This window comes from Brassica napus, chromosome C6 (assembly GCF_020379485.1).
Source record: "Brassica napus cultivar Da-Ae chromosome C6, Da-Ae, whole genome shotgun sequence".
NCBI classification, from domain to species: Eukaryota; Viridiplantae; Streptophyta; class Magnoliopsida; order Brassicales; family Brassicaceae; genus Brassica; species Brassica napus.
Genome location: NC_063449.1, coordinates 4,031,948 through 4,104,036, shown reverse-complemented (window position 1 = coordinate 4,104,036; position 72,089 = coordinate 4,031,948). Strand labels below are relative to the sequence as shown.

Genomic DNA, 72,089 nt, shown 5'->3' with positions numbered 1-72,089 from the left:
GCGGATTACCGACCCATAGCCCTTTGCAACGTCTATTACAAGATCATTTCCAAGATTCTCACCAAGAGACTACAGCCGCTCCTGTCGTCTATTATATCGGAGAACCAGTCCGCCTTTGTTCCGGGACGGGCCATTGCTGATAATGTGCTTATAACACATGAGGTTCTTCACTTTCTAAAGACTTCAGATGCTGAGAAGAGATGTGCCATGGCGGTTAAAACCGACATGAGTAAGGCCTATGACCGTCTCGAATGGGAGTTTGTTGAGCTTGTTCTAAAGCGGCTGGGCTTTCATCACACTTGGATCACTTGGATTTTGGAATGTGTATCCACTGTTACATACTCCTTTCTCATCAACGGCTCGCCTAGAGGAAGGATACAACCGAGTAGAGGTATCCGCCAAGGAGACCCTCTCTCACCATACTTATTTATTTTGTGCGGTGAAGTACTCTCGGGTCTATGTAACAAAGCAAGCGAGGAGGGTTCCCTAACCGGAATCAGTGTAGCACGGGAATGCCCCCAAGTAAATCACTTACTCTTCTCTGATGACACCATGTTCTTCATAAGTGCAAACAAGAAGAACAGCCACTGTCTCAAGCAGATCCTCCACAGCTACAAAGAAGCTTCAGGCCAGACCATCAATACCGACAAGTCATCTATAACCTTCTCCCACAAAACGCCAATTGGGATCAAGAATATGATCAAAGAGGTGCTAGGAATCCAAAAAGAAGGTGGAGTAGGCAAGTATCTCGGGTTACCGGAACAGTTTGGAAGAAAAAAGAGGGATCTCTTTACTTCCATTGTTGACAAAATCAAACAGAAAGGGAGCTCATGGTCAAACCGATTCTTATCAAAAGTCGGGAAGATGACAATGATCAAGAGTGTGCTTTCACCTATTCCTTCACACTCTATGCAATGTTTCAAACTACCTGTTTCACTCTGCAAGAGAATTCAGTCCGCAGTCACAAGGTTCTGGTGGGATGATCGAGAAGGACAACACAAAATGGCTTGGACATCATGGGATAAGATGACAATGCCCAAAGCTATCGGAGGACTGGGGTTCCGAGACTTCCAAGCCTTTAACGATGCCTTCCTAGGTAAGCTAGCCTGGAGGATTCTCAACAATCCGAACCTGCTGCTATCAAGGATCCTACAAGGCAAATACTACCACTCAGAAAGCTTCATGGATGTCACTGAAAAATCTGCAATATCACATGGCTGGCGTGGGATTCTTGTCGGCAGGGATCTTCTAAAGGAAAATATGGGTTGGGTGGTAGGAGACGGCTCGTCAATAAACGTGTGGAATGACCCATGGCTCAGTCTTACCGATCAGTTGAGACCCACAGGACCAGCGACAGAAGCCTCAAGGAATCTAAAAGTGGCAGACCTATTCAATGAAAACTCTAAAATCTGGAATATGGAAACAGTTCAAATGCTGCTCCCACAATGGGAAGGAACTATCAAGGCAATTCAACCAAGCATTACGGGAGCGCCTGACAAGCAAATATGGCTGAGCACTCCATCAGGAGAGTACACAACAAAGTCTGGTTATCATACAACCATTGCGAGGAAAACAGAGGAATTGGAACAGGTCGAGGCAGCGGGAGAAGTGGAATGGTTCAAGAGTGTGTGGAATTTAAATACATCCCCAAAAATTAAGATGTTCCTCTGGAAAGTGTTCCAACAGGCAATCCCCGTGGGAGAGTTACTTATTGCGAGACATATCCCATCATATGGATTATGCAAGAAATGTGGTACTCTATAATCTATAGATCATCTGTTCCTACAATGTCCGTTTGCAGAGGAAATTTGGAGAAATGCCCCCTTTGCAACGGCCATTGAGCTTAGCGGATTGATAGATTTGTAGAGTAACTGGCTTGATCTGTGTGGAAGATCCTGTCTACCACCAATCGGGATTGTCTCAGGCCAATTAGCATCCTGGATATTGTGGCAGATTTGGTGTGCTAGAAACAAATTTGTGTTTGAAGGGAACTCAGCATCAGCAGAGGAGACATTGACAAAAGCGATAGTTTCGGCTAGAGAATGGATAAATAGTCAAGAAAAACAAAGAAAGCCGCCAGCCATAAAAAACCAACCTCGACTCCGGATAGCAGAGAACTGCACAGTCGTTACCACAGACGCATCATGGAGAGCAACTACTAAGGCAGCGGGTCTTGGATGGACAATAAAATCGCAGCAAAGAATGTCTGAGTTTACCTCTTATGTCCAATGTGTTGGCTCGGCACTGGCTGCAGAGGGTCTTGCGATGAGGGAAGCGATCGCCAAGTGCAGAGAGATGGAGATTCAACGCCTACATTGCCACTCGGATTTAGCCTCGCTGATAAAAGCCATCACGTCTGGAGAAGCTCCACCGGAGCTATATGGAATTATGTCTGATATTACCTTCCTTTGTAGATCACTTGATGTTTTTTCTTGCTCTTGGATCTCGAGAGTACAGAACAATGCTGCTGATAAGCTAGCAAAAATGTGTCTGGTTGAGGGTGAAGCCTTTATGGCAGACACCTAACTCTTTTATTGCATTAATATAAGTTTGTGTTTCAAAAAAAAAAATTATGGTTTGTCATAGGTCAGATTTCCTTCATGGAATAAGGGTAGTCAATGTGGTTGGGCTTTCATGTTGATCCGAATGAATCATCTTTTTCGCGGAGGATAAGATTATTCTTTTTGCCAAACATCTGCGGATCGCCGAAGCCTATCATCTGATTTGACTACGAAGAAAGGAACTTGAGGTGAGGCGGCACCGTCTTGTAAAAAAAACCATGATTAATAGGAGAAATTTCAATTACCAACATAGAAGATTATTTTTCTACAAGTGGTTGAGTGTTTTGCTTGGGGAGGTGCCAAAGTTGGATCTTGGCTTTGTATACACTCATGAATGGACATGACACATGGCTAATAATAGTATCGGGTAAACACTTAGAGTAGTTGGAAATATATATGTGTGTGTATTATCTTCATGTGCCCAAAATAGATTAAGGGATTCAATCCGTAGGACATCCTGATTCTCGGGAATTTAGAATGTGTAATACACCAAGATGAAAATTCAATTCTTTGAACATTTTCATTTATGCATGAATTTGATACATGTGTTATTATTTAATGAATATGTGGTTACACTTAAATGGGAGATGATTCTTGGATATTTAAGTGAATCTTTGTTACCATTAAAGTGAAGCATTGAAATTGTTTAGATGAACAATTGTAACTATAGTGATGAACCGTTACAACCTTTGGTGATAAACTATTGCAACCATTGATAATTAAAGTCTTTGGTGATGAACTATTGTGACATTTGGTTAACCATTGCAACAGTTGGTTTTAATTGTAGTTATACCTCTTGGCTAGCACTGCAATTATTAATGCTAACCATTGTAACCTTTGGTACATAATATAAGGAGTTGTGAGCATTGTTAGATGACTTGAACAAGAGTGAAATAACATAAACTAATTGTTAGAAAGAGAGAGTAATTCATTGTTCAATGGTCATCTACAATTTTTGAAGAATACATATGAATACTAAATTTCTTTATGTTATTTTTTTGTATTTTAGCCTAGAACAAAATGAGACTTTGATTGTTTTATCATACAGAGAGATTTTGTGTAATCCAAAACTTAAAATATAGTCGAAATATTCTTTAAAGAAAGTGACTTTGTGTCATTCAATCATTATTCAAGTTTATGGTTTGCACCCATTCGAGCTACCAACCCAAATAACCAACAATTGATTTTTCATCAGATTCATGTCTCGTTCTAGTGTTTGGATTTATAAACTCAAATTAAGTTGGAAACTAAAAAGAATACTCTTCTAGCTTATTCATTTTTTTTTTGTTTTTAAACTTAGCTTATTCATTTCTCTTCCAATAGAAACATAAACAAGAACACAGAAACAAGAAACAAAAGCAAGTACATGATAATAACAGACTTAGAAGCAACATAGAGTTGTTCAGAAAAGAAAAGAAGCAACATAGAGAAAAGGTAAGAAGGAATATCTTAAGAAAAGAAACAGGCAGGGGTGGTCTTGACATCGATCTTGACCCAGTCTTCTATAAAGTGTAAGAGAGATATGATAAGATCATCTAGTAACTACCGTATATTATGATTCCCCTGTTTTAGGAATGTTCTGTTATTAGTAAACTTAGTCTCCAAGACTAATCTTGTATATAATCTCTCTATTGTACATTGTGAAATATATATATCAAATACACCTTTCTATATGGTATCAAGAGCATAATCGATTACCCTACTTTTCTTTTTATTTTTTTTTCCCGGCCGCCACCCATCTCTCTTTTCCCTCATCTCCAAGCTTCAATCATGGCCGCTCTTGCAGAAACCGTTGAAAACAATGAAAAATTGCTCAACATCAACATGGTGAATATCACCAAACTCACGACAACAAACTTCATGACTTGGAATCTCCAAATCAGTGCTCTCCTCGATGGTTACGACCTCGTGGGACATCTCGATGGATCAACACTGACGCCGGAACAAACCATCACCGTCAATGACGAAACCACTGTCAATCCAGCTTTCACCAAATGGCGTCGTCAAGACCGCCTCATCTACAGCGCCTTGATTGGTACCTTGTCTCCATCAATCCAAGCAATGGTGACCAACACCAAGACGTCTCATGACGTCTGGAAGTCCCTCAGCACCACCTACGCCACACCGACCCGTGGCCACATTCAACAGCTTCGCCTTCAACTCAAGCACTACACAAAAGGAGACAAAACAATCGATGACTACATGCGCGGCCTTACTACACGGTTTGATCACTTGGCTCTCCTGGGAAAGCCTTTAGATCTTGAGGACAAGATCAAATTCATCATCGATGGCCTGCCAGAAGAGTACAAGACGGTGACTGATCAAGTCGAAGGACGAGAGATCTCGCCTTCCATCATAGAGATACATGAGAAGTTGATTAATAAGGAAGCAAAACTACTGGCGATCTCAACCCCTTCTGCTACCTCGGTGGTTCCAGTAACAGCAAACATGGCAACGACCCGCTCAAAGCCACAACGAGGCAACAACTCCAACTGGAACAACAACTACAAGCAACCTCAACATAAGTCACAGAACCAGGAGTACAAAACGTCGAAAGGGTACCAAGGTCGGTGTCAGATATGCAGTGTATTTGGGCATAGTGCGAGACGCTGCCCTCAAATGCAAAAGCAGGCTCCAAACTTCAACGGTTCGCCGTTTAGCCCATGGCAACCTCGAGCCAATGTTGCCGTCACTGCACAACACCCGTCCACGGCCTGGCTAATGGACTCGGGAGCAACTCATCACCTAACAAGTGATCTACACAACATGTCCCTTCAGCAACCCTACCGTGGAGACGACTCCGTGATGATAGGTGACAGATCAGGTATATCAATCACACACACTGGTTCTATATCTCTACACTCTCCTGCTCGCAACTTGTTTCTCAACAATGTTTTTGTGTTCCAAACATTAAACAAAATCTTATCTCGGTATATCGCCTATGTAATGCTAACAAAGTTTCTGTTGAATTTTTTCCTGCTCACTTTCAGGTGAAGGATCTCAGGTCGGGGGTCCCGTTAATCCAAGGCAAGACCAAGGATGAGCTCTATGAGTGGCCAGCCCAACCATCTACCCTAAAAGCCTTTTTTGCTTCTTCTTCACCCAAAATAAGCCTGTCCGATTGGCACTTTCGTTTAGGACACCCGTCTGCTTCCATTCTTAAAAATGTTGTTTCAAGCTTTTCTTTGCCGTGTTCTCAATCTGCAACCCAAAACACTTTGTGCTCAGATTGTGCTATTAATAAAACCCACAAGTTGCCATTTCATCAAACCACAATCAAATCAACTCGACCTCTTCAATACATCTTCACTGATCTTTGGAGTTCACCGATCACATCTATAGACAACTACAAGTACTACTTAGTCTTGGTTGATCATTACAGTCGCTACACTTGGCTCTATCCGCTCAAGTTAAAATCACAGGTCAAAGAAACATTCAAAGCCTTCAAAGCCCTTGTAGAGAATCACTTCAACAACAAAATTGGAACTCTATATTCTGACAACGGTGGGGAATTCATAGCCCTTCGCCAATACCTCTCCGATGCAGGCATCTCTCATCTCACATCTCCTCCCCATACACCTGAGCATAATGGAATCTCGGAAAGGAAGCACAGACATGTGGTCGAAACCGGTCTCACACTACTCACCCACGCATCCATGCCAAAGCAATATTGGAGCTTTGCGTTCTCTACTGCGACGTATCTCATCAATCGTCTCCCAACTGCTGTCCTAGACATGGACTCTCCATTCCACAAACTATTTGGAAGTCACCCAAACTATGCTAAGACACGGGTCTACGGTTGCCTCTGCTTCCCCTGGCTACGGCCGTACACAAAACACAAGCTCGAAGACCGCTCCACCCCTTGCGTGTTCATCGGCTACTCTCCCACACAATCTGCCTACCTCTGCCTCCAGCCCACTACCGGTCGGATCTATGTCTCACGACATGTACGCTTTGATGAGACTGTCTTCCCGTTCAAATCAAATCCTAAACCCACTGATCCGTCCTCTCCCACCACAGACCCACCAGCTACAACCTCTCCACCAGTAACACTCGTACCTATCACAACCCAAACACATACATCGATAAATCCCACCCCACAACCACCATTCGTAGAGCAAACGGGGACCTCGAGCTCGGATTCTCACCAGTCAGTACAGGTAAACTCTTCAACTCCTACTTTAAGTGTTACTAATGGTGCCACCAGTGCTTCAGATATGTCGACAGGATCAGTCTCTGGAGCTAATGACAATGCGCAAAGTTCTGGCACGCCATCTGCAATACCAGACCTAAACACTCAGTCGCAGTCTGCCTCTGATTCATCTACACATCATCACTCAACACCAACGGTGTCATCCTCTTCTAGTGGAGATCAGTCACTGACACCACCACATCCTCCACCTGATAATAATCACCCAATGCTGACGAGAAGGAAAAATCAGATTTCGAAACCAAACCCCAAATACAACTACTCTGCTACACTATCATCTACAACTCCAGCGGAACCCACTACGATCACACAAGCTCTCAAAGACAAAATATGGAGGGATTCCATGTCTACAGAAATGGACGCTTTTGCTTGTAATGGAACTTTTACACTCGTACCTCGCAAAGCTGACACCAACGTCGTGGGTTGTCGCTGGCTATACAAGAACAAGTTTCATCCAGATGGAACTCGCCGCTGCTCAAAGTCTCGTCTGGTAGCAAAAGGGTACAATCAAGAGTTCGGTCGAGACTATGCTGAGACGTTCAGTCCCGTTGTTAAGTCAACAACTCTACGACTAGTTCTTGATGTTGCGATAAGCAACTCCTGGCCGGTCAAACAACGGGACGTCAATAATGCGTTTCTCCAGGGAACACTGAAAGAAGAGGTATATATGGACCAGCCACCAGGATATCTTGATCAGGACAGACCAGACTATGTGTGTCGCCTTCACAAGGCGGTTTATGGACTCAAGCAAGCTCCTCGCGCCTGGTACACCGAGCTACGCACCTTTCTTCTTGGCTTGGGGTTCAAGAACTCTCTTGCGGACACTTCATTGTTTGTTCTACATAGCGACAATCATCACATCTATCTCCTGGTCTACGTCGATGACATCGTCGTCACCGGTAACACAAACATTGGCATTCAGCAGACTCTACGCCTCCTTGCTGAACGTTTCTCTGTCAAAGACGCTGAGGACCTGAAGTACTTCTTAGGTATCGAGGCTCATCGGACTACTAGTGGCCTTCATCTGAATCAGAGGAAATATATACTTGACTTGTTACACAAGTATGACATGACCAATGCCAAACCCGTCACTACTCCGATGGCGTCGTCTCCTAAACTCCACTTACACTCTGGCATTACACTCTCGGACTCAACGAAGTACAGGCGTTTGATAGGTAGCCTCCAGTATCTACAATTCACTCGCCTCGACATTGCATTTGCCGTTAACCGTCTCTCTCAGTTCATGCATAAACCGACAGAAGATCACTGGCAAGCGGCTAAACGCATCTTGAGATACCTCGCTGGAACCCCGACGCACGGCATCTACTTCTCTGCGACAAACAAACTAGCTCTCCGAGCCTATTCCGACGCAGATTGGGCAGGTGACAGCGATGATTACGTCTCAACGAACTCCTATGTCATCTACCTCGGACAACATCCCATCTCCTGGTCATCAAAGAAACAAAATGGTGTCGCCAGATCATCTACAGAAGCTGAATACCGAGCAGTTGCTAATGCTTCCGCGGAAATCACTTGGATATGCAGCCTCCTCACCGAACTTGGCGTCACGCTTCCGTCCTCACCAGTCCTTTTTTGTGACAATGTTGGAGCTACATTCTTGTGTGCCAATCCAGTCTTCCACTCTCGGATGAAGCATATAGCTCTCGACTATCACTTTGTCAGAAACCAAGTTCAACGAGGAGCTCTTGCAGTCTCTCATGTCAACACGCGAGACCAACTCGCCGATGCATTGACAAAGCCCCTCACTCGTGCGCGGTTCATTGAACTCAGGAACAAGCTTGGTGTGGTTTCCCCCACTCCATCTTGAGGGGGCATGTAAGAGAGATATGATAAGATCATCTAGTAACTACCGTATATTATGATTCCCCTGTTTTAGGAATGTTCTGTTATTAGTAAACTTAGTCTCCAAGACTAATCTTGTATATAATCTCTCTATTGTACATTGTGAAATATATATATCAAATACACCTTTCTATATAAAGATGCTGCCATTTCAAAGAATTTCAATGAATCGCCAAAGAAAATGCCTCATTCTTGATCATGTACTTAAAGATATTTGATTATATCAGCGTTTTGAGTATGGTTACCTCTTATTAGGAGCTGAATCATCTTCAATGGACATGAGACCCTTTATTCCACCACAACGGCTGTGACCAATCACCAGAATGGTCTCCACCTGATAATTACAAAACAGTACATTATCGTAGGGTAAAAACTAGTTCACATATCTACGCATCTTATGGCCGACCATGTAAGATCAAAGGTGTTAGACAAGATAAAATATCTCTAAGAAGCAATTCTATCGAAAAACAGGACCATTGATTAATTATTACGTACATTGAGTTTTGTAATTGGGTATTCCATAGCTGCACCAGTACCAGAGTGTTGTGTCTGCAAGTTTCCAAAGACAACAACTTGTCAAAAGTGGATAATTATTTAACCACTAACAACAACTTTTGGTGCTTGTGTAAAGATAATTAGAAAGACATGAAAATATTGGATGAACCTTGTCATAAAGTGGAACCATGTTTGCAATATCTCTAACGATGAAGGCTTCTCCAGGTTGGAAGTTCAAGATGTGAGAAGGGCTAACTCGGGAATCCGAACAAGCAAACACCAGAAACTGCAAAAAGAAATTCTCACTTGTTAAAGATATCTATCATGCAGTCTGAATTCATAAAGTTAGGATTTCTAATTTTAGGATTTCTATCTTTTCTTTTGGTGTTTAGTAGCTTGCTCATAAAATTACAATCATCTTTATTGGACTGTGCCAGTTAAGTTATATAGCTTCCACCTAAAACAAATTAATGATAAGTTGATTGGTCAATTTCATTTATATACCATTATTGAGATCCTTTCAAATTTTTGATGTGAGATGAGACTTCATCTATTCGAGATGCATAGCTCTTTTGACCATTAATCTCTGAATGTTCAGGTAATAATCATTTGACCAACTTTGCAATGGAGCTATTATAGATCAGGCTCTTTTAAGTTTAAGTTAGATGAGTTCCTAATCTAAAATCAATTGGTGATAAGAAAATTAGTTTATCATATAATACTTGAGATCCTTTTTAATTTCTGAGCATTTCTGCTTCATACTCTTCTTGTTGGCTAATTAGAGAAAAAAAAAGAAACGAGAAAAGGAAACTACCAAAGGTAGAAAAATAATAAAGAGATTAGCAAAATTAAAACCTTGGGGTTCTGGCTCTTGGCAAGTGCTTTGAACAAGGAAGGGTTTTTCCTGGATATTTATTAAACCAACAATATAATGAGCAACCTTATTTAACCAATAACTTAAGAAACTCTTTTTATCCGTCAGGATTAACCGGGTGCCTTAATGATGTCTCTTAGGTTAATTAACATTAAAAATAAAAGGGAAAAAGTGATTTACGTTAAGGACGCCTCCTAATTAGGACTTGGAAGGAACGGTGACTTGGAGACAGGTTTCCTAGCCTGAGTGGGTAGAGGGTGTTTGAAACGGTGTTGTCTCTTTCTCTCCGTGTCTCCTCTCTTCTCTCTTTCTCTGGTTTCTCTCTCTCGACGGCGAAGTCTCTACACATTGGTGGCTCTCTGGCTTCTCCTTCTCTTTGGGTAGCTCTCGTCGGAGACCTAACCGTCGGTCTCTCTCGTTTCTCTGGATTCTCTCTCTCGACGGCGACTTCTCCTCTCTCTCGGTGTCTCTCCGATTTCTCTGTATCTCTCACTCGGTGGCTCTCGACGGCGACATCTCTCTCGGTGGCTCTCCTGGACGGCGACGGACCTCCCTCTCGGCGGCTCTCCTCGAATCAAATGGTAAACCGATTGTTTTGTTGTTCAATTTTGCATGTCTTTAGATTCTGCTTGTTGTTGTTCTGATCAAGTTGCATGTCTTTTGATTGGTTTGTCCGTTTGATTCTGTCTCTTGGTGGTTCTCCGCGACGGTGAGGGACATCAAGCTCGGTGGCTCTCGTCCAATGGAAAGGTAAAGCTCTGATTCATGTTCTTCAAGTTTTAGAAAATTGATTTGGTTGTGGTGTTCGATTCTGTGTGTAGATTTGTTTGTAGTGTGCGATTCTGTCTCTTGATTAATTTTTTTTCCTTTCTTTGTTGCCTGAGATAGATGGATCAAGTTTGATTTATTTGTTTTGCAAGTTTGTTTCTTCAAGTTTGTTTGTGGCTGTTGATTAATTTTTCCGTGTCTTTGTTTGTCAGATGGATGGATCAAATTGCTTTTGATTTGTGTCTGAAACTCGAATGATCAAGAGAAGTAACCAAGTTCATCGAACAAAGGACTTGTGGTCTTGTTGTCGTCATGTACTTTTGGAGTCCTGTGTTCATGTAGTCTTGGAGTCTTGTGTCACGGAGTTTTTTTCTTGTTTTGTTGTAGTACTTGTGTCACGAGTCTTGTTTTCTTGTTTTGTTGTAGTACTTGTGTCACGGATTGTAGTTTTGCCAAGTTATCTGATATCTATATAAAGTTATGTTGTAGTTGTGTAACAAACTCATATCTCATTCTCTCATTCTAAAAACAACGTATAATTTCTCTGAGCATACCAACGCATTATCTCTCATTCTCACCACACAAGGATCAAACCGTTTCATAATTTCTCATTCTTACCATACAAAGATCAAACCAACTCATTCTCTCCTTCTCATCTTTTACAAAATTTGTCAAACTCAATTCACTCCTTCTCACCAAACAAGAAATCATTCAAACTCATTCTGCCCTTCGTCAACAAAAAGATCAAACCAATTTATCTCGTCTATTTCTCACCAAACAAGATAAATTTAAAAAATGGCATCTTCTTCTCATAACACATTTGATGGATCAAATAATGATACTTTTGATCAATATTTTGATCAACAATTAGATCAACATTTTGAGCAAGCGTTCGAGAAATGTTCCATCGATTTTGGTGATCAAGAAGAACAGAGAAAAAAAGAAAAAAAAAATTTATATCGAAAGAAATCGTGAAGAAGGCGATATACGTTTATGGAATGATTATTTCAGCGAAACTCCAACGTATCCTCCAAATCTATTCAGACGACACTTTCGAATGAACAAGACATTGTTCATGCACATTGTTGCTCGACTGTCCAATGAAGTTGAATTCATTCAACAAAAGAGAGATGCTCTCGACAGGCGTAGTCTCTCTCCACTTCAAAAGTGTACAGCAGCCATTCGTGTCTTGGCATATGGTAGTGCGGCTGATGCGGTCGACGAATACCTCCGACTCGGTCATGTTTGGAGAATTTTGTTGACGGAATAATTTCTTTATTCGGCGAAGAGTACCTGAGAAGACCTACATCTGCTGATCTTCAACGTCTACTTGATATTGGTGAGTATCGTGGGTTTCCCGGGATGATAGGAAGCATCGATTGTATGCATTGGGAGTGGAAGAATTGTCCCACCGCTTGGAAAGGGCAATATTCTCGGGGTTCGGGTAAACCAACAATCGTTTTGGAGGCGGTTGCTTCGTATGATCTCTGGATATGGCATGCGTTTTTTGGACCACCTGGTACCCTAAATGATATCAATGTTCTTGATCGTTCACCTGTTTTTTATGACATAATAAATGGTCAAGCTCCACAAGTTACTTACTCTATCAATGGAAGAGAGTATCATTTAGCTTACTATCTCACTGATGGTATTTATCCAAAATAGACAACTTTTATCCAATCAATTTCATTACCACAAGGTCCGAAAGCATTTTTATTTGCTCAACAACAAGAAGCTGTCCGAAAAGATGTCGAGCGTGCTTTTGGAGTCCTGCAAGCTCGCTTTGCCATTGTTAGAAATCCAGCACTTTTTTGGGATAAAGTCAAAATTGGGAAGATTATGAGAGCTTGTATCATACTCCACAATATGGTAGTAGAAGACGAACGAGATGGATACACTCAATTTGACATTTCAGAGTTCCAAGAAGCAGAAGACAATGGAAGTTCACATGTCGATTCCACATATTACACAGATATCCTTACAAACATCGTCAATATGATGGGTGTTCGCACTAGAATTCGTGATAGACAAATGCATCAACAGCTGAAAAATGATTTGGTCGAACATATATGGCGTAAATTTGGACGTGATGAAGACAACAACTGAACTACGATGGTTCTTTCAAATGATTCTCGTTTTGTTTCATGTTTTTTCATCTTTGTTTCATCTTTGTTTCATGTTTTTATTTTCAAATCAATGTTTAAAATGTTATATTCATGTTTAATACTCCCTCCGTTCCTTAATGATAGACTTTTTAGAAAAAAGTTTGTTTCAAAAATATATATTTTTTGTGTTTTCTATGAAAAAATTGTAAACTTCAAGAAAATTAATTGACTTTATTGAATTACTATTGGTTAAAAGTTATTGAAAACTGAAAATTACAGAAAACGATTATTATGGTAGTTTAATGTATTTTCTTAATATGCGTGAAAATACTAAAAAGTTTATCTTCTAGGAACGGAGGGAGTATGTTTTATTTAAGAAATAATATTTATATATATATATTAATTTTTACTTTTTAAGAACCCTAGATTAAGAGACTAACATTGTACCACATTTAATTGAACCGTCTCTTGACTAAGTCTGGTAGTCCACGATTACTATTAAATACTATTAGTTAAGATATTTTTAATGGGGTTTTGGGTTAATCTTGCTCATGTTTTTTGAGTAGGTACCTAGATTAAAATAATGTTTTATAAGCACTATTATCATATAAGTATGGGAAAAAAGTGGATTTTATCTATTTTAAAAGTACATTGAAATTCGGAATAAACGTACAAATATTTATGATTCTTGAAGTGGATAAATCCGGATTTGATTTGTTTTACGGCATCTGATGGCCTCTTGGATTCAAATTCTTATAGCTCACCAAATAACTTCTTGATCTTTGCGGCCACCTTGTTCCCGAGATCCGATTTGTTACTGCAAATTAATTCACCTTTCATGTTACACAAAATTAGATGACAATTTGTACTCATAAATGATGGGTCAAGGTACAGTATATGGGGGCAAAATGATTCGCGTTGTGATCAGTGAACAACCTGCAAAGTCCAAGACGTATGATCTGCTTTGCGAAAGAAAGAGAGTGTGTGTACCTGAGAAGCTCTCCTAGTCTTTCAAGGGCATCTTCATATGACTCCGTCGACATTTCTTTTCTTTCTAACAAAAGAAAAAATAAAAAAAGAAAATACAATAAAAAGATGAATTTGTTATGAATATTATGGTGATGTCATTATGGCAAGTCTCAAATATACTTGTTCTTCAAGCTTTACTTGTTCTCCAAGTGGCTTTGTCCACAAGCTATTGTAATCCTATATAAAGGATTCATTAATCATGGAATAATACACACCAATTTTTCATCTTCTCTTCTTAATTATAACACGTTATCAGCACGAAGCTCTAGCAAGCTAATAGGTATAGATTTTATTTTACAGTTTTAGTTTACTTCTATTTCTTCTTCTTCAAACCACGTTTATTATCAATTCATGGTTTGTAAGAATGAATTCATATACAGTATGAGCTTAGGACCTTTAGTCGACCATATTGATCTACCCTTGTTTAAAGGAAATAAAATCGTTTGATTTAAAAGAGATCTTCTCGATGTTTATAAGCTAATGCTCAATATGATTATAGCCTACACTCGCACGTATTTTATTTATGTATTATCATATGTGATGCTTATATTATTTTATGTCATCACGCTAGCATATATGTTTATATTGTTCATATTGCTTTCACTCGTTAGAATACATCTGTCACATCTTTTATAGGCATGTACACGGCTTCATATAATTATTACAGTTGCATGTAGGATTATGACTTTCATAAATTAATTAAGTTGTGAAACTGTCTTGCCCTTAATTCTATTGGTAGCATTCGTTCTTGCGTATAAATTAATATTCCATAGTTTTAACTTTACGACTGCGTACCATACTTTTATTAATATTTTATGGCTGCATCCCATGTTTTTCTAAAATATGTAACACATCTGATTTTACTGTAGCATAGCTGGCTTGAATCGATTAACACGACACACAAGTCTATTTTGAACATTAACACATGTAGATTGTTAACGAATTATTAGGAAGACGTGTAGGTTGTTAGTCTCATGGAATCTTAAATAAATATTTCTTTATATGACGTGTGAGAAACGTTAATGCATTGATCATAGAATATTGACATTTCCTTATAAGTTGTATATATTAATCTATATGCATATTGTTATTTACGGATGCATATAATTTAATAAAAGCATAGTAATTGATGTTCCTAAAGCATATAATTTACGGCTGCATATAGACTTAGTTTTACAGCTCTGTGCATTGTTCAATGCTTAAAGATTATATGGTTGACCTTCGAAAATTTTGATAAGAATGATTAGTAATTCAATTGTTCGTCGGTTTATATTATGACTTGTGAGAAACGTTTATGCATTGAACATAAAATATTAATATTGCCTTATACATTTTGTACGCAAATATATGAATATATAGCTTATTTACTTTTTAAAAGATCTATAAGTTTTGGAAAACAATCCAAAGAAATGTATAATCACCAGAAGTGATTACCTAATTGTGTATCTTGCAACTAAAGATTACAAGACCTGAAGTCTTTAAATAAACTCAACTATGTTGGATGTTGAGTTTAAAAGTAAAATTTCTCAAAGAAGTTTTTAATAATGCATATGTATTAAAATACAATATATTATATAAGTAATGTTGTCCAGCAGACAAACGATTGAGAAAAAAAAAGAAAAATTTATAACTATATTTTATCTCTTTGAGACTGAGAAAAATAATGAGCTTTTGATATTAGATGTTAAATCATGTCTAGTTGATTATAATCATTATCCTGAAGAGAATATGACATTTTATGTTGAGAAAGAAAATCAACACAAATAGTATTGTTCAAGAAAATGAACATAAAAGTGGTTGTAGACGTGAATGTGGATATAAATAAGGTCAAGATCCAAAGAGTTTCTTTTTAGAACTCATACTCTCACTTGAAGTTGAGAAATAAAGATGGTAATAAAGAAAGACCCAAGAGTTTCTATTTAAAACTCATTCTCTCACTTGAAGTTGAGAAAATAAAGATGATAAGAGATATGATTCAATCATCCAAATATGAAAGAAAATTATTGTGAGTACAATACAAGGTAATAAAACTTTATAGAATGTTCAAGAAAAGGATATATATGATGCTCCAGAAGAGTACATAATATTATTACACATAGAATGCAATTTAAAATCCTTATTGCATCATATTTTTATAAGTCTCAAAAGTTAAAATGATTTGAGAAAGAATACATGATCCATGTAGGGTAGGTTATTGATTCAAAAATGAGATTCATTCGAGATTGATAAACCTATAGTAATATCATCTCGAGGGGAAGAGTTAAAGAATCTCACATTTCATGATAAGTGAAACATCCAGAAGATTATGTTTGCACTAAAACTAAGACTGATGAATCATTCTCAAAGTAATCTCTGAAATTTTGAGACACTTATGTTGAGACAATAAGCAAAAGAAATGCTTAAGAATCCATAGCCATCCCTGAAGGATATAAGTAAGGCTCGATTTGAATGCTAAAAGTGAATTAGCATTTCCAGCATAAAGGGGAAAAAATAAACAGCTGAAAAAGAAAATAAGTTGATATGAGTTATCGTTGATCCTCAGGCTAAAGAAAATGTAAAATACAAGTCCAAAAGATAATTCAATTATAGTGCTTAGTAAAGAAGTTGCCAGACATATTTTCTGACCCCAAATAAATATAGTGATCGAGTCACATATACCAGCTGTAAATGCTCCAATAAGAATAGATGTTCTATATGAACAATATCAAACTGCAAGTCACGCCTGAAGCGTGGTAGACATGTGGTTCCAAAGATAAGAATCCTCACAAATGAAAAGGAAGATAAATTAATAATGGTCACGAGGAAATAAAGTTTTTGAATGATCTCCAGAAGAGACATTAAACATGACTGAAAAAAAATCAGGTACCTGAGACAATGAAGAAATCTCAATAAGTTATGTCATGTATAGAATAAAATGGAACGAATAGACAAATCGACGTCGATGATATTTATGCATGCAAAATAGCAGTTGATATGATAAATGAGAAAGAGGATCATGAAAGAAACTCTATTGAAAAGTGCACACAAAGAGATGATTGGCCAAATCAAAAAGAAGCCAAAGATAAAGATAAAAACTCTTGTGAAAGAGTGAGGTTTTTGGACCAGTAGTCCATACACTAGAAGGTGTAAAACAAGTGGGATAGAAATGAGTTGTTGCACCAAAGAAAGATCAATATGGAATTGATTGTGAAGAGACATAGTCTTATGTGGTAGGTGCAACTACTTTTATGTTCCTTATTAGTCTGACAATAAAGGAAGAACTTGAATTATACAACCCACTGGAAACCGATAGTTCCTAAGAGATAGAATCCCTAAAAGATAGAATCCTTGAAGGATTGATGATATCAAAATCATATTCGATCGAAATATGTTTATGGGATATATGAAATATTTGAAGTTAATCAATATATCTTTATATTTATCAAGAGATTATAGATCAATAGAATCATTGATTTGAATATAATCAAAAACTCCTGAAGAGTTATAGAAAATTATATTTTGGAAGAAAGCTCTTGACAATACAATATTGTCTTTATGTATTTCAAATCGGAGAATTAGATGTTATCATAAAGATCCTTGAAGAATTTTATTTAAGATGCTCATATATGTTTGGTCTTGAAGTACCATATTTAAAGTGTTATTGAGCAAATTACTAATCTTTTTCATAACCAAAAGATGTAATTTCATATGACAAGAAAGAAAGTCATAATAGTAACTTTCATAGTTACGAATGAGTTCTTTGTATGTACGAGACGAATGTCTAGACAATTGTATGTAAGAAGTTTGGTTTGAAGCCCAAATAGACCAAGAAAATATTGTCTATATCAAATAAGAATTGTGGACCAGAAATCTATAGACCTTGAATACTCTAATGGGAAGAGTATTACAATATTCTCAATTTCAAAAGAAGATTTCTCTAATTGGAATGCATATCTTGAAGATATTGCTTTCCGGAGAAGAAATGTGAAATATGTGTTGTTGTACTCTTTTTTCCATGACAAGGTTTTAACGAGGCAACAAAGAACACACAAAAGATAGACACCCAAAGAGAATGTTACAATTTGGGAGATGAAAATCTATTATTGTTCTAAAGTTTTGGAGATAAAAGAATAAAAAAATGGTCAGATCATGAAGACTCATGCACTACTGAAGAATGGCGAAATTCGTTTCCTACAAGTTCGTTCGAGTAAATATTTGGCTGTTTCATTCACCAAGACGCCACCCCTGCTACTTTCAAGAAGTTCACTCATCTTATTGAACTACGTTGTCTCAAAGATGTCGACGTATGTACACATGAGGGGAAGTCATTGCACGCTGCGCTCTTTTTCTTTTAACCATGGTTTTTCCTATTGGGTTTTCCTGGTGAGGTTTTTAACGAGACAACATCTTACGCGCATAATGGACATCAAGAGGAAGTGTTATGAATATTATGGTGATGTCATTATGGCAAGTCTCAAATATACTTGTTCTCCAAGCTTTACTTGTTCTCCAAGTGGTTTTGTCCACAAGCTATTGTAATCCTATATAAAGGATTCATTACTCATGGAATAATACACACCAATTTTTCATCTTCTCTTCTTACTTATAACAGAATTTGCGAAATATACATAATAAATTGTAAAATTAAGAAAATAACTATGTAAAAATTTTATGGGGAACCATGTCAATTTGACAAAAAAGTGGATAAAAATACTTTACCAAAAAATGCTATAAAGCGATTTAAATTGAAATAGTAATTGATATAATTATTTTTTGGAAAAAAATAAAAAGAAGAGAAGAAATGACTTTGTAATTGTAATTGTAACTATCGATGGCTGATACTATAAACACTAAGGTAGTCAAAATCTAACAATGGTTTCATTTTGACGAGAAGAATCGGCCCAAGTCTAGTGAAACAGTGACCTTTTTTTTTTTTTTTTTGTCATCAGCATAAACAGATTCATACAGACTCTGTGAACTAAACTGGGAGATGTTGATCCATGTGAACGACGAAAGACGGCTGCTTCCTGGCACTACGTTCTAGGCTATCCGCCTTTGTATTTTGCGTTCTTGGCACTTGGACAATCTCTGATCAGGAAAAACTTTCTTTCAGGGCTTTAGCATCGTCTAAATAACTTGCAAAAGCTGGCTATTCTTTTGGTTCCGAAACCATATTCACCAATTGAGAACAATCCGTTGCAAACGTAACCTGAAATTGACGTAAGTTCCTCATGCATTCCATTACCCAAAGTAATGCTTCCATCTCCGCATGTAGAGGAGATAGACTACCCCGAACATTCCTTGCCCCCATCAGCCCCTCAAAACCTTCTAAAGTACTAAACCACCCCTGTCCGGAGAAACCACTATCCTCTTTCCAGGAACCATCTGTGAAACACCATCTTCCTTGGCTTAATGGTAATGTCGGAACCTCTGCATGTGGCCCTGCCCTCTGTTCCTTCGCTATCTGCGCTTCAGCCCATAGTATGGACTCTGTTTCTGCCAGTTTGAGCGTATCCCTAGGATCCATATCAAGATTACTAAAAACTTTACTATTTCTTCTTTTCCAGATATACTATAGAATCCATGCAAACTGATGATCATCTAGTTGCGGAGAAACCTGCCAGAAAAGATGATCCATATTTGTAAAAAAAAGACCTTGTTGGAAAGATAGCGGGATTTGATGGTATCTTCGATAGTGCTCAAACCTGTAGTGCTGGAGGACATTCAAAAAACACATGATTAATTGATTCCTCATCAGCTCCGCATCGTGCACAACAAATATCACCAGTTATCCCTCGTGCTTGCAGATTCTTCTTGACTGCTACACATCCTGTCACCAGTTGCCATAAAAAATGTTTCATCTTTGGTGGACATCGAATTTTCCAGCAAAACGACTTTAAAGCATCAACTGTAGGTCCAAGCATCACTGGTGGTCGTTCTCTATCTAGATAAACCCGTTCTACCTGATATCCTGATTTGACCGAATATTTTCCATTGTTTGTGAAATGTCAACCATCTCTATCAACCCTCTGAATTCTACTCAGAGGTATACTTTCTATAATTTTCACATCTTGTGGGTCCACTAAAGCCCGAATTGTCTGCATATTCCAATTTCGCGAATGAGGATCAATGAGAGAGTCCACTGTGAGGTCAGGGTAATAATTGTGGTGGATTTTATTTGCTGGTCTTGGGCGAGTGGTTGGGAGCCAGGGATCATTCCATACCGATATAGAGGATCCTGTTCCCACCCGTTTAATTAGTCGTTTGCTAACCAGAGATCTTGCAGATGTGATACTCCGCCAGCCATATGACGGAGAGTATGAGCGAATCGGTTCCAGGGGTGATGCATTCCTTTAATTCTGACCTTTGAAGACTCGTGAAAATAAAGTATTCGGCTTCTCAATCAGACGCCATAACTGTTTACCAAGCATCGCTGTGTTGAAATCAGTGATGTCTTTAAACCCCAATCCTCCTTCCTCCTTACTAACACATACCTTATCCCAAGATTTCAAATGCATTCCTCTTGTACTTCCACCTGGACTCCACCAAAATTGTGCTACCGCATTTGTCAATTTTTTCGCGGTTGCCTTCGGTAATCTATAGCAAGACATCACATGGTTTGGTAATGCCGTAACTACTGATTTAATAACTACTTCTTTTCCACCTTTCGTGAAGAATTTGAAAGTCCACCCATTAAGCCTTTTGTTAAGTCTATCTTGCACAAAGCGGAAGACCTGAATCTTTGAGCCCTCAAGATTTTTCGGTAATCCTAAATAAGCTCTCATTCCTCCAAGATTCTGAATACCCAATATATCTCTTAATTCATGTCTAACTGATTCCTCAATCTTGTGCCCAAATTGGATCGAAGACTTATCAAAATTAATGAGTTGACCTGATACCATCTCATATTCCTTTAAAATCCGGAGAATAGATTGACATTCTTCTCGTTGTGCTTTACAAAAGAATAGACTATCGTCCACGAAAAGAAAATGAGAAATTGATGGACATGCTCTTGCGACCTTCATGCCTGTCAGCTGTTTCTCGCTCTCCGCCTTTTTAATATTTGCAATCAATGTCTCAGTACACAATATAAAAAGATAAGGTGATAAAGGATCTCCTTGTCTTAATCCACGCTATGGAATAATGAGGCCCCTTGGTTGGCCATTCAGTAAAACTCGATATTGAACCGATGAAATATATTCCATCATTAACTTAATCCAGTGAAGATCAAAACCCATCTTTTCAAGTAAAGCCTGAATAAAATCTCATTCTACTCGATCATACGCTTTAGTCATATCCGTTTTAATTGCCATATTCTTTCCTTGACCTGCCTTATTAGTCCGTAATCCATGAAGCATCTCCTGAACTATGAGAATGTTATCAGTTATCAACCTCCCAGGCACGAAGGCGGATTAAGTTTCTGAAATACTTCTTTTTTTACACTGACTTAGACTTCTTGTTTTTACGTCTAAGTTTTAAAAAGCTTATAACATAAACTTAGGACCCTAAATTATAAAATAAATTTAATTTAATTTTTGTATAAATTTTATAATTAAAATGTTTATAGTTTGATAGACGATTGAAGTAACAATAGAGATCTTCATTATTATAAACCGAATCTAACAAAACACAAAATTGTGAAGTAAACAAGAGAAATTAGGATGATTTAAGTTTCTAGACGGACCTCGAGAGTTTCTTTGGAAAACAAAGGATTCAGAGAAAGATACTTAAAAATAAATACAATTTTAGTTTATATGTTGGGAGATGACCTCTAGCTATTCCGCCATTTATAGACGGATATCAGTCACTTTCACTACACGGAAAATTCTAGATGACTAACTTGTCGATTTTAAAAATAAAAAGTTTGTTATTTACAGTACTTTTAGTTAAAGAAACTTTGAAAATTCATAAAATTATGATAAACGTTTTGCATACAGAAAAACAAAAACCCTCCAAGATTGAAATATTTTGGTATCAGGAGGACAAAACGAAAATAGACGTTCAACGAGAAATAGTTTAAAATATATTAAGTTAGATATTATTTTTCAAAAATACATCAGTCAAAATATTATAACATTTGAATTTAGAGTTTAGTAATAATTGTTTAGGATTTAGTATTTAGGAGGTGTGTGAGTTTATAAACTTTTATAAATAACAAGATATGAGCCCGTTGTGTTACAACGGGTTTTGTTTGATGTTTTAATTTAATAAAAATCATAAAATAATAAATGATTTATTATAGTTTTATGATTGTTTTTCTGCATATTTTGTTTAAAATTTATTTTATAATTAAAATTTGTTTTCACACATAAATTCAAGTAAATATTTGTATTTTATAATCGTGGTGCATAAATGAATTGTTATAAACTTTGTATTTAGGATTAAAGAAAATATTATATCTAAACGTTTAAACAGAACACAACCCGAAATAAGAAATTGAATAAAAAGTAAAAAGATATGAAAGTCAAATACATCAATCGAGTCAATGACAACATTATGCATTTCCTTATGTACCAATTTAATGTTGTATTAAATAATTCTTTAAAAATTTATTTTGTTAGGATTTTTTTTAAAAAGGGAAATATTCTATTTTATAAATTTTCTTTTTATTTACAATTAAAAAAATAATAAATAATATTAAATACTCCTTTAAAATTTTGTTTAAGATTTTAGAAAATGAAAATTAATGTCATATAACCTATTACAATTATCTTCTCTTTAGAATTTCAGGAAAAAATGCTATCAAATAATTAATTTTAGCTATTAATTAATAGTTTTAAAATTACTATTTTTACAATTCGTATCAGTACTAATTTTACACTTATTTTGTTAATTAGATAAGTTTTAGTATCATGTTCATCATCAAACACTCTTTTAAAAATATTATCAAATAAATTTTTACAATTCTCTTTTGCTTATGACTTAAAAATGTGATACAAATTTCTTTTTTTGTAGAATTTTTTATAAAAAAAGAAAATAACTAACAAATATTGTAAAAGAATATTTGTTAGTTGTTTTCTTTTTCTTATAAAAAAAAATCCAAAACAAAATAAATTTGTATCACAGTTTTTTAGGAATTTAGAAAAGAAAACTAATATTAAATAACTTTTACAATTATATTTTGTCTAGGATTTAGAAAAATAATTTTTCTATCAAATAACTATTTACATTTAATATTAGCTATTTTTAAAATTTGGCATTTTCAAAATTCATTTGTCTCAATATCACTAATATTCTTACAATTTTTCTTGTTAATTAAATAATTGTTACTATCATGTTTATCATTAAATTTTTAACTAAAATTTACTATTAAATAAAAGTTTACAATTCTCTCTGATCAGGATTTTTTAAAAAAAAATCTTAATTGGTTAAGATTAGAAAATAATTTTTTTTTAAGAAATCTCTTTTATTTAGGATTTTAGGAAAATAAGAAATTATTTTTACATAATGACAGTTTTTACTGATACATTCACAATCTATTTTTATTAATTGACACTGTCATAATCATACCATGTCAAATATTTGAAGTTAATTTTGGTTTATATTTTTTTAACACAAAATTATTAAAAAGTAAAATTAGTTAATTATAAGAAAAATAAGATTATTTTTATTTTATATAGAATTTTAAAAAGGAAATTAATTATTTTATAATTAGTTTTTCATTTATATTTTTATAAAACTATTTTATTTTTAAAAGATTTTTTTTTAAATTATTTATATATTTTGTCAAATTCATACAAACACATATTCATCATATTCACACATACTCATGTACGACAACAACATTAAAACTAAAAATTATGTTAGCATCATAAGATGTAATACGGATAATAAAAAGTTGAGTTGTATCAAAAAATTAAAATAAAATACTCTTGTAATACTTTTCATGTAAATATTATTGTGTTTTGTAAAATAATATGTGGAAGATTAAAACTAAATATAGATGTGAAATATTTGTAGTTATTTTGGTCATAAATATTTAGCGTACAATTATTTATTAAAAAGAAAATTTAGTTACTTATGAGAAAATAATAAGAGTAATTTGAAATTTTATTTTAATTAGGCTTTAAAAACGTAATATTATTTATTTTAAAGTTAGTTTTTCTTCATGTTTTTTATTAAATATTTTATTGTACTTTTACGATTTTACAATTCGTTTTTGTTTAACATTTGTTTCTTAAAAGTTAATATTTATCTTTTATAATTCTCTATCTTTAGTATCCCTTAAAACAAAAAATTATAATAAATAATAATAATAAGACTATTAAATAAAAATTTTAATTAATTTTTAAGAAAAATCGTTTTATTATTTTAGTATATATATTTTTGATTATGTGATAGTTTAACAAATATCACAGTTTTAAATATATAACTGACAAATGTTACAATCATGTTAATTAGTAATTTTGAAGAATCAAAATTTATACAATAAGAAAATAATAATATGACTATTAATTAATATTTATAATTAATTTTTAAGAAAAATCATTTTTATTATTTTAGTATATATATTTTTTATGATGAGATAGTTTAACACATATCACATTTTTAAATATATAATTGACATGTGTCACAATCATGTTTATTAAAATTTTTGAAGAACCATGTTTTATATAATAAGATAATAATAATAAGACTATTAAATAATATTTATAATTAATTTTTAAGAAAAATCATTTTTATAATTTTAGTATATATATTTTTGATTATGAGATAGTTTAACACATATCACATTTTTAAATATATAAGTGACATGTGTCACAATCATGTTAATTAACAATTTTGAAGAACCAAGCTTAATATAATCGTTTATAATTATATTTCTATTAAAAATTTAGAAAAAGAAAATTATATTAAATAAATTGTTTTCAAATCTATTTTTTAGGATTTTGAAAGAGGAAAGTTTCTAAAAACATTACTACTAAATATTTTTTTTTAAAACAAATTTACTATTAAATGATTTTTAAAATTAGTTTTTTTTAATTAGTTTTTATTATCTTATTATATATTTTTTTAATCATTATATATTTAAACACATGTCACAATATTAGAAGCAAAATTATTATCAAATATTGTTTTGCAATAATCTTTTGATAAGAATTTTAAAAAAGAAAAATTACTATTAAATAATATTTATAATTACTTTTTAATAAAATTTGTTTTTGTTAACATCTTAGTATATAAATGTGTAATTATGAGATAAATCAACATGTGTCACAATATTAAAATATATAATTTCCATGTGTCGCGATCATGTTAATTAGCAACTTTGAAGAACTAAGCTTTATATAATAAGATTCTTAAATATTTTAATGATTCAGAATGATTAATTTAAAGAATAAGATCAAATTTTAAGTAAAGTTATAATTTCTCTTGATAAATACATCAAGTTTATTTCGTCTCCATGTTCTGTATTAATCATAATTTTTTTTTTTGAATTATTTTAGCTTTTTGGCCAATAAATTCTAGATAAATCTCAATTTACATAAAAAAATAAAAAATACAATTTTAAACCATATACAATAGTTCAAATTTTTAACATTCTCTTTCCTATTTTTAAACCTTCCACGTCACACAAGAACATAAGAGCTTTCTGCAGAGCTAAAAAAATTTCCGAAGTCTTTAAACCGGAAAAATGTTCTAGAAACAAAAGAATCGGATTGTGTGGCTGAGAAAGAGGGAAATGGGTTAAAAGTATTTTTATAATCAATCAAAACAAAAGAAAGCAAGAAATCATATTGGGCTGGGCATAAAATCCGAAACCCGAAATCCGAACCGAATCCGAACCGAAAAACCCGATCCGTACCCGATCCGAAATGTAAAAAATACCTCAATGGATCTGGTAGGGTGTTATAAAACATATCTTAACCCGAAGTGTTATTAACCGAACCCGAACGGGTAACCCGAAAACCCGAAAAACCCGAAAACCCGAAAAAATATCCGAAGAAACCGATCCGAATGTCTAAATTAATATATAATATAAATATTTGAAACATGAATATGTATTTCAAATATTCAATTTCATATTTATTTGGATATGATATCTAACAATAACTATTTAAAATTTAAATAAATACCTTAAATACTCCATTATATTACAAAGAAGCATATATTTCTTATGTTTTACTTTTAAATTTTAGATTTTACTTTGGATATATATGAATCCGAATGATATATGGTTACTTCGGATATATATGAACTGATCCGAAACCGAAGTGTTATATCCGAACCCGATCCGTACTTGTAAATTTACTAGAATGGGACTTAGAGGGTGTTACAAAATAGAACCGAGATAAGAAATACCCGATCCGAACCCGAACGGGTACCCGAACTCCCAGGCCTAGCTGACAGATAGAAATGGAAATACTGTGGAAGATGAGGAAGAACTAGTAACCATTGTTAATAGCTCTTTTAGGAATCTGTTTGAATCATCAAACCCGGAGAAGATAGAAGATGCTTTGGGAAATATCTCGAAAATTACGAATGAGATTGACCAGAATCTCACTGTTCCAATTACAGAACGGGAGGTTAATCTTGCATTTTATGCAATGCATCGGGAGAAGGCTCCTAGACCATATGAATAACCGCCTTATTCTATCAAAAGTTTTGTGATATTGTGAAGGATGACTAAACTCGTATGGTCAATGAATTCTTATTTGAAGGGTATCTTTCCCAAAAAGGATAAATCTACTTAATTGGCACAATTCCGGCCAATCAGCCTACGTAATGTGAGCTATAAAATAGTTTCAAAGGTCTTATGCCAGAGACTGAAGAAAGTATTATGCGAGTGTATCCCGGAAACACAGTTAGCCTTTGTTGCAGGTTGGCAGATTACATATAGTATTATGAACGCCAGAAAATGTTTCATGCTCTCAGAACAATACCAGGTGGAAGACATAAGCGAATGACCATTAAAACGGATATGAGCAAAACATATGATGATCGTATGGAGTGGGATTTTATTCACCTTGTCATGGAAAATATGGAATTCTCGGATCATTGGATCTAGTGGATTGTGCGATGTATCACATTTGTTAAATACCATGTTCTCATGAATTGACAGCAAATGGGCAACATTTTCTTACAACAAGGAGATCCTTTATCTCCTTTCATCTTTATCTTGTGCATGTAAACGCTCATTAACCTTCTAAATCACGCAAAGAATTAGGGAAAGATAACAGGGAAGTGTGTATCGCATGCTAGCCTTCTGGTATCCCACCTGTTATTTGATGATGATAGCATTTTCTTCTGTAAGACGAAGCCTGTTGAATGTGATAAGGTTGAAAGCAGTAAGGATATATGGAAAAGTATCACATCAATGTATTAACTTCGAGAAGTCGTCACTTCTTTTTGGGAAAAGGGTTCTTGGTACTATCACGCAGGAAATCAATCCTACTTTTTGAGTTGATAATGAAGGTGAAATGGGAACATAGCTAGGGATTCCTGAAGACATAAGTGGATCAAAGTGCATGTTATTTGCTTTCCCAAAGGACATATTTGATTATAGAATCAATGGCTAATCAGGACTATGGTTGATAAAAAATGGAAAGGAGGTCCTTATAAAGGCTATAGCCTTACCTATACCAACATACGTAATGTCGAGTTTATCCTCCTATTAGAGGTGTATGAAAAACTAGCAAGTGCCATTGCACGTTTCTGGTGGATTTCAAACCCTCCGAAGCGGGGTATGCATTAGGCAAAATGGGAGAAACTGTGCTTTCCAGAGGAGGAAGGTGGCATATGATTCAGATTAATCCACAAATCTAACTGGCATTTTTAGCAAAAAAATTGTGGAGACTGATCCAATTCCCAGGCATTCTTCTTGCGAGAGTTCTACGAGGAAGATACTAACATCTATGCTCGCCTTTGCGAGCGACTGCTACCGAGAGCCTTTCATTTGTTTGGACAAGCTTGACGGCAGCTAGGCCTTTGCTGAATTTAGGTATCACACATAAAGTACATTCAGGGTTTCAAATTCGAGGTATGGGAGGACCCATAGATTCCTATGATCTCTGCTAGACCAGCTTGGTCCACCACCAGTACTCCACCCACGCATAATAGTGAATGAACTCATACATGGAACACCAAAAGAGTGGAATGTAGAAATGCTGGAGAACTTGGTTGCTCAAGAGGATACACCACTCATTCAGAGTTTGGCCGTCAGCCAATCCAATCGGGATGAAAAAATATAGTTGGAACTATACAAATCTCCAAAGTTGTTCAAAATGTACATGAACCTGAAACGACTCTAAAACGACTCCAAACACATATAATATATTCTAAATAAAACTTATACCATGATATAAAAGTGGTAAAAACCATGGTATATCAATGATCCCTAATTTTTCTAATGGATGTCATTGTGAAGCCTTGATAACATATGGACTTTTTTTTGGTAAAAAAGTTAAGTATTATTACCATTTTCCATTTGAGATAGAGGCTTAGAAAGACACTAGTAGCAGATGATTAACTCACTACAACAAGAAACAAACCTAAACACTCTAATAACCTCGCTTACATTTGACAAACGCAAGGAGGCATCACTGAAGGAAGACAAAAACTAGCAAGCTAAACTGCACGCGCCGCCACAGAACAAAAGAACCGAGGGAGTAATGATTGTTGATTGTAATTTTAGGTGTCTTTCAATTGCAATCTAAGAGGCAGGAAATTGATGATTGTTGATTGATTCATCAGATTTCATATCTTGTTGTAGAATATTTGAAGTTATAGACTCAAATGAAGGTGGAATCTAAACAAATGCTCTTTATAGCTTATTCATTTCTTTTCACACAGACACATAAACAAGAAACAGAAGCAAGTACATGACAATAACACACTTAGAAGCAACACAAAGAAAAGGTAAGTAGTGATATCTTAAGAAAAGGTAAACGCAGTGGTGGTCTTGACGTCGAGTTCCCAAAGTTCAAACGTTCCATTCACGAAATCATAGTGAGCTCCTCTTAAGGCGAGCTTACCCTTCTCCACCCTTTCTCTCACGAATGGGTAAGACAACAAATTCGCCAAAGTAACGTTCACCGCTTCCTGGAAAATAGAGGTGATCTTAGTAAGACAGAGAACATAGCAAAATCTTGTGTGTTTTTTAATTATTACGTACCTTCTCACAAAGGGTGCACTGTTCTTCGAAGCTAAGGTCTCCAAACTCCTGCTTGATCCTGTTCTTCGCCGCTGTACCGATCTTGACCCAGTCTTCTATAAAGATGCTGCCATTTCAATGAATCGCCAAACAAAATGCTTCATTCTTGATCATTAACTTAAAGATATTTGATTATATCAGCGTTTTGAGTATGGTTACCTCTTATTAGGAGCTGCATCATCTTCAATGGACATGAGTGCCTCTATTCCACCACAACGGCTGTGACCAATCACCAGAATGTTCTCCACCTGAAATGACAAATCATTACATTATATATCTCAGGGTTAAAACTAGGTCACGTCAGGTTTTCACCCCCGATTCAAAAAGAGCAAGATAAGAGGAATATCTCTAAAAATCAATTCTAGCGAACATGGCAATTAATTAACTATCACGTACGTTGAGTTTTGTAATTGGATATTCCATAGCCGCACCAGTACCTGAGTGTTGTGTCTGCAAGTTTCCAAAGAGACAATGCTTATATTAAATAACCACTAACAACAACTTGTGATGGTAGTGTGAAGATAACTAGAAAGACATGAAAAACTTGGACGAACCTTGTCAAAAAGTGGAACCATGTTTGCAATGTTTCTAATTTCAAAGGCTTCCCCAGGTTGGAAGTTCACGATGTGAGCAGGGCTGACTCGGGAATCCGAACAAGCAAACACCAGAAACTGCAAAACAAATTTTACACTTGTAAGAAGATATCAATCAAGCATGCACTCTTAACCCTCCTTTCTAATTTTTAGGGTTTGTAGTTTTATTAGTAGCTTGCCCATAGAGGCACTATTATAATTGCTGGACTAATCATTTTCTTCTGTTTCATACTATTTTTGGCTGATTAGAGAAAAGATGAAACGACAAAAGGGAACCACCAAAGGTGGACAAATATTAATATTAATAAAAAAGATCAGCAAAATTTAAAACCTTGGGGTTCTGGCTCTTGGCAAGTGCATTGTACAACGAAGGTTTCTTCCTGGAAATGGATGAAACAACCATAAAATGAGCAATTTTTATTTAACCAATACAAATTAAAAGCATCCATAACTTAAAGAAACATTTCTTCCGTCTTATACCCTTTTGATTAGGTAACTAGATTAAAATATAAAAGTATTTATAAGCACTATTATTATGTGTAAGGAAAAAGGTGGTCCTTTTTTGCAAACATATATAATAATAAAATTGTGTAAAATGCTTTAGTTAGCCAAACTGGTGGGACTAAATCGATATAAACCACTGTTGTAGAAAAACTCGGAGAATTGCATGGTAATTTGACTGTTTTTTGCATTTTTGGATGTGGAATATGTTTGATATTAAAATGGATGGTTCCATACGGAATTAGGAATAAAACGTACAAATATTTGTGAGTCTTGAAATGGATAAATCCAGATTGGATTCGTTCTACAGCATCTGATGACTTGTTGGATTTATGTTCCTCTAGCTCATCATACGACTCGGTCGACATTTTTTTTCGTTCCTAGAACAAAAAAAAAACAATTTGGAAAGAAAATACAAGAAAAGTTATAAAACTTTACCAAAAACATGTGTGAATTCATTCAAAAATAGAAGTAGAGTCATTGATATAATATTTTATATTGAAAATAAAGAGATTGGAATGATTAGTTTCTAGGCGCGGACCTTGAGACGTGCTTTCTAAAACAAAGGATGTAGAGAGTGATATGAATACAAATTGTACTTGATATGTTAAGAGATGTTCTCTACTCCGCTATTTATAGCCAGATATCCGTCACTATTTTTAAAAGAGCGGGGTTGTTTTTTAAATACTTTTCGTTAAAGCAACTTTGAAAGTAAAAAAATTATACAAAACGTTTTGCATATGCAGGAAATGAAACACCCTCCAAGTTAGAATATTTTGGCATTTAAAGGACACCAATTTTGAATTTATCAATGTTCTTCTGTCTCCATGTTTTGTAGCGGTCATGATTTTTTAAAAAAGTTTTAAATTTCAGTTATTTGCTTTTTTTCGTCAATGAATTCTAAATAACCTCGACTTACGTAGGAATATGATATAATGTTAGGAGACCCATTAAGATCGAAAACAAATCAAACATTGGGGATGGCTAACAAGATTATACAAATTATAAAAACCTAACAAATTAAAATATAGAATATTGTTGATATGGGATAAAACTTGTAAATGATTATGGGATAAATAAAGAAAACAAAAATAAAAATAAATTTTAGAAAAGAAAAAAATAGTTTCAGAAGAATGAGAACAACGATGGAAGTAAGAGTGAGAATGAAACAATGAGACTTGTTATGGTTATAAACTTAATTTTTGGTGTTATTATGTATACGCAATCCAATTTTCCATAAAAGAATGAAATTTTTTATCTTGATAAAAAAAAAAGAATGATAAAAACTTAACCAAAAAATGCTATAAAGACAGATTTAAATTGAAATAGTAATTGATATAATTATTTTTTGGAAAAAAAATAAAAAGAAGAGAAGAAATGACTTTGTAATTATAACTATCGATGGCTGATCTTTCTCAAAAAAAACTATCGATGGCTGATACTATAAAAACTAAGGTAATCAAAATCTAACAATGGTTTCATTTTTCCGAGAAGAATCGGCCCAAGTCTAGTGAAACACTGACTTAGACTTCTTCTTTTTTTTTTTACATCAAGTTTTAAAAAGCTTATAACATAAACTTAAGACCCTAAATTATAAAATAAATTTAAATTAATTTTTGTTTAAATTTGGCTATAATACTAAGTCGTTTTGGCGCTAATTTTTTAATGAAAAAAAATTGTTGAACTCGTGGTTTGAAATTTGAACCTTAAATATCATGTGCATGCTATATAACAATCTCGGCCAACATATATATTTGTTTACTTAACAAACGCAATTATATAGATTTCTAAAACGAAATGACCCTGTTTTCCTCGGACATGGGAGCTTGCGTAAATGCACAATGAAGGTGGGGTTCAACAAATTTTTTTCATTAAAAAATCAGCGCCAAAACGACCTAGTATTGAAAAAATGTTAAAATTATACACAGTCAAATACACATAAATATGGCCGAGGATTATATTGCGGTTTGACTGGCACTTGGAGAGTTTACCCGTGAATTTTTAAATTCGCGGATTAATTTGCAAAAAAAAAACCACAGTGAGGGCTTTTTTGCGGAAAACCCTATAACTATCGATGGCTGATACTATAAAAACTAAGGTAATCAAAATCTAACAATGGTTTCATTTTGCCGAGAAGAATCGGCCCAAGTCTAGTGAAACACTGACTTAGACTTCTTCTTTTTTTTACGTCAAGTTTTAAAAAGCTTATAACATTAACTTAAGACCTTAAATTATAAAATAAATTTAAATTAATTTTTGTATAAATTTTATAATTAAAATGTTTATAGTTTGATAGACGATTGAAGTAACAATAGAGATCTTCATTATTATAAACCGAATCTAACAAAACACAAAATTGTGAAGTAAACAAGAGAAATTAAAATGATTTAAGTTTCTAGACGGACCTCGGGTGTTTCTTTGGAAAACAAAGGATTTAGAGAAAGATACTTAAAAATAAATACAATTTTAGTTTATATGTTGGGAGATGACCTCTAGCTACTCCACTATTTATAGACAAATATCAGTCACTTTCACTACACGGAAAATTCTAGATGACTAACTTGTCTATTTTAAAAACAAAAAGTTTGTTACAGTACTTTTAGTTAAAGAAACTTTGAAAATTCATAAAATTATGCAAAACGTTTTGCATACAGAAAAAACAAAAACCCTCCAAGATTGAAATATTTTGGTATCAGGAGGACAAAACGAAATAGACGTTCAACGAGTAATTGTTTATATATTAAGTTAGATATTATTTTTCAAAAATACATCAGTCAAAATATTATAACATTTGAATTTAAAGTTTAGTAATGATTGTTTAGGATTTAGTATTTAGGAGGTGTGTGAGTTTATAAACTTTTATAAATAATTCTTAAATATTTTTATTGATTCAGAATGATTAATTTAAAGAATAACATCAAATTTGAAGTAAAGTTAGAATTTCTCTGGATAAATACATAAGTTTATTTCGTTTCCATGTTCTGTATTGATCTTAATTTTTTATTTGAATTATTTTAGCTTTTTCGCCAATGAATTCTAGATAAATCTCAATTTACATAAAAACATAAAAAAAATACAATTTTAAACCATATACAATTGTTCAAATTTTTAACATTCTCTTTCCTATTTTTTAACCTTCCGCGTCACACAAGAACATAAGAGCATTCTGCAGAGCTAAAATTTTTTTTGAAATCTTTAAACTGGAAAAAATGTTCTAGAAACAAAAGAATCGGATTGTGTGGCTGAGAAAGAGGGAAATGAGTTAAAAGTATTTTTTATAATTAATCAAAACAAAAGAAAGCAAGAAATCAGATTACACCGCTGACAGATGGAAATAGAAACACTGTGGAAGATGAGGAAGGACTAGTAACCATTGTTATTAGCTCTTTTAGGAATCTGTTTGAATCATCAAACCCTAAGAAGATAGTAGATGCTTTGGGAAACATCTCGAAAATTACATATGAGATTAACCAGAATCTCACTGTTCCAATTACAAAATGGGAGGTTAATCTTGCATTTTATGCAATGCATCGGGAGAAGGCTCCTAGACCATATGAATAACCGCCTTATTCTATCAAAAGTTTTGTGATATTGTGAAGGATGACTAAACTCGTATGGTCAATGAATTCTTATTTGAAGGGTATCTTTCCCAAAAAGGATAAATCTACTTAATTGGCACAATTCCGGCCAATCAGCATACGTAATGTGAGCTATAAAATAGTTTCAAAGGTCTTATGCCAGAGACTGAAGAAAGTATTATGCGAGTGTATCCCGGAAACCCAGTTAGCCTTTGTTGCAGGTTGGCATATTACATATAGTATTATGAACGCCAGGAAATGTTTCATGCTCTCAGAACAATACCAGGTGGAAGACATAAGCGAATGACCATTAAAACGGATATGAGCAAAACATATGATGATCGTATGGAGTGGGATTTTATTCACCTTGTCATGGAAAATATGGAATTCTCGGATCATTGGATCTAGTGGATTATGCGATGTATCACATCTGTTAAATACCATGTTCTCATGAATTGACAGCAAATGGGCAACATTTTCCTACAACAAGGAGATCCTTTATCTCCTTTCATCTTTATCTTGTGCATGTAAACGCTCATTAACCTTCTAAATCACGCAAAGAATTAAGGAAAGATAACAGGGAAGTGTGTATCGCATGCTAGCCTTCTGGTATCCCACCTGTTATTTGATGATGATAGCATTTTCTTCTGTAAGACGAAGCCCGTTGAATGTGATGAGCTTGAAAGCAGTAAGGATATATGGAAAAGTATCTTGTCAATGTATTAACTTCAAGAAGTCGTCACTTCTTTTTGGGAAAAGGGTTCTTGGTACTATCACGCAGGAAATCAAATCCAATTTTTGAGTTGATAACGAAGGTGGAATGGGAACATACCTAGGGATTTCCGAAGACATAAGTGGATCAAAGTGCATGTTATTTGCTTTCCCAAAGGACATATTTGATTATAGAATCAATGGCTAATCAGGACTATGGTTGATAAAAAATGGAAACGAGGTCCTTATAAAGGCTATAGCCTTACCTAAATCAACATACGTAATGTCGAGTTTCTCCTCCCATTAGAGGTGTGCGAAAAATCTAACTGGCATTTTTAGCAAAACAATTGTGGAGACTGATCCAATTCCCAGGCATTCTTCTTGCGAGAGTTCTACGAGGAAGATACTATCATCTATGCTCGCCTTTGCGAGCGACTGCTACCGAGAGCCTTTCATTTGTTTGGACAAGCTTGACGGCAGCTAGACCTTTGCTGAATATAGGTATCACACATAAAGTACAGTCAGGGTTTCAAATTCGAGGTATGGGAGGACCCATGGATTCCTATGATCTCTGCTAGTCCAGCTTGGTCCACCACCAGTACTCCACCCACGCATAATAGTGAATGAACTCATACATGGAACACCGAAGGAGTGGAATGTAGAAATGCTGGAGAACTTGGTTGCTCAAGAGAATATACCACTAATTCAGAGTTTGATCGTCAGCCAATCCAATCGGGATGAAAAAATATAGTTGGAACTATACAAATCTCCAAAGTTGTTCAAAATGTACATGAACCTGAAACGACTCTAAAACGACTCCAAACACATATAATATATTCTAAATAAAACTTATACCATGATATAAAAGTGGTAAAAACCATGGTATATCAATGATCCCTAATTTTTCTAATGGATGTCATTGTGAAGCCTTGATAACATATGGACTTTTTTTTGGTAAAAAAGTTAAGTATTATTACCATTTTCCATTTGAGATAGAGGCTTAGAAAGACACTAGTAGCAGATGATTAACTCACTACAACAAGAAACAAACCTAAACACTCTAATAACCTCGCTTACATTTGACAAACGCAAGGAGGCATCACTGAAGGAAGACAAAAACTAGCAAGCTAAACTGCACGCGCCGCCACAGATTAGGGTTTTTACCTATGATTTAAGATAATATTATAAATTAATAATTAAGAAAATTAACTATTTTACATAACTAAATAAATTAAAATATAAAGTTTCGGGTTTTCGGGCCGGCCCTAGCCCATACGGGCTTAGGCCCAAAATGTCCAAAGCCCAAATGGGCTTAGCCCGAAAAGCCCATTTTTTTGGGCTTATAAAACTAAGCCCAAGCACGGTAATTTTTAGGGCTGAGCGGGCTCGGGCTGCGGGCTTCGGCCCTAATTGACATGTCTACTTACATTTGACAAATGTAAGGAGGCATGACTGAAGGAAGACTAAAACTAGCAAGCTAAAAGCGTAGGCTATTGTTAAGACCCATGGTTCCCAGTAGGTGGTCGATATATCACACGGAGACACCGAAATCGGCAGAGTGCGACATTCCCAAATTCTTGTTTTGAAGGATGTCAAGCTCGCACAGCATTGGAGAAACATTAATAGCATCACCCATTGCCAAGCTCGCACAGCAGCCACGCAGAGCCACACAAGACGAAGATCTGAACACCGGAGAGCCTTTAGTCTGGAGAGGTGAACTGCGAGTAGTGCCACTCCACCGAACTTGAAACAAAGCAAACAGCCCAAACCAGCACCATACCACAACAAAACAGTTAGGAACAAGCCCTAGATCAAGCCCAAACTGGCCTAAACTGCACGCGCCGCCACAGAACAAAAGAACCGAGGGAGTAATGATTGTTGATTGTAATTTTAGGTGTCGTTCAATTGTAATCTAAGAGGCAGGAGATTGATGATTGTTGATTGATTCATCAGATTTCATATCTTGTTGTAGAATATTTGAAGTTATAGACTCAAATGAAGCTGGAATCTAAACAAATGCTCTTTATAGCTTATTCATTTCTTTTCACACAGAAACATAAACAAGAAACAGAAGCAAGTACATGACAATAACACACTTAGAAGCAACACAAAGAAAAGGTAAGTTGTAATATCTTAAGAAAAGGTAAACGCAGTAGTGGTCTTGACGTCGAGTTCCCAAAGTTCAAACGTTCCATTCACGAAATCATAGTGAGCTCCTCTTAAGGCGAGCTTACCCTTCTCCACCCTTTCTCTCACGAATGGGTAAGACAACAAATTCGCCAAAGTAACGTTCACCGCTTCCTGGAAAATAGAGGTGATCTTAGTAAGACAGAGAACATAGCAAAATCTTGTGTGTTTTTTAATTATTACGTACCTTCTCACAAAGGGTGCACTGTTCTTCGAAGCTAAGGTCTCCAAACTCCTGCTTGATCCTGTTCTTCGCCGCTGTACCGATCTTGACCCAGTCTTCTATAAAGATGCTGCCATTTCAATGAATCGCCAAACAAAATGCTTCATTCTTGATCATTAACTTAAAGATATTTGATTATATCAGCGTTTTGAGTATGGTTACCTCTTATTAGGAGCTGCATCATCTTCAATGGACATGAGTGCCTCTATTCCACCACAACGGCTGTGACCAATCACCAGAATGTTCTCCACCTGAAATGACAAATCATTACATTATATATCTCAGGGTTAAAACTAGGTCACGTCAGGTTTTCACCCCCGATTCAAAAAGAGCAAGATAAGAGGAATATCTCTAAAAATCAATTCTAGCGAACATGGCAATTAATTAACTATCACGTACGTTGAGTTTTGTAATTGGATATTCCATAGCCGCACCAGTACCCGAGTGTTGTGTCTGCAAGTTTCCAAAGAGACAATGCTTATATTAAATAACCACTAACAACAACTTGTGATGGTAGTGTGAAGATAACTAGAAAGACATGAAAAACTTGGACGAACCTTGTCAAAAAGTGGAACCATGTTTGCAATGTTTCTAATTTCAAAGGCTTCCCCAGGTTGGAAGTTCAAGATGTGAGCAGGGCTAACTCGGGAATCCGAACAAGCAAACACCAGAAACTGCAAAATATTTTTATCACTTGTAAAAGGAACTATCAAGCACTCTTAACCGTCCTTTCTATTTTAGGGTTTTTAGTAGCTTGCCCATAAAGTTAATTAATGCTATCTTTACTGGACTAATCATTTTCTTCTGTTTCATACTATATTTGGCGGATTAGAGAAAGATGAAACGAGAGAAGGAAGCCACAAAAGGAAGACAAATAATTGTAATAAAAGAGATCAGCATAATTAAAACCTTGGGGTCCTGGCTCTTGGCAAGTGCATTGTACAAGGAAGGTTTCTTCCTGGAAATTGATGAAACCAATCATATAATGAGCAATCTTTATTTAACCAATAAACATTTAAAAGCATCCATAACTTAAAGAAACTCTTCTTCCAATACCCTTTTTATTGGGTAACTAGATTAAAATAATAATAAGTATTTATTAGCACTATTTACTATGTGTAGGGAAAAAGGTGGTCTTTTTTGCCAACGCATAATAATAAAATTGTCTAAAATGCCTTATTTAGTCAAACTGGTAGACTAAATCAATATAAACCATTGTTGCAGAAAATTGCATGCTAACATGTCTGTTTTTGCATTTTTTGGATGTGGAATATGTTTGATATTGAAATCGACAGTTCCATACGGAATTAATTAGGAATAAAACGTACAAAAATTTGTGCGTCTTGAAATGGATAAATCCGGATTTGATTCGTTCTACGGCATCTGATGACTTATTGGATTTATGTTCCTCTAGCTCACAAAATAACTTCTTGATCTTTGCGACGGCCACGTTCCCGAGATCCGATTTATCACTGCAAAATAATTCACCTTTTTCATTTTTTTTTAAAAGGCTTGACCTTTTTCATATTACAAATTTACAACACACGATTTAAATGACAGGTTTTTTTTCTGTACCCAGGAATAATGGGTCAAGGTCAAGTATACGGGGGCAATGATCTACGTTTGTGAATCTCACGGAGAGTGAGCGTACCTGAAAAGTTCTCCTAGTCTTTCAAGGGCATCTTCGTACGACTCCGTCGACATTTCTTTTCGTTCCTGCAACAAAAAAATAAAGAATTTAGAAAGAAAAATACAAGAAAACGTAGGAAAACTTTTCCAAAAAAACATGTGTTAATGCGTTCGAAATTGAAATATAGTCACTGATATAATATTTTATTTGGAAAAAATAAAGAGATTAGAATGATTAGTTTCAAGACGGACCTAGAGAGGGGCCTTCGAAAACAAAGGATTCAGAGTGGTAATATAAAGAAAATTTTAACTTGATATTTTAGGAGATGCTCCAGTATATATAGCCGGAGATCAGTCAATTTTCATTACGCGCAAAAAAATTATATGCTTTAATTGTCATCTATTTTAAAAAAGAGACAGCTCGGTTTTTAAACAGTACTTTTTGTTAAAGCAACTTTGAAATTTTAAAAAATTATTCAAAACGTTTTGCATACAGGAAACGAATTCTTTGGAGGAAAAGAAGAAAATAGACTCAATTTTCTTATGTCTCCATGTTCTGTACTGGTCATGATTTTGATTTCAATTATTTTGTTTTCTCTGACAATGAATTCTAAATAAACCTCGACTTGCGTACGAATATAGATGATATTATGTTAGGAGGCCAATTGAGATTGAAAACCAGAGATATGACATCAGACGGTGGAGTGACTACAAGATTATGTTATGTATATTATGAAAATCTTATCATAGAATATAGAAAAGTTGTCGAGATTTTCAATATCATTTACATTGTAAGAGATATAAATTTAGTCTAAAAATTAGTATTGCTTGAAAAAAAATTTTGTTTGTGGATCACGCACTAGAAGAAAAATCTATTGCGCAAATATCAAACATGTAGAACTCCAGAATACTTGATATAGTACTTTCAAAAGTTTTTCTGATGCTCATGTCTGAAAAAATAACACTATACAAACACGTCTGATACCGAAGCAGTTAAGAATAGAGAGAAATCAACTAAATAAAAAAAAAAATGGATATGTAAAATTCTCTCTTGATGTCATTTTTCTGACCAATAAAAGTTTAGATCATTTCTTTATTTATGTGTGTCATCTTTTTTGCCCAAGGACGATGCTAATCTTCTAGATATGGTCTCTGTTTTGATATCACGCTCTCGGTAAAAAAGAACAATAATTTAAAATAAATTCACTTTCATTATCTTTCTTAGATACTTGATCTTCCAACCTAACTACATTATTGTATTGTTTTTTTTTTACAATTTGGACATGTCTGACTATTCGTTCACAAATTATTATTTTTTTTATGAAATGTTAAATTTATTGATCATCTTTGAAAAAATGTTTATGTACATCTATAAGGCGTTTACTAACTGAACCTTATTAAAGAATCAACAAATTTGGAAACCTATGAAAAAATTATAGATCACTCCTTTTCAAGAGCTCCAAAACCGTACATCACTCGTGGTGGGAATGAGCTTCAAACCATCTGCACATAATTCCTTTCAGCTTCGGCTTGAGGAAATAATGGGTAGATGATAACCTGTTCCAGACAACCTTATCAATCAACTTTGCTAGTTGCTCCACAGACTTTGCTCGGTTACTGTGCTTCCTATCATTTCGCTCTATCCAGATGAAGTAAACGGAATCCTGAAACACAAGCCTCAGGAGAATGAACGTGAGCCGGTCATACGTTCCATTCTGCAGACGCTCAACCGTGGTGTCCCAGTCCGGGTCGGGGTCAATACAAAACAGATTACCAACAACCTTCAGCCAAAGAGTAAAAGTAAATGGGCAAGCCACTACAAGAAAACAGGGGGATTCTGATGGCCGAAATCGTCGGTAATTCGTCGGAATCGGTCTATTCCGACGAATTTCCGACGAACCCGTCCGTCGGTATCGTTTCGTCGGAAAAAAAAAATTCGTCGGAATTTCGTCAGAAATTCCGACGACTTTCTGACGAATACCAAGAAACGTCATTCTGACGAACTTCCGACGATATTACGATGCGGCTACACGAGACCAGAGTTCATCGGAAAACTACAATTCCGACGAACGTGGTTCCTCGGTTTATTCCGACGAACTGTAGGCGTCGGAATTTACCGACGGACATCGGTCGTCGGAATATACCGACGAACCACGTTCGTCGGTATATTCCGACGGAAATGAGTTTGTCGGTAAATTCCGACGGATATATGTCCGTCGGTATATTCCGACGACCGTTGTCCGTCGGTATATACCCTTTTTTTTTTACAAATTAATTTTGCATTTTTATATATTTTTTGATATTAATAAATTTAAAAAATTGGAAATTTAAAACTAATAATATTATAAAATTTAAATTCATAAAAACCGAAATAGGAAAAAAACATTCATAAAGTTTAAAATTCATACAAACCGAAATAGAAAAAAAAACATTCCGAAAGTTTTATAAAGCCGAAATAAACTAAGAAGAACTCGAAGACATCAAACGATCTAGCTTCTGCATAATCTCGGTGTTGAACTTCTTCTGGGATGCCAACTCAGCAAGGATAGTGGCATTCTCCGAACGGATAGTGGCATTCTCCGAAAGGATAGTGGTGTTCTGCTCCTCCAATGCCCCAATCCGTTCATCTTTGTCATGTAGCTCCTCGAGAATCATGGGATCGGCATACGGAGCTTGCGAAGAAGATGCCGGATACGAAGAAGCACGACGGGCCAACCCAACTAAACGGCCTCCTTTCCTTTTAGGAACCGCCTACAAAAATATTTAAAGTAAGTAAATATGGACAAGTAAGTAATCGACATTATAAAAAAAATATATTAATAAAAAAAATTACCTTTTCAACCATCTCATTTATTTGCAATAGAGACAGGTTGGTTGAAGCTCCCGTGGAGTCGCCGTCATCAGAGAGAGGCTGAGATTGAGAAACTATCTCAGCTTCCACCAAATCAACTACACCTCTGATCACGGGGTCCTGAATTTGACCCGTCGTCTTGTTAGTGTGAGCCACCTTAATGAGTTGGAGACGATCAACGGGATTACCGTCATTTGCTTCGATCTAAAAAAACCGCCATTATTAGCCAAAAAATATATAAAATATTTATTTAAAAAATATAAAGATAAATAATAATAAAAAACTTACAAGTTCATCCTCCTTAGTAGACATGGAGCAAGCGCCGAGGTTGTGCACATACATACCTTTCCCGCCACGATCGCTCTTCCGGTTCCTGGAGTTCCTAGAAGACGTCTCTGCAGTGTCTTCCCTCTCCCAATGAGCTATCAACTGCTCCCACACCCCCCCGTTGATGAACCGTGGCTTCTTGTTCTTCTGCCAAACTGTCTTCCACGCGTTTATCTGCTTTGTGTAAGAGTCCATGGCCTTTTCGTTGAATTTCTTACGGACTGTTTCCGTAAGATCGGAGTGCCAGTTGAACTCTTGCTACAAAACAAACACAATTTAATAAGTAAATATATGTAAAAAAATGTAAAAACTTAAAAAAAATGAAGGGTTACTATACCGCAAACTGACGAAACCACAACTCTCGTTCGTCGGAAGGGATCACACTCCACTTTGGATATCCAAAACGGAGCATGGAGTACATCATCTGGTTGATGCTCCGGCTAATGCCATTTTTCGACTTGGTGAACCTTTAAAAAAAAATACAAGTTAGCAAGTTAATTAAAGCAAAAAATATAACGGTACAAATAAAAAAAATACTAACCAAGTGCTATGGCCTCGTCGTGGGTTGAGTTGGAGAAACGGGAGATGCTCTCGACCTGGTTGTTGAACCAATAGATGAACCGGCATGACCCCCGGATCCTGTTGAGCAGCAGCGTGAGGGGCAGCGTGAGGGGCAGAGGGAGCTGGAGCGGGAATATATGCGGGAACCGAGTCATGAGACGATACCGATGCACGGGAACCGCTCACCGAACTACGTCGAAGACGGGCTGCGGGGCGGGCTTCATCCTCGGCCCTAAAAAAAAAAAAATTAACCCATCAAACATATTTTCATTTATATATTTACAAAAGGTTTTATAAACGTTTTAAAAAAAACTATTAAACCTTTTATATATATATATATATATGTATACAAAATTATAAAAAATTTATAAATATAGAAAAATGTTGTTAAAAATTTATAAATGAAGAAAAATGTTGTTAAATATTTATATTTTAAAAAAAAATGTTGTTAAATATTTATTAGTGGAAACTTAAAAAAAAATATAAAAAATTTTAAAATTTTAAAATTTTTACTATACATGATTTACATATATATATATGTATACAAAATTATAAAAAATTTATAAATATAGAAAAATGTTGTTAAAATTTATAAATGAAGAAAAATGGTGTTAAATATTTATATTTTTTTCAAAAAAACGTTTTTAAAAATCAAAAAACGTTTTTAAAAATCAAAAAACGTTTTTAAAAATCAAAAAACGTTTTTAAAAATCAAAAAACGTTTTTAAAAATAAAAAAAAACGTTTTAAAAAATCAAAAAACGTTTTTAAAAATCAAAAAATGTTCCAAAAAAAACTAAAACAACAATCCTAACTTATATATCCTAAACTATCCATTCAATCCTAAAATGTTCAATCAAACAACCTAAAATCCGAGATCAACTTCCAAAACCCTAAACAATTGAAAAAAAAAAGGTTTGGGATGATTCTTACATGATTTGGGGTTTGGGGAAGAGATAGGAGGGTGAGGAGAGGATTCGCCGGTGAAGAGAGGCCGGAATCGCCGGAGAGTCGCCGGAATCGCCGAAATCGCCGAAATCGCCGGAGAGTTTTGAGAGAGAGAGAGGCCGCGGAGATAACGAAGAAGAAAGGAGAAGGATTTTTATTTCCGTGGATTCCGACGGACACGGGTTCGTCGGTATTCCGTCGGTATATTTAAAATATACCAAATGCCGATTCGCGAAAATTTTCAAGCGGTTTGGTTCTCCCGGTCTAATTGAAATTCCGACGGAACGTGTCCGTCAGTATTTTCCGACGGACACATTCCGTCGGTATTTTCCGACGGAATTCCGACGACTTAGTGTTTAGGGTGTTCTTTTCAAGTTTCTAAATGCAAAATCCAAACCTTTGATAATATATATAGTATTTGCATAAAGATTTAACAATAAAAATGTTTTATAACACGATTTTACACAACAATATTTTTTGTAGTGTAAGCTTATATAAATATGATTGTATAAGTACATAATGTTAAGATGAGATGTTATGAAAACAATGATATGCATACATAAATATTTTAATGAGTTGTTATATTTGAACGGTTGCGATCTAATACTATACTAAACACTTATTATGTGTTATTTTCATAGTTTTGGCATCTAAATTTATAGATTTTTATGATTGAAACTTTATAGAAAAACATGTCGTCGGTATTTTCCGACGAAATACCGACGACCTTTCCAATTTTCAATGAAACCCGTTGTCGTCGCTATGTCGTCGGTATATTGCGAGGGATTTCCGACGGACCATTAAAAAAAAAAAAAAAAAAAAAAACTAATCAGAATCTTCTGAATCTTCATCAAACTCCCCAACCTCGGCTTCCGGCTCTGAATGTACGACAGCATCATGTCCAAACACAGTCAAATTCTCAACGAGTTGAACATTTTCCAAATCTTCAACTGCCTGGGCGTTGCTGGTAGACTCTGGTTGCAATGGTTCATCATCATCAGAAGTTCCATCCACTCGTCCTCTTGGGTTGATTTGCGTTACAGTAACCCATGGATCGTCTCTGTACGTCACCCGAGGGTAACTGATGTAGCACACCTATACATATCAATTATACAAAGTATTAGTTCAATATATAACATTAATTAATTATATTGGTAAAAAATTATGAATATATTGACATACCTGATCAGCTTGCGAACCAAGAATGAAGGGATCATAATATTGAAGTTTCCGCCGCGAATGAACTGATGTAACACCAAACGCATCAATCTTCACTCCTCTATCTGGGGTGGTGTCATACCAATCACAATAGAATACTACACAACGCAATCCAACCATTCCAGGAAATTGGATTTCCAATATTTCTTTTATGTTGCCGTAGTAGACATCGTCACCAGAAGAAGATGAAACACCAGCATCATATGTTGTCTTAGAATGACCTTTCCTTGTGAATGCATATCCTCGCGTACAAAATTTAGGATATGATTTGACCACATAGTTTGGTCCCTGCACAAATTCGCGTATCCAATCATCGAACACAAGACCTCTGGCCAAACCATCATTCACCTATAAAAAAAAACATATATGATTGCAAAATTAATTAGTTTATATATATTAAATTTAAACTAATCATTTGCATAGGGTAATAGGATATATGACTCACATAACTACGAAGCCACGCAGCAAATCCGTTATCTCTAAGTTGTCGAAGCTCATCTTCTGTTGCATGCCTGTGAGTCATACGCAACTCCGCCATATATACACTATATACAAAAATATTATCAATATGAAATAAATTTATTGAATATTAATCTAACAATAAATGAATAAATATTTTTACCTCTCATATTGTAGAACATCTTCACAGTTGGTGAGCAAATATGTTTGCAAATGAGCGTTCTCAGTGTCCGTAAGTCTCCGCTTCGTGAATTTTCCACTAAGTCGTCCTATTTCCTTGAACATGCTTGGGACAGTAACATGATATGTTGCTCTCTCCCCTCTATCATCATGCCGAGCAGGTCTTCGGTGTTTTGTTTGCACTTCTGGTGGAAAATAATTTTCAGCAAAGATTGCAGTTTCTTCATTGATCACCTGTGCCACTATAGATCCTTCCACCCTGCTTTGATTTTTGACCATCTTCTTCAGATGATGCATATAACGCTCAAAAATATACATCCATCTGTACTGCACAGGACCACCAAGTTCCAATTCTCTTGCGAGATGAATAGCAAGATGTTCCATTACATCAAAGAATGATGGAGGAAATATCTTCTCAAGGTTGCACATGCTGACTGGTGCGTTTGTCTTCAAATTATTAATACCCTCTTCAGTCAATACTCTGCTGCATAAGTCACGGAAAAAAACACTAATCCCTGCAATTGCTTCATGAACATTACGTGGCAATAATGCTGAAAAGGCAAACGGAAGGAGGCGCTGCATAATTACATGACAATCATGACTCTTCAAGCCAGTAAACTTTCCTTCGCTTCTATCAACGCAGTTCCCCAAATTTGATGCATATCCGTCAGGAAATTTCACTTTCTCTGTAATCCAATCAAAGAACTCTTCTTTTCTAGCACCATCTAGCCGATAAATGGGAAAAGGGGCCGTACCGTTCTCATCAACGTGAAGTTCAGAACGATCACAAATATCGACTAAATCCAACCTTGACTTCAAATTATCCTTCGTTTTACCTTGGATGTTAAGGACTGTGTTCATCAGATTATCGAAGAAGTTCTTCTCAATATGCATGACATCTAAATTATGCCGCAATAGATGACTCTCCCAATATGGTAGATCCCAGAAAATACTCTTTTTGTGCCAGTTATGTAGCTCTCCAACCGCATTGACTCGAATGTTTTCATGTCCACCTACATCTGGCGTCCTTTCTGCATCAAAATACCTAAACTGCTTCAACAAATCTTTCCCACTAACTTCCTCAGGTGGACCATCAAACACCTGCTTGTTCTTCGTAAACGAAGTCTTACTCCTGCGGTATGGATGATCAGGTGGTAGAAATCGTCTGTGACAGTCAAACCAACACGTTTTCCTTCCGTTCTTTAGTTGGAAAGCATCTGTGTCATCTTGACAATATGGACATGATAGCTTCCCATGTGTTGTCCATCCAGATAACATACCATATGCTGGAAAGTCACTTATTGTCCACATAAGTACTGCCCGCATCTGAAAGTTTTCTTTGCGCGAAACATCGTATGTCTCAAAACCATGCGCCCATAGTTGTTGCAACTCATATATTAGTGGTTGAAGAAACACATCTAGTGATCTTTTAGGATGATCTGGCCCGGGGACTAGAATTGAGAGAAACAAAAACTCTCGTCGCATGCACAAGCTCGGCCGTAAGTTGTACGGTGTCACAATAACTGGCCATAGAGAATACTGCCTTCCATGCTTTCCAAATGGGCTGAAACCATCAGTAGATAATCCAAGATAAACATTTCTTCTCTCTTCCGCAAATTCTGGATATGTTGACTGGAAATGTTTCCAAGCCTTTGCATCTGAAGGATGTCTAATCTCACCATTTGTGGAATGCTCTGCATGCCATCTCATTGCTTTTGCTGTGCGCTCACACTGATACAACCTCTTCAATCTTTCCGTCAAAGGCAAATACCACATTCTTTTGAATGGGATCGGAACTCTTCCCCTCGTCTCCTGATAACGAGGTTTCCCACAAAATTTGCATACATTCCGTGTCTCATCCGCTCTCCAGTAGATCATGCAGTTGTCAATACATACATCTATCACTTCATACGGTAGTTGAAGACCTGCAACAAGTTTCTGAACCTCGTAGTATGAACCCGGTGCAAGGTTATCCTCAGGTAGAATACCTTTGACAAAATCAGTAATCGCATCCATACATTCTTCAGCCAAATTATAGTCTGTCTTAATACCCATTAATCTAGTTGCAGATGATAAGACTGAATGACCATCTCTACAATTTTGATACAAAGGTTGTTTTCCTGCATCCAACATGTCAAAAAATCTCCTAGACTCGGGGTTTGGTTCTTCCCCTCTATAATGATCATGTACCATCTGCTCAGTACCTACACCATAATCTATATCCGTTCTAGATTCTTCTAACCTAATATCAGGCTGAGGTTCACTAACAGGCTGAGGTTCGCTAGTACTACCATATTCATAACCAGTTTCCCCATGAAGGTACCAAACTTTATAATTACGTGAAAACCCTTTCATATACAAATGAGTCCAAACATCAAATTCTTTTATAACCTTATTATTATTGCAAGAAGAGCAGGGACATCTTAACATACCACTTTTTGCATCCGGTTGCTGTTGAACAAGCCTCATGAATTCTCCAATCCCTTGAACGTATTCTTCCGTAAGCAAATTGGTGTTCGGATCCAAATGAGGTTTATCCATCCACGAACGATAATAAACTTCTGAAGACATGATTTTCACGGAATTGTTATGACTAAAGAGAATGAAGAGAGAATGAAGTGTGAATGAGTTGAATGAGGAGGGGTTGTATTTATAGGAAATTGCTTACGGACCTCCGACGACTTTCCGACGAAATTCCGACGGATGTAAAGAAGTCCGTCGGAATTCCGTCGGAATTGTCCAATCCCAAACGGCTATACAACGGTCATATGTATTTGTCGGCAACGGTCACATGGTTCGTCGGAATTCCGTCGGAAAATACCGATGGAATTCCGACGACTTTGCTGTTAATCGGAATGTCGTCGGAATTTCGTCGGAATATACCGACGAACTTCCGACGACTACAACGGTTACATTTTTTATCAGAATGTCGTCGAAAAGTCGTCGGAAAATTCCGACGAACCGTATGTCGTCGGAATTCCGTCGGAAATGGCCGACGGAATTCCGACGACTTCATTTTTTTGGATTTGGTCGGAAATTTGTCAGTATTCCGTCGCAAATGTCCGACGACCTTGGTGTCCGTCGGAAGATCCGTCGGAATTAGGAGTGTTTTCTTGTGGTGAGCAAAGAAGAGATGGTCTCTCGTCTCATCTGGCTCACCACAGTAAAGACATCTTTGCGGTTGACCCCATTGGCTTGTACGGTGGCCTGTCAACAGTCTATCACGAATGGCAAGCCAAGTGATGAAGGCATATCTCAGAACTCCTTCTGAGAACCATACTATCTTGCTCCAATGAACTCTGCTTCTCGAACTTCTTATTTGGTGCCAAGTTTCAGACGCACTGAACTTATTACCAAACTCATCATCGCCACGCTTCCAAAGTACAGTGTCATGCCCGCTGGATAGAGTAATGGGAAATCCGATAACATCATGGATCATACTTTGAAGATGTTGATCCCGACATCTTCTGAACCTCCATGCTCCACCGGCAAGAAGGTCTGAGATCCTCCTATCACGACCAATGCCCATCTTTTGAGTACCAGATTCCCCAGCAATATCAATAAGCCTTCCACTTGGATGCCACAAATCAGTCCAAAACCTCACCGTGTTACCATCTCCAATATCCCAACGTACGAAAGACTTTGCTATATTGCGAATTCTCAGGAGCTTGCGCCAAGCCCATGAGCCCAGCCATGTGTCCTTAACATCCCATAGTACTGCATCTCGAAGTAAATAACGTCTGACCCAAGAAACCCAAAGCGAAGCAGTGTTTGAGAACAAACGCCAGATGAGCTTTAGCATGAACATTGTGCTAACATCTTTCACTCTCCTAATGCGAAGACATCCTTCCTCCCGAGGACAACACACCTCCTCCCATGCGATCTTCGCCCTAGATGTAATATTTGGAGATCCACTCCATAAGAAAGCAGAGCACATGCTTTCAATCTCGTTGATACATGCTTGCGGCAAGCAGAAAGCAGCACACCAGAAGTTAGTGATGCTGGCTATGACTGACTTGATAAGCAGGAGCCGTCCAGCATACGAGAGAGCTTTACTAGTCTATGAGAGCAGTGATTCCTAATTTTCGTGGTCAATGGCTCATAATCATTCCTAGTCATAATCTTGGTAGTGAGGGGTAGACCAAGATACTTGATAGGAAGCGTTAAAACCGGGAGACCCGAGATCGTAGCAGCCTCTTCTAGAGCCCGTCGCCCTCGCCCTGCTGCAGATACAGTAGACTTTGTCACATTGATCCGCAAACCAGACATAGAAGCAAACTCATCAAACACCTGTAGCGTCCCAACGAGAGAGGCGGGCGATCCATCTGTAAACACCACTATATCATCTACGAAACTCAGGTGAGAGAGGTTAACTTCCCGACACTGAGAATGGAACCCAATTTGACCCTCCACCACTGATTTATTGATGAGCTTTGACAGCACATTACTAACAATAACGTAGAGATAAGGGGATAATGAGCAGCCTTGCCTTATGCCTCTACTGCTTATGAAAAACCCCTCCAGCTCACCATTAACAGAGACAGAGAACGCTGCAGTGCTTATACATTTCATTATCCAGCTGACAAACATATCCGAGTATTCCATAGCCCTCAAGGTATCCTCAATAAGAGACCAGCTCACTGTGTCGAAAGCTTTAGAGATATCCAGCTTGATTGCAGATCGCGATGAAACTGAATCTTTGTGGTAGTCCTTGACGAGCTCAGTGGCCAATAGGACGTTCTCCAGAAGCAACCTACCCTATACAAATGCACGCTGATTTAGCTCGATGGCTTCAGGAAGAGTGGCCTTAAGTCTCTTCGCAATGATCTTTGAGATAACTTCATATATCACATTGCAGCAGGCGATGGGCCTGAAGTCAGTCATCTTTTCTGCCTCTGTGGTCTTTGGGACAAGGGACAACAATGTAGCATTGATACTGTGCGGCATAAACCCAAATAGGAAAAAGGATTGTATCTCTGTGATTAAATCTTTACCTATCACTGGCCAAGCGGCTTTGTAGAACTCCATTGGGTATCCATCAGGTCCAGGAGCTTTATTTGCAGGCATAGAAAACAGAATTTCCGTGATCTCTGCTGCCTCAACCGGCCTCGTAAGGTTGACAGCGTCTGCAGGGGAACACCTGTAGTCTATCAGGCCCTGAAGGACGTCAGGAAGTACCGCCTGGGCACTCTGCGGAGCATTCAGGAAGTTGTCAAAATGAGATGCAGCTTCACGCTTGATATCTGGTGGGGAGGTGAGGATACGACCATCTGCAGACTATCTTCCTTATAGTATTTCAGATATTGCGACTTTGAGTAACTTCGTGAAAAAACTGAGAGTTTCTGTCTCCCAGCCCCATCCATTGGACTCTAGACTTCTAGTAATAAAACTGCTCCTCAATTCCCGAAACATGGTGCCAGTGCTCCCAAGCATCAGAAGCTTCTTCAAATGTCGAGGCTTGGGGGTTCTGCATTGCCTCTGTTTGCTTCATGCATAGGTCGTCGTAAGCAAGCTTAACCCGACCTGGTAAGTCCCCAAACATGTCCCTATTTAGGCCCCTCATCTCAGACTTGAGAGCTTTAAGCTTATCCTGAAACCTCCGAAGAGCAAAACGTGAATGAAACAGAGCCTCTGTTTTGTTCCAGACCATAGCAACCACTTCGAGGAACCTCGGGCGAGAGGCAGTGTGGTTAAAAAATTTGAATGGTTTCAAGTTCCCCTGAATTGCAGCTCGGAGCTGAATATGCATTCGAAGATGATCTGAAACACCCCCTGCCTCGAAAGTGACGAAGGAGTTTGGGAATTCATTGATCCAGCAATTGTTAACCATGACCGGATCCAACTTCTTACTGATAGGGTTTGCTTCTTGACTGTTTGACCAGGTGAAAGAAGGTCCAACCTGCGCCAAGTCCATCATATCACACTTATAAACCACATTCTGAAAATCCCTCATCGAAATCCTGTCCATTGCAGATTCTACAGCCCGGGAATGCTCCTTCGCTGAGAGAGCAACATTAAAATCACCTTGGATGATCCAAGAGTTGTTTGTGCCCGCCACTGATCCCGCAATAGCTTCTATTTCACTCCATAATTCCCTTCTTTCAATCATACAGTTGGATGCATAGATGAAAGAGCTGAGGAACGTGTCACGAGATGCCTTGTATCGCACCCAAACAGTGATCATTTGCGCACTCACCGAAACCGGACATACCTCCACATCGTCTGACCAACAAACCCATATCCTGCAAAGCCTATGGTTAGAGTAGTTGTTTAGACAGCTCCAACCAGGAAACGTAGCATCAAAAATCTTCTTAAAATTTTCCTCCTTCACTCTTGTCTCTTGTAAACAGCCAAAAGACAGCTTCGCCGCTCGCACCCAATATCTTACTACCTTTGTTTGCGTGGCTTATTGAACCCACGCATGTTCCATGCAAAGATTGACGACATCAGTGCTTCCGGGAGGAAGCTTTTTGGCTTGGCTTTGGACCCTTCTGATGCTGAGATACTGCATGTACCAGATCCCTCGAGTTTACTATCAGCAGTTTCGATCCTCTGCCCCTGTTGCGCTGAGATGTTCCCTGCCTGTTTGAGGAAATACTCTTCTTACTCGATCCATCAACTACCACGCCCTCACCATGTGCTATAGCTTCTGATTTTGAGTACTCCATGGTTTCCTCCACCTCATCTTCCTCATCTTCCTCATCTTCCACAAACTCACACTCCTCTCTACTATCCTGAAGGGCCTGGAATCCATTTAGCGAGACACAGATGCTGTCTTCCTGAGCCCTTGGAGAAAATATCACCAAGCCACTATTCTGGCAAGAGACAAGAGACCATTCACTTCTGTTAAGAGTTGTTTCAAGGGGTTTGGTTTGCGCAACTACACCAACAGGAACTGTGGCTCGAGCCAGGCTAGTCTCTCCAGACATTGCTTCCAGATCCTCCATTAGTTTAGCTACAATCTCAGTGCATGACTTCTATGTTGTGTCCTTAGCCGTGAAGCCTTCCAACACGACTGCATCATTCACTGAGCCTGCAACACTTACCACTAACTCCTGGCCAACATTTTTATCCATCTTTGCGATCTGACAATCCTTTGTCAAGTGTCCCCACTTCGAGCATGAGGTACATCTAGGAGGGAGCCATGGGTAACTGATAGAGACCATGACATCTGCGCCTCCACGTCCCTTGAAACTGATCTTGTTAGGTAGCGGCTTGGTCAGATCAACCTCGGCCAGTACACGGGCAACATCCATACGCACAAAGTGCTCAGTGTTTGGGTGCAGTTTGATAAACTTTCCAGAGGTTCTTGACAAGAAGCTTAATCCTTTTTTGGAGTATAGATAACCTGGAACATTCATTAGATCCACCTACAAAGGCATTGCTGAGAGATCAGGAGGCGATCGAGCAGTCTCTGGTGTCCATTCCCCAACATCAGCGGCACATCAAAAATATGCCAGAACTTCCTTTTCAATATCCTGTTTCTCACCGCTGCATCCTCGATTTGGAAAAGAACAGTCGTCTTACCAATGAACTGAACGTCAATTCTAGATTTCTTCTCTTGAGATGCCCAGATCCTATTCACCGTCGCATGAATCGTGCCAATGTGAAGGGCGTCATTCATGAAGTAACCCACAATGAAACTCCGCCACAGTGGCTCCGCATCCTCCATTAACGAGACTGGGATCTTGACCTCCGCAACTCCATCCTTAACCACGAACTCAGGGAAATCCTCTGTAACTGAGGAGCCTTCCAACAACACATCAGAATAGGAAACTTTCCCGTGACCTCCCTCTACCATCGCAACTTTTGGAGAGAGCAGAGCATTCAGCTTTTCCTCCGCTGATCCGGCCACGAGGCCCAGAGGAGATCCGCAAGCCAAAACCTCCTCTGCGGTTTTTGGATTAATCGATCGCAGCTGGGTATCGCCGTCGCCATCGCCTTCTTCTGTCATTAGGGTTTTTCAATAATATATATACCTTCACATCATAGTACACGTTCACAAATTATTTCTACGTGGACTATGAGACATTGAAACATCATAAACGAATAAGAAATGTAGAAAACCTCAGAATATGAGGATATTCGCGTTGGACCAATAAAACCACAATGGATCTATCCTCCCCCAAAGCGTTGAATCTTGAGTTGAAATTGTCAAATTGTAGCTTACATGACTTTGTAGATTGATAATCTTCACAGTTTCTTCCTTCATCACTTTCGGGAGCCAATCAACAAAATTCTGATTATCCAACCATGACTTTAAGGATAGTAACACACAAATATATATATATATATAAAATATATGATAATATGACCAAGTTTAACTACATGAGTGCGGATAAAACATTTAACTTGTAGTCTAGTTTGACTGCTTTAGTTCTTAAACTAGATTTTAATCCGTAGATTTTAATTCGTGCTTTCAAAATGAATAATTATCTTTTAAACTAAATTTGAGTTTTTTCATAAATTATAATTTTTAATAGAAAACATATAATTTATAAGTTTTATAATATAATATTTTACATAAATTTATGTAAATAATGTTTTATTTTTATTTTTGCTTAGTAATTTAATTTTTGGCGATGTAGCGTTTTTTACTTGTGCTAATACCAGGTTTCCTAATTGTTGCCGTTGAATCTTCAATATACTTCTCCAATAGCACATACTGAGAATAAAGATCAGTCAAAATAAATATTTGGATGTTATGGATCTTTATATATGTATTTCCCAATTTGTTGTTAAATGCTTAAATTCCTTTTATACATCTTCCTTTTTTTTTCTAACACCACATATTATAAAAGACTCAAACCCTGAGCCAAAACTAGTTGGATGGGGTAGAGTAGTTTGAATACAAGGATGCCTTCGTCAACGAATCAGCCATAAAATTTAGAGCGCACGAAAAGAAAACAAAGAAAGAAACAATGAAAAATGAAGATAAAATTCTGAGTGATTCCGTAGAGATCTGCCGGAAGACAATGCGAGGAGAGAGAGATTCGATGAGCGCCTGCCAATCTGATTTGATACAGATTTCTGAGATACCAATTTCTCAGGCATGTGTGAGAGCCGGTCAAATAGCCTAAGCCTCAGCCATAATTGGTGATGAGATGTGTTGAAAAAAGCAGAACCTTGTAAAATTGCTAAACCCTCTGGACTAAAGAAGAGCCATCCGCAACCTCTAGTTTGGTTTGTCGAGTTCCAAGCAGCATCTGTGAAGCCTACTCTTCTTCTATTTCAGGTTTATGGACACCATGGAAGAATCAAATACATTGAATATTTGGAGTTTTCCTGCAACACAAGTTTTGGTAAGTACCAAACTGGTTTACTCAAAATAATATTTGTTATATGTATATACTATTATTTGCAAAGTGATTTTTTACATCCAAACTCTCAAGTTAAAAGTTAGAGTAGTTAATATCGTTTATACCCTTAATGAATAAAATATATAAATTAATCAACAAATAAAAACAGAATTTAATTTTTATTTTATTAGAAAAGTGATTAAAATTAATAATAATATGAATTATCCAAAAAATTTAAAATATATTTTAAAGTAAATAAATATATATATATATATCCCTGTTCGGGAATGCGCTAGGCGCTAGTTGGGCGGTCGGGTTGGGCCTAGCGCCTAAAGAGAAAATCGGGGATTAATCGGAAATTATACGGGGCGGAATTTTTAGATGGTTTACTGTGTTATAAAACATGTTAATCTTTAATTGTGTATAACATTAATACATTTTCATGTTTAAGATTGTATAAAACACACAAATAGAATATATAAACTTAATATAGTGTATTTTTCATCAAAATTATAAATATAAATGATATTTATAAAATTTTTGATCAAATAAAAAATAAAAATATTATTAAAAATAAAATAAATAAAAAATAAAAAAAATAAAAAAAATAAAAAATAAAAATAAAAATAGATTAGGCGGCCGCCTAGGCGGCTATGCGGTCATTTAGGCGGCTAGGCGGTCATTTAGGCGGTCTAGGCGGAAAAAATCGGATATCCGATTTTTTAAACCGATTTGGCATAAATCGGGGCGGAAGAGTGACGTGCAGCGCCTAGCTAGACGGCCGATTTTTAGAACAGGGATATATATATTGTGTTATTATCCGAAAATATATTTAAATAAAAATTTAAAAATTCAAAAACAGAGAACAAATAATTAAATATTAATCAAGTATAATTTTTAATTTTATATAATTGAAAAGAGAATGTTGATTGATTTTTAAGATCTATTATTAATATTGAACATAGTGTACAAATAAATGTTCAAAAAATTTATAATGCGGTATAACTTTCAAACTAAAAATAAATAATAATTTATCATTATAGTCTTTTAGTTAGTAATAAATGTATTAATAAATAATTATAAAATTATTATGCTTACATGCGCGAGCGAAGCACCTAGTATATAAATAATTAGGACGGATATATTTACCCATAAAAACATAGGTTCTAATTTAAATATAGAAATGAAATAAGTATTCTAATCATATATGGTTAATCAAAAAATTATTCTAATCAATAAATAGAATTAAATATTTTTATATCTACATCGACACTTAAAAATATTAAAATATACCCTTCAAAATTTTAATCAATAACATTTTTATTCTTAACGTTATTTATTTTTTAAAAATGTTAAATCTCTAATATAAAATTTACAAAAATGAGCTCATATTAACTTCAATACTAAAAATTCTATAACAAATATATAGATTGCAATATTTGAAATGTAAATGGAAATAGTTAAGTTACATAAATGACAAAATTTGATGGGCGGCATCTTAGAAAAACTATACAAGTAAATATATTAAAATTAAAAAAGATAACTCTATGAAAAAGGAATAGATACAAAATTTAGGTCTGGAATCCAAAAGAAAAAAATATATATATTTCACACCATTATTCAACGAGAATGAACTTTATAACCCATCTCTATATTTGGCTTTATAATAACATTTAGATGTAAAATTACTCCAAGCAACCTCTATTTATTCCTCAAAAATAAAATTTGCTATTTTCCTCTATATTTAGAAGAAGAAATAACAATCTTTAACTTTTTCTATATTTTGAAAAATGACATTTTAGAAAAAATACAATAGAATAAACTCAGTCTCTATTATAGAATTTGTTTTATTTTAGAGAAAAATAGCAAAATACAATTGAAATGATCTAAGTAGGCTAACAATGAAAAAATAATAAACACAGTAAAAAAAAGTTATCCGGTAACAAGACCCATATAACAAAAGCAGAAGCTGATTATCCTAAATCTTAAGCAGATATTTCGTACATCGTAATTTATTCGGTTCTCTGGCGGTGATATAGAAGGTTTTAGCCTTAAACGTCGCCAGAGGAGGAGGGAGTCTTTTGATTTCATCAGGTCTTGTTCATTTGTAATCTAAGAGGCAGAGATTAATGATTGTTGTTTGATTCATCGACTCGTTGTATAGTGTTTGGAATTGGAGTCATAAACTTAAATAAACTGTAAACTAAAATAATGCTTTCTATAGCTTTTTTTTTTTTGGAACACAACTTATGCTTTTTATAGCTTATTCATTTCTTTTCACACAGAAACATAAACAAATAGACATAAACAAGAATCAGAAGCAAGTTACATGGTAACAACACACTTAGAAGCAACATAGAGAAAAGGTAAGGAGTAATATCTTAAGAAAAGGCAAAGGCAGGGGTGGTCTTGACGTCGAGTTCCCAGAGTTCAAACGTCCCATCCACGAAATCATAGTGAGCTCCTCTTAAGGCAAGCTTTCCCTTCTCCACTCTTTCTCTCACGAATGGGTAAGACAACAGATTCCCCAATGTAACGTTTACCGCTTCCTTAAAACCCAAGGCAATCTCAGTTACAAACCCAACCCAAGACAGGAAACAGAGACAATGTGTATTTTTATTTTTTATTACATACCTTTTCACAATGGGTGCACTGTTCTTCGAAGCTCAGGTCTTTAAACTCCTCCTTAATCTTGTTCTTGGCTGATGTACCGATCTTGACCCAGTTTTCTATGAAGACGCTGCCATTTCAAAGAATTTCAATGAAGTTAGTGAACCAATCTCTCAAGAAACCGTCTCATTCTTGATCATGAACACGTAATGAATATTTGATTAAATTAGCGTATTGAGATTAGTTACCTCTTATTGGGAGCTGCATCATCTTCAATGGACATGAGTGCCTTTATTCCACCACAACGGCTGTGACCAATCACCAGAATGTTCTCCACCTGATAATGACAAAACATTACATTATATATATCTTAGGGTTTAAACTAGGTCATGTCTTGTTTTCACTAAGTATCTTATGGCGACCATGTACGATCAAAAAGAGCAAGACAAGACAAATATCTCTAAGAAGCAATGCTATCGAATAGGGTCATTAATTAATTATTACGTACGTTTAGTTTTGTAATTGGATATTCCATGGCCGCACCAGCACCAGAGTGTTGTGTCTGCAAGTTTCCAAAGAGACAATGCATATGTTATTTAACCACTAACGACAACTTGTGACGTTGGTTTGAAGATAATTAGAATGACATGAAAAAAATTTGACGAACCTTGTCAAAAAGCGGAACCATGTTTGCAATGTTTCTAATTTCAAAGGCTTCCCCAGGTTGGAAGTTCAAGATGTGAGAAGGGCTAACTCGGGAATCCGAACAAGCAAACACCAGAAACTGCAAAACAAAGTTTACATTTGTAAGAGGATATCAATCAAGCATGCACTCTTAACCCTCCTTTCTAATTTTTAGGGTTTTTAGTTTTATTAAGGCATGTGCATTGGGGGCTTTTAGCAGTTTTTTAGAGGGGACCACAAAAACATAAAAATTGGTAACCATAAGCGCCAGTTAAAGATCGATGTTTGAATGATCCTTGTCATGTTTTGCGGACCCCACGACACGTGTTTTTTTTTTTTTTATAAATCAGATAAGACAGAAAATTTTTTTTACAAACTCATTTTGGGTTTCACCCGATAATCATGGTCTTAGTAGCTTGCCCATAGAGGCACTATTATAATTGCTGGACTAATCATTTTCTTCTGTTTCATACTATTTTTGGCTGATTAGAGAAAGATGAAACGATAAAAGGAAACCACCAAAGGAGGAAAAATAATAATATTAATAACTTAGATCAGCAAAATTTAAAACCTTGGGGTTTTGGCTCTTGGCAAGTGCATTGTACAACGAAGGTTTCTTCCTGGAAATGGATGAAACAACCATATAATGAGCAATCTTTATTTAACCAATACACAATAAAATCATCCATAACTTAAAGAAAGACTTATTTTTGGGTTCACCAACCAATAGGATTGTGTTATTTCATATTCGATATCTTTTAAAAAAAGAAAAAAAAAAAACAAAATATTGTCAAATTATATTATCTTTTTAAAATTAAAAGGTAAAAAGAAATAAATAAAAAGTAGTAGAAATTACAAAAAAAAAAATATTTTTAACGTCGTCAGCAAAACATTAAACCCTAAATCCTAATCCCTAAACCCTAAATCCTAAACCCTAAACCCTTGAGTAAACCCTAAACTCTAGGATAAATCTTAAACTGTAGGATAAATCTTAAACTCTAAATCAAAATCACTAAACACTAAAACACTCAAGGGTTTAGGGTTTATGATTTATGGTTTAGAGTTTTAGGGTTTAGTGTTTTTATTTAGAGTTTAGGATTTATCCAAGGGTTTAGGGTTTACCCAAGGGTTTAGAGTTTACCCAAAGGTTTAAGGTTTATCCAAGGGATTAAGTTTACCCAAGGGTTTAGGGTTTAGAGATTAGGATTTAGGGTTTAGTGTTTTGCTGACGACGTTAAAAAGATTTTTTTAATTCTTTTTCCTGTAGCTGCTATTTTTTTTTTACTTTTTTATTTTAAAAACATAATATAACTTTATAATATTTTGTTTCCTTTTATTAAAAGATATCGAATTTGAAATAATAAAATCCTATTGGCTGGTGAGCCCAAAAATAACTCTTAAAAAACACTCATTCCGTCTTATACCCTTTTGATTAGGTAACTAGATTAAAATATAAAAGTATTTATAAGCACTAGTATTAGAGCATGATTATCGCGGAACCCAAAATGGGTTTCTGCATGAAATCAGTGTGTGGACCCCATGTTTTCTTTACAAAACGGTCACCAACGTCGCCAATTACGGATCGCACTTGGCCAGTTTCTTACACTATTTTGCGGGTCCCACGACATGTGGCGGCCCGCGATTGGTTCCGTTTTAATTTTTTTTTAATCAGATTAAAAAAAAAAAAAATTTAGAAACCCAAAATGGGTTTCACCCGATAATCATGCTCTTATGTGTAGGAAAAAAGGTGGTCTTTTTTGCCAACATATAATAATTTGTCTAAAATGCTTTAGTTAGCCAAACTGGTGGGACTAAATCGATATAAACCATTGTTGTAGAAAAACTCGGAGTATTGCATGGTAATTTGTATGTTTTTGCATTTTTGGATGTGGAATATATATGTTTGATATTAAATTGGACGGTTCGTTCCATACGGAATTAGGAATAAAACGTACAAATATTTGTGTGTCTTGAAATGGATATATCCGGATTGGATTCGTTGTACAGCATCTGATGACTTGTTGGATTTATGTTCCTCTAGCTCATCAAATAGCTTCTTAATCTTTGTCGCTGTCACTTTCCCGAGATCCGATTTACAACTGCAAATTAATTCACCTTTTCATATTACACATTTTAGATGACATACGCACTTTTTTATGGGTCAAGGTACAATAAATGGAGGAAATGATCTACGGTTTTGATGATAATTCTAAAACCCGCAAAGTCCAAGATGTCTCATCTGCTTTTGGAAAGAAAGAAAGTGTGTGTGTACCTGAGAAGCTCTCCTAATCTTTCAAGGGCATCTTCATACGACTCGGTCGACATTTCTTTTCGTTCCTAGAAAAAAAAACAATTTAGAAAGAAAATACAAGAAAAGTTATAAAACTTTACCAAAAACATGTGTAAATTCATTCAAAAATAGAAGTAGAGTCATTGATATAATATTTTATATTGAAAATAAAGAGATTGGAATGATTAGTTTCTAGGCGCGGACCTTGAGACGTGCTTTCTAAAACAAAGGATGTAGAGAGTGATATGAATACAAATTGTACTTGATATGTTAAGAGATGTTCTCTACTCCGCTATTTATAGCCAGATATCCGTCACTTTTCATTACGCGGAAATTTTTTATATGCTTAACTTGTCTATTTTAAAAAGAGCGGGGTTGTTTTTTAAATATTTTTCGTTAAAGCAACTTTGAAAGTAAAAAAATTATACAAAACGTTTTGCATATGCAGGAAACGAAACACCCTCAAGTTAGAATATTTTGGCATTTAAAGGACACCAATTGTGAATTTATCAATGTTCTTCTGTCTCCATGTTTTGTAGCGGTCATGATTTTTTAAAAAAGTTTTAAATTTCAGTTATTTGCTTTTTTTCGTCAATGAATTCTAAATAACCTCGACTTACGTAGGAATATATATAGATGATATAATGTTAGGAGACCCATTAAGATCGAAAACAGATCAAACATTGGAGATGGCTAACAGGATTATACAAATTATAAAAACCTAACAAATTAAAACATAGAATATTGTTGATATTTTCAGTGTCCTTATTTATAAGAGACATACATTTAGTCTAAAAAGTAGCTTACTTATTGCTTAGGATTGTTCTCGTCTGTGGATCCAAGCACTAGGTGAAAAATCTCATGCGCGAATATCAAACATGTAGAAGTCTAGATAGGCTTAGGTGTTTTACCCAGACTTGGAAATCCGAACCGGAAGCAACCCTAAAAAATCTGAACTGAAACCGAATGGAATTCTTCGGATACATGTATAGATCCAAAAATTGTCTATTCAAAAGAACCAAACCCGATAAGAACATGTCCGGATAGATCCGGCCCAGTAAAACCTATCCAAAACAACATGAAAAAAATGTCCAAGACAATGACTCTGTGTGTTCTCTTTTCTAATTTTTGATGTAGGTGTAATGATTTTTTAAAAATCTTCGTTCTTTTTTTGACATTTTCCAGTAGCAAAAACTTTAGATGTCGACAGATTTTTGATAAAAAAATTGACACATATCCGAGCCAAATGATACCTTAATTTTTCCGGGTATTTATAGATATATAATATTTGGAATTGAATCAATACAGAATGAATATGAACCAACCTGAAACCAAACCAAAATTTTGTAAAACATGATACGCTGAAACCCTAAAGATCTGAACCAGATGGAAGCGACCTGAATTCGAATTGAATATCTGAACGCCAAACCTAAGTCAATAATACTTGATGGTGAAGTAGTTTCAAAGGATTTTATGACCAAGTTTAGCATGCCATACTAAGATATCATCATAGTTTCTGTCTTTTCCGCAAAATTGTTGTAGGCGACCAAATGTCATTAGCTCAACTGGAAAGGACCCTGACCATTATGTCAGAGGTTCCGAGTTCGAATAACCGCCGGGACGAAACTAATATTATATGTTGTGGTTTCGAACCTGGAGAGATTAGGGCTTCAGCCCTGACCTCCTGGTAATTCAAAAAAATTTGTTATAGGCGGATAAGACGTTTAACTTGTACTCCAGTTTGAAATATAACTGCTTTGATTCTTCATAAAATATTTGTTAAAAAATTCATCTTTCATACTAAATAAAACATAGGAAATTTGATCCTATAACCAAAAAAAAACTATATTTCACCAAGTAATCATATCACCATCTTTCTCTTCTTTTTTCTTCTTATCTTTCTCTACCCTCTTACTACAAATCTAATATTTTCCCCAATATTGTCATTCATCAAATTAACCCATAAAACATAGCTACATGAGTTGTACTGTGTTCGTTACCGATCGAGGAGATATTCATGTATACCCACCCATTCGTTGCATGCCCCTTATTGTTTTCTAACGCATGTCAACTGAAACTATAGCATACGTACACTTTTTGTGTGGTAAAACTAGCATATGTACATCGTAAAATTTTTTTGATAAAATGTACATCTTAAAACATGATCAACCATTCTCGATGATATTAACCTCTTCAACGCAAACTCCATTATCGCTTCTGCTATTAAAGCATCTCCTTTTAGTGGTGTTGCATGGTTAAGAATATTTACAAAATAATTAACTAATAATACTTGGTTAATGTTTTTTTTTTTTGTAAGCTTTAAATTTTTAGTAATCTATTCTGCGCGCATAGACTTTATGGTGTAACTAGAATGACCAAAATGCTAAACTATATAACAATATTGATAGAGATCCACTAAACACACTCCAATTAGCAGAAACACTCTAGAACGAAGCAAAAACGTCAGCATCACAGATTGGAAACTTTTGTTCAAAGCGGGTTTGTAACCGATCTGATTTATGGTGTTTAGAGTTTAATAAATAAATATATATATATTAAAAAAAAAAAAAAGAATAGGCAGATGGTGCTTTACGTATGTGTCATGGAAAGAAAACAGACAATTCTTGGGACATGGACGATATATTACACTTGAAGGTTTTGAAAGTTCGATAGTGGCAAGAAGCACAAGATCAAGCCTCACACCTTTGCACTCAAGGTGAACTGAACCAGTAATGTTTTCAAAGATCGATGATCAATTAAGAATTCAGAACATACTAATAACCAAAAACTGAACCGGTAATGTTTTAAAAGACCGCCGATCAGTTATGAATTCAGAACATAATGATAACCAAAATCTAAGAAAATTAATCTGGTTAGTTTTGTCATGTTTTGTTCAGATCAATGATGTCATAATTTTAAAATTTAGTTCTAAATTTTTGAACTCTTTATTTAGGGTTAGATTAGTCTTAGTTGAAAGATCGCTGATAAATTATGAATTCAGAACATAATGATAACCAAAAACTGAGAAAACAATATTTGGTTAGTTTTGTCATGTTTGGTTCAGATCAAGTGATAGTCATAATTTTTAAATTTAGTCATGAATTGTTAACTTTTATTTACTATTCAGTAATGTTTTGAAAGATCGCTGATCAATTATGAATTCAGAACATAATGATAACCAAAAACTAAGAAAATTAATTTGGTTAGTTTTGTCATGTTTGTCATAAAGTCATAATTTAATTATTTTTTTCATAACTGTAGGGATTTGGGAACCGAGGCCAGACGACTAATCCCACGAAGCCCGTAGCAGCCACATATTTTTACCATTTAAAGCAGTCCGGGTGGCCAACGAGAATCGAACTGCGAATTCGCCGTATTGAAGTTATCCCTCAAGCACCACTAGCTCAATCTCGTTGGTTGTCATAATTTAAAATTTAGTCCTGAATTTTTCAACTTTTTATTTAGTATTAGATTAGTCTTCATATGAAGAAATGAAAACATGATATGAGATGAACTAGATATATTATTTAGGAATAAATTAGTATTTTGTAACTCACCAAGCATTTTTATATAGTTTTCCTTTTTTTTTTTGGAATCAACACAAACATGCTCAACTAAGACTTTGCAAACCAAACTTCTATCTCTACATCCATATGAATGATAAACGACGGTTGATGCATAGCATTGCGTGCAAGATTGTCCGCCCTTGTATTCTTCATTCGGGGTATATGAATGAGCTCTGAGTGTGTAAAACTCTCTTTTAAGATCTTGATATCTTCCGTAAATTGTTGCAAACGTGACGTGGTACTGTCGTAAATTTCTCATACATTCCATTGCCCAGATGAGTACTTCTACTTCCGAATGAAGTTGTGAGAGACTGGCCCTCGTGTTCCTTTCCCCCATCAGTCCATCAAAGCCTTCAAGTTTAGTATACCAGCCTTGTCCCTAATAATTATCTTGTTCTCTCCATGACCCATCCGTAAAACACCATATTCCCGGTATGCGAGGTAAACTTATCGCCTCCAGATCTGTAGATTGGGTAACCCTCTAAGTGATCGAATCTTGTGCCTCAACCCAAATCAAAGACTCGGTCTTTGCCAATTAAAGAGTATCTCTTGGATCCATATCTATATTGCTGAAAACTTATTGTTTCTTCCTTTCCAAATAAACCATAATATCCATGCAAATTGATGATCAGTCATGTGCGAAGAAACCCTCCAGTACAAGTAATTCATGCTTGCAAAAAATGATTGAAAAAAGAAAAGTATTTGGTTTTATGGAACTTGTGAGAGGGTCCAGATTTGTACCTCTGGTGGACATTCAAAAAATACGGGTAGAGGTATCTACTAGACCTCTCTTTTATCCACCATGGATTGGGTGAGTGTTTCAAGACGAAACAGTGTGTTTGATTTACAAGTCTTCTCTTGAGAGGAGGTGGCCAGTTTTACCTTTGTAGATCGCTATTCTGCCTAACGAGTGTCCGTGTGTAAGACTTGTAAATCATCATCGGTTTTTTTTCTTTTAGCGTTTCAAGTTCGTGGGTCCATTAGCCTTGGTGTTTGGTTTTGACTTGGTTCTACCTTAGTGTCGTTTTGCAACGGTCTCTGGTATTGATGTAAGTTTATCTTCGCACATGCTTTTACCGATGTTGCACATGTATCATGTTAGTGTATCCTTCAGGGTTGAGTTTGCTTAATTCATTGGTTCTTTGGTTATCTTCGGTTTCATGTTTCTCAAGAGTGTCTGTGAGTTATGATCAATCCATCAGTTCCAGTTTTGGTACACGTGGCTCTCTAATATTTATTTCTCGTTTTATTTTATTTTATTTTTAACTTTTGTCTCCTTCTTTTGGGATGTTGCTTTATATGAGATTACTCTTTTCTGCCGGCTTTTGTAATCCACTAATATATTTCTTTACGAAAGATTTAGTAAATTTCAAGTTAGAAAAAAAAGGATCGAGGATAAAATTGCCTCAAGCATAGACACGACTGGCTCAGAACGTAGACGGATATGCAGTGTGACGGTCGAGGCTCAACTCTGTGTCATGACTCCAATATTCCAATTTTTATATATACACATACACACCATATATATGTTTAGAGAAAATGAAAATTTAAATTTAAAAGACTTGAAGAAGTGTCCACAAAATATTTTATAGATATTTCACTTATTAAAGAAGCTAAAATGCATTACACTAAAAAATTTAAAGAAAAATTTCAGTAAAATATACTAACATAAAACCTAAATTCTAAACACCATTTTTGTAGAAAATCCCATTAAAATATTACGCCAGTCCTGGGTGTAATTATTTTTCTACATCTCTTAGCCACTCAAAAATACCATACAACTAAAATTTCTATGAATTTTTTCGCTTAATTTAACTTTCTATCAAAAATATTGTAGAAAAAAATATTTAAATAAATATCACTAACTTTATGTAAGTAAAAAGGAAAAAATATATATTTTTACGACTATCAATTTTTCTTGATAAGTTTAGTCTTTGTAAATCCGGAACTAAAATACAATATAAACTCTGTAATCTAGTACTCTATAAATTAATAAAAACCATAAATTAAAAAATTTCTCCGGTATAAATTAAGCATGTTCAAAATATGACACAAATCGATAAGATAATATATTTTTAAAAATCATATGGTATATGGTCCCATTATATTTATAAAATAATATATATATATATATATATATATACACATATGTTTTCTATAAGTACAAACAAACCATTATATTATTTATTTTATATTCACAATGAAATTATCTTTATATTTTCTTAACACTTAATATAATTTAATGAAATTTAGTAAATTATTCCTAAAACCACATTTAACTTCTATAAAACTTATTTACATCAAATAATATAATACAAATAATATGAATGTCAAATTTCAAAAATTCAACTAAGGTATATACACTAAACAAAATGGTCATGCATTAGTCCACTACAAAAAAAAGATTTTTTTTTGCAGTGATCTTTGTAAGACAACATGGAATGGAATGATACATTCAGATGTGAATTTCATTGTATAGATAAACTTGTCAATCGTGTATAGTCATCTATATAATAGTAATTTCTTATATAATAATAATATCTGATAAATCAGTGTTAAAAATTACTAAAATGCCGCTTGATAACTTCTTGTAGAAATAAAATAGTATTCACGGCAGGTTTATATCATGTAGTACTTTTCAGTCACCAACTACACAAATATATATATATATATATCTATCTTATTGGTCATGCTTTCTTTCTTCGTTTCTTTTTGGTAATGCATCGCATAATTCTTACTTTTCCAGCACGTCCATCACCTTGTTTAGATCCTTTAACCAAAAAGTAATAAGAATAATAGTAGTCATGGCACGAGAGGTAGGTATCGGTAAAATTAAGAGTAACGCGTCAAAGAAAACAAAAGAAATAATTTTCAGTGACCAACGGAGATGAGTAGATGAGTCAACTAACGCGCTATGTAATAAGCTATATTATTATTTTTGGTAAAAAAATAAGCTATATTTTTCATAAAAGTAAATCTCATTTTGAATTCTAACATTCGAAATAACTAAAAATCGATCTGTTTTTTTTTTTTTTGAAACACAACTTCTATTAAAACTTCATCAGAGTTAGGCGACAGCCATAATGGCTTCCTCCTCTACCAAACATTGTTTTGCAGTCTTATCGGCCATACAATTTTTCTCTCTAGGAATCCAATGAAAAGAGATTACATCAAAGGAGCATAAGAGCTCTCCAACATCAGATAGAATGCCATACAGTTCGGAATGAAATTCCTCTGTATTTAAGGCTTTGATTAGCTGGGCAGAGTCAGATATACAGGTGACACGCTTGAGTTCCAGAGCTTTGCATGTGGTGAGAGCTTCGCGCAAGGCTAGTCCTTCTGCTACCAAGGCCGAACCTACATAAATCGATCTGTTATTATCACTTATTTCACATAAAATACTTGGGCTATATAGCACTTATTTCACACTACATGTTTAGCTAATCATGGTTTTACAAAAACTATTTAAGACGTATAAACTATTTATATGTTCTCCATCATTATATCATTATTTGACTATTTTTTTTCTTTACTTCTTACCTGAATTTATATGTACGTACATATATATTATATATGTTTCTATTTTAGATTGTAGCATTTACAAAGTATATTAGATTTGGATCCATAATTTAGTCGGAGTGGTGATTTTTAAGAAAATTATATAATAGTAATTTCAATAAAATAATCACTGTGAAAATAGTTTAATCTCTTTTTATCAACGAAGTTAATCTCTTTTACATTGCTCTTAATTATTTATTCTTTTTTATTTGCATTCACCAAAGACAACTTTTAGTGTAATTTCAACTTTGATTGAATTCTTATGTTTTGTATACAGTTTCCTGATCGGTATCCCAAATTGTACTAATATATTTGTTATGTGTTTGCATATAGGTTCAGTATTGTGAAAATTTACACCACATCCATATGAGTCAATAGTCAGACCAGAACTAGGTAGAATTCCCAGTTTAACTTGTATGGAAATAAAATCTTTTGCAAGCGGATGGAGCTGAAAATGCTTTCTCCAATTCCCACCCAAAAAAAAACCAAGAACCTCCTCTTGTGTATCTAACATTCAAAATCGCTTCTCCTAGCAAAAGGAAACGAACCCAAGGCCATACATAATGAGCCTAGAAGAGCAAACAACCTTTATATTAGGTGAAAGTAAAATATATGAAAAGATCTTGACATCTCCACAAACCCAACTAATCCTCTTAGGTAAACATACTTCCTCCTAGGTCACATTAGCTTTATTAGAAGGGTTTGGTGATCCACTCCAATAGAAAAACCAACACATGCTTTCTACTTCCTCAAAGCATCTTTTTGGAACATGAAACACAAAACACCAGGAGTTCGAAATTCTTGTAATAACATTGTATGAATTGCTGAAATGTTTAAAGTTAAGCAAAAAAAACCTATTAGAGATACGATATACTAGAATCCTTGAAGATAAACACTTGTATAGATATGTTTAGAGTATATTCTATAGTTGTCCTTATCTTGTAATTGGGTATATAAACACCCCGAGTACATCAATAAAGATCAAGCTCTTCTCTAATCTTGGCATGGTATCAGAGCCACAAATACTTTAAATTTCTCAAATGTATCAATTTGTTTTAGAGTTTCATTCTCTATCATGAGTATTACCAGTTCGACTTCCGAACAATTTGTAACAGAGAAGTCAATGGCTTCTCCTTATTACTTGCACCCGTCTGACAACACAAGTCAGGTGCAGACTCCGATCCTTCTCAATGGCGAGAACTATGAGCGATGGTTGAAGCTGATGTTGAATTCGCTTTGTGCTAAAAGGAAAATTGGTTTTCTAGATGGTTCTATTCCTCAACCATCCAGGGATTCTGTTGATACAGAAAAGTGGGATATGGTAAATTGCATGATAATTGGCTGGATTTACAGCAGTATTGAACCTCGTTTGAGGTCATCGGTGTCTCTTGTTCAAAACGCCAAACTGATGTGGGATAGTCTTAAAAGACGTTTCTCGGTGAGTGATGGTACTCGTGATCATCAGCTACGTTCGGATCTGGCTGCTTGCAAGCAGGAAGGCCAGACTGTGGAGCACTACTTTGGTCGTCTCAAAGTTCTTTGGGATGATTTAGCAGACTTTGATGCTGGTTTTGAATGTTGTTGTCGCACCAGCTCGTGCTCTGCTATGATAAAGTATGAGCAGCACCGTGAGAAGATTCGAGTTCATCAATTTCTCATGAGACTTGATAGTACTCGTTTTGGTACTTCTCGTTCTAATCTTCTCAGTCGTGTTGATGATCTTAATCTGGATATGGTGTACTCTCAGATCGCTCAGGAGGAACGACATCTCAATGCAACTCGCTCTAGAGAGGAAAAGAGTACACCAGTTGGTCTTTCAGTTACGGTTTCCACACCTACGGCAGCAGCGGTTCGTGTCAACAACAAAAACCTGAGGTGCTCTCATTGTGGAAAAGCTGGACATGAGGCGACAAACTGTTTTCAGCTTCATGGTTACCCTGATTGGTGGGTTGACAATAACAAAGGACAAGCTCGTGGTGGAGGCAGAGGACGTGGCTTCGACAACTCAAATCGTGGTAGAGGACGCGGCTCAGGTTTTCGCGCCAATACGATGCAGGTAGCAGACGCATCAAACGCAATTCCACCAGGAGTACCAAACTTTACGATATACTAGAATCCTTGAAGATAAACACTTGTATAGATATGTTTAGAGTATATTCTATAGATGTCCTTATCTTGTAATTGGGTATATAAACACCCTGAGTACATCAATAAAGATCAAGCTCTTAAGCTCTTCTCTAATCTTGGCAAAAACATCGTATATGAGTTGTAGCCGACTTGCAAAGAACAAGGACTTGATTGTTCAATAATTGTAAACTAGATTTTGATCAAAGCACGGATTTATTTTCCTTTTTTTTTTCAATTGACAAATATTTAGTAAATGTCATATTTCATATATTTGTCTTTTATTTTATAAAAGACTTAAACTTTTTATCTTTATTTATTGTGTTTCATTTTAAATGACTATTTATGTTTAAAAAATTAAACTTTATTTTTTTAATGAATTAAGTTGGTATAACTCTGATAAATTAATTTTATTATGTGGTCAATATTTTTAATAAAAATAATTGTATACTTTTAATAAAGATTTATACTTTTCAATGAAAAAATTAATTTTTTTTTATGAATGCTTAAATTATATTAAAAAAAAAATTAAGAATGGTTGAAATTTTTTTTTTGAACTTGGACTAAATGGCCCAAAGAAAAAAAATGTGAGAATTGGATCTGATTTCTTAATCGGCCCAAATGGCCCAAGAGATATCTGATGTGGACAGTGGGCTGGATCCAAAAAAAATGGCTTAATATAGATGTGTTATTAATATTACTTGATTGCCGTTAATGAAACATGCAATGTTAGTAAATAAAGGACATGATAAGGTAAAAAGGACAATAGAATATTGGTTTAATAGTATATATATGTATTTTGCAACTCTTTTGAGACTAGACAAAATAGTTAGAAAAGCTTGTCGCAAACCGATGTGGTCGCAAACCGATGTGGTCGCAAATTAGTAGATAATTTGCAACTACTTTGTGAGGCCGAAAAGCGTGGCACTTTAGCAACTATAGTAAGACTTCGATAGAAGTTGCAAAGTTTTTATACAACTATTACTAATTAGCAACTGCTTCATTTTTATATCGAATTAGCTACTGCTTTTATTTCTAGATAGTCCAAATGTAGTCGTAAACAAATAAAGCGATGAAATCAAAACAAATATAGCGTGAACTGAATCAGAAGCTGTTGCTCACGGGAACCAGGCAAGGACGGATCTACTTACGTCGAGGGTGGGGCGCGTGCCCCATACTACTAAATAACCTTTTGTTTGTGACATAAACTTTTGTATGTGAATCTAGCATATTTGGTTAAACTGGATCAATGATGCCACACACTCTCAAGTTCGACCACATTGTCGCCCATCTTTTATTTTGTTTATTTTAAAATGTCAACTTAACATGTCTCATAGTTATTCTTTTTTTTTAACAACAGTCTCATAGTTGTTCTTTGTTTTCATATTTTAGCTTTTATCATTTTTTTGTTCCCTTAAATTTTATTAAACTAGTTATACATATCTAGTTATTCAGTTTTGTTGTGTAAAACTCAATCTGTCATAATTTTAAAGTTTATTTTCTTCTCTATTTCTAAAACATACATTTTTTGGCATCCCTTATATACTAAAGCACAAGTCACCTAGCCAACAAAATTTTGACATGTGTCATTGCATTAAAAAAAAATTTTAAAAAATTGTTTCAAATAATTATGTATCTAAAAAAAATCTAAAGTTACCAAAAAAATCCTATTTTTTTTAAACAACCGCTTCTACTGTTCGACACATTAAAAAAAAAAAAATTCTAACTCCCTACGGAAACTGCTTCATCTCCTATATTTATTGTTTCTCTTTTTTTTCTCAATAGTTTCAGCTTCTTTGTTGTTTTAGTTTGGTTTAAGTGTGGCAAAGATCTTTTTAAAAGTTCATTCTTTTTTTCCTCAGAAATCAATTTTCTATTATTTTTTGGACATGATTCAAGTTGAAAATTTTATCAAAGTACACTATTAGCCTTAATATTTCACAACAACGTGGAAGATCAGAGCATTACTACTAAAAGCATGAAGTCATTCCCAGTATCAAACACTATATGGAAAAAGGTAAACACATTTTGCATTTCAAAATTATTATATCTAAAAATCTATTAAATAGATGAAACTCAAATTTTCCAGATTTGTTATATAGAAAACAGATGGAATTCAAGCTTCAGTGAAATAGAATTTGATTTAAAAAAAAAAGAATTAAGGAAATATATAACCGAACCGGTTATAGTCTTAGATAATTTCACAAATAGTTTTAAAGTGAAAAATATGTAGCATTTACAGTGGCTATAATTTAATATGTACATATATTTATAGATATAATATGTAACATTTACAGCGAAAAATATAGAATTATTTTTCAAATTATATCAATAATTTTATTATCTTTAAAATTATAGAATGGCTCTTCAATTTTATCAAAATCTTATGTTATTGAAAATATAATTCTTAACAATTTAAATTATAATTTTTTTTAAAAAAAATATTGCATACATCTTCAAAGATTTTAAAATCATTATAATAAAATAATTTCATTGACTTTTTAAATATAAAAAAACATTTTAATACTCTTTACAAATTTAACAAATCTGTTATTTTTAAAATGAACAAAATCTACCTAAATTCAATTCGCTCTACCTCTCCTAATTCTAATAAAACTGAAGTATGATATACAAATATTGCAATAGAATACATGGACAGTTAACATCCCACAATCAATTTTGCTATAAATCATACTACTTTAACTTAACAAACTAATCATTTTTTTATTCCCGTACGCAGTACGGGGTAGTATACTACTATTAACTATTTTAACAACTTTAAACCAATATCAATTCAAAATATTTGTTTTTCAAAATTAAAAATTTGTTATTTTTAACTCATATAAAATATATATCTTTAAAAGAATATTTATAAAACATTTCTCTTTGATATTGGAAAGAATTTTAATTAGTTAATATATTTATTTTAATCATATAGTATTTTTATAATAATAA

General features: G+C 35.2%; 5 protein-coding genes, 1 long non-coding RNA gene and 1 pseudogene across 6 annotated transcripts; 1 reads left to right on the top strand and 6 right to left on the bottom strand.

The window, feature by feature from the left end:
* Positions 1-9,986: 9,986 nt before the first annotated feature.
* On the top strand, positions 9,987-11,259 carry LOC125589045. The gene is made up of 2 exons (XR_007325237.1): positions 9,987-10,753; positions 10,984-11,259. It is a non-coding gene; the product is annotated as an uncharacterized LOC125589045 (long non-coding RNA).
* A 17,375-nt stretch (positions 11,260-28,634) lies between these two features.
* LOC111213647 (beta carbonic anhydrase 3) lies at positions 28,635-30,776 on the bottom strand. Its single transcript, XM_022715448.2, has 8 exons — positions 30,674-30,776; positions 30,391-30,512; positions 29,963-30,011; positions 29,593-29,709; positions 29,435-29,488; positions 29,198-29,286; positions 29,000-29,105; positions 28,635-28,926 (listed from the first exon to the last, which is right to left on the bottom strand). Exons 2-8 carry the CDS (start codon positions 30,498-30,500, stop codon positions 28,759-28,761), a joined length of 693 nt encoding a protein of 230 aa, XP_022571169.1. The 5' UTR covers positions 30,501-30,512; positions 30,674-30,776; the 3' UTR covers positions 28,635-28,758.
* A 5,654-nt stretch (positions 30,777-36,430) lies between these two features.
* LOC125589036 (beta carbonic anhydrase 3-like) lies at positions 36,431-38,799 on the bottom strand. Its single transcript, XM_048761171.1, has 9 exons — positions 38,713-38,799; positions 38,483-38,547; positions 38,160-38,303; positions 37,741-37,789; positions 37,389-37,505; positions 37,231-37,284; positions 36,994-37,082; positions 36,796-36,901; positions 36,431-36,722 (listed from the first exon to the last, which is right to left on the bottom strand). Exons 2-9 carry the CDS (start codon positions 38,533-38,535, stop codon positions 36,555-36,557), a joined length of 780 nt encoding a protein of 259 aa, XP_048617128.1. The 5' UTR covers positions 38,536-38,547; positions 38,713-38,799; the 3' UTR covers positions 36,431-36,554.
* Positions 38,800-39,534: 735 nt separating this feature from the next.
* Positions 39,535-39,647, bottom strand: LOC125589519 (annotated as a pseudogene).
* Positions 39,648-39,932: 285 nt separating this feature from the next.
* On the bottom strand, positions 39,933-48,940 carry LOC111213492. The gene is made up of 2 exons (XM_048759559.1): positions 48,074-48,940; positions 39,933-40,241 (listed from the first exon to the last, which is right to left on the bottom strand). The coding sequence occupies exons 1-2, from the start codon at positions 48,938-48,940 to the stop codon at positions 39,933-39,935; spliced, it is 1,176 nt and encodes a 391-aa protein (XP_048615516.1).
* Positions 48,941-49,008: 68 nt separating this feature from the next.
* On the bottom strand, positions 49,009-51,950 carry LOC111213493. The gene is made up of 5 exons (XM_022715254.1): positions 51,627-51,950; positions 51,395-51,585; positions 50,414-51,254; positions 49,855-50,193; positions 49,009-49,761 (listed from the first exon to the last, which is right to left on the bottom strand). The coding sequence occupies exons 1-5, from the start codon at positions 51,948-51,950 to the stop codon at positions 49,009-49,011; spliced, it is 2,448 nt and encodes an 815-aa protein (XP_022570975.1).
* A 4,551-nt stretch (positions 51,951-56,501) lies between these two features.
* On the bottom strand, positions 56,502-60,187 carry LOC111213491 (beta carbonic anhydrase 3). The gene is made up of 9 exons (XM_048761170.1): positions 60,091-60,187; positions 59,869-59,933; positions 59,552-59,695; positions 58,168-58,216; positions 57,580-57,696; positions 57,421-57,474; positions 57,161-57,249; positions 56,937-57,042; positions 56,502-56,851 (listed from the first exon to the last, which is right to left on the bottom strand). The coding sequence occupies exons 2-9, from the start codon at positions 59,919-59,921 to the stop codon at positions 56,684-56,686; spliced, it is 780 nt and encodes a 259-aa protein (XP_048617127.1). The 5' UTR covers positions 59,922-59,933; positions 60,091-60,187; the 3' UTR covers positions 56,502-56,683.
* Positions 60,188-72,089: the final 11,902 nt, after the last annotated feature.

What these genes read in the sequence shown, in the direction of transcription:
- LOC111213492 (XM_048759559.1), bottom strand. Translation starts at nt 48,940, where the DNA reads ATGTGCTCTGCTTTCTTATGGAGTGGATCTCCAAATATTACATCTAGG. An exon ending in ATCTTCCGACGGACACCAAG is followed by an intron (nt 40,242 to 48,073) that starts GTCGTCGGACAT and finishes CTTTGGCTGAAG; the next exon opens with GTTGTTGGTAATCTGTTTTG.
- LOC125589036 (XM_048761171.1), bottom strand. Translation starts at nt 38,535, where the DNA reads ATGTCGACGGAGTCGTACGAAGATGCCCTTGAAAGACTAGGAGAACTT. An exon ending in AGACTAGGAGAACTTTTCAG is followed by an intron (nt 38,304 to 38,482) that starts GTACGCTCACTC and finishes ATTATTTTGCAG; the next exon opens with TGATAAATCGGATCTCGGGA. An exon ending in CCAAGAGCCAGGACCCCAAG is followed by an intron (nt 37,506 to 37,740) that starts GTTTTAATTATG and finishes AATATTTTGCAG; the next exon opens with TTTCTGGTGTTTGCTTGTTC.
- LOC111213493 (XM_022715254.1), bottom strand. Translation starts at nt 51,950, where the DNA reads ATGGAGGATCTGGAAGCAATGTCTGGAGAGACTAGCCTGGCTCGAGCC. An exon ending in TAGCACATGGTGAGGGCGTG is followed by an intron (nt 51,586 to 51,626) that starts GTAGTTGATGGA and finishes TTCCTCAAACAG; the next exon opens with GCAGGGAACATCTCAGCGCA. An exon ending in GGCCCATCGCCTGCTGCAAT is followed by an intron (nt 49,762 to 49,854) that starts GTGATATATGAA and finishes GCATTTGTATAG; the next exon opens with GGTAGGTTGCTTCTGGAGAA.
- LOC111213491 (XM_048761170.1), bottom strand. Translation starts at nt 59,921, where the DNA reads ATGTCGACCGAGTCGTATGAAGATGCCCTTGAAAGATTAGGAGAGCTT. An exon ending in TTCAAGACACACAAATATTT is followed by an intron (nt 58,217 to 59,551) that starts GTACGTTTTATT and finishes ATCCATTTCCAG; the next exon opens with GAAGAAACCTTCGTTGTACA. An exon ending in TGGTTCCGCTTTTTGACAAG is followed by an intron (nt 57,475 to 57,579) that starts GTTCGTCAAATT and finishes GGAAACTTGCAG; the next exon opens with ACACAACACTCTGGTGCTGG.
- LOC111213647 (XM_022715448.2), bottom strand. Translation starts at nt 30,500, where the DNA reads ATGTCGACCGAGTCGTATGATGAGCTAGAGGAACATAAATCCAACAAG. An exon ending in CCAAGAGCCAGAACCCCAAG is followed by an intron (nt 29,710 to 29,962) that starts GTTTTAAATTTT and finishes TTTGTTTTGCAG; the next exon opens with TTTCTGGTGTTTGCTTGTTC. An exon ending in TGGTTCCACTTTTTGACAAG is followed by an intron (nt 29,489 to 29,592) that starts GTTCGTCCAAGT and finishes GGAAACTTGCAG; the next exon opens with ACACAACACTCAGGTACTGG.